The sequence below is a fragment of the Hyaena hyaena genome, unplaced genomic scaffold, assembly GCF_003009895.1.
Source record: "Hyaena hyaena isolate Hyena2069 unplaced genomic scaffold, ASM300989v1 scaffold_36, whole genome shotgun sequence".
Lineage (NCBI taxonomy): Eukaryota > Metazoa > Chordata > Mammalia > Carnivora > Hyaenidae > Hyaena > Hyaena hyaena.
Window position 1 is genome coordinate 5,521,810 of NW_024080668.1, and position 71,120 is coordinate 5,592,929.

Sequence of the window (71,120 nt, forward strand, 5' to 3'; positions counted from 1 at the left end):
CGAAACCAAGACTCAGATGCTTAACTGACCGAGCCACCCAAGCACCTCTCCTCTTCATTTTTTATATATTTCCAATGAATTCTTTTTTTTTTTTAATATTTTTATTTATTTCTAGGAGAGAGAGAGAGAGACAGCATGAGCAGGGGAGGGTCAGAGAGAGAGGGAGTCACAGACTCTGAAACAGGCTCCAGGCTCTGAGCTGGCAGTCAGCACAGAGCCCGATGCGGGGCTTGAACCCATGAACCGCGAGATCGTGACCTAAGCGAAAGTCGGACGCTTAACCGACTAAGCCACCCAGGCGCCCCTCCAATGAATTCTTATATATGCTACAATGATCTGTCTTATTAAAGAGCTTATAGTAACAATAGCTACTCTTTACTGAGAGGTTCCCTTGTACCTGGAACTGTGCTAAGCTCTTTCACATGTACTTGACCTTCACAGTAGGTGGTAACTATTATCATCTTCATTTTAGGAATGCAAAAAGTGGCGCCCAAGTCCACGAAGCTATCAAATGTCAGAGTTGGAATTTCGAGTCTTACTCTGCTATACTCCTTGTAGCACACCACCATGCTTCCTCAAGATGGAAAATACTGGAATGGCATTCAGGCCAAGCCTAAGCTATGTCTCCAGCCTTGTTTCCCTACACATTCTTCTACAACCCTCTGCCCCAGGCACACCAGGTGACTCATCATTCCCTGGACATGTGGATTCACTTCCCCGCCCTTGTGGCTTTGGTTATGCCTACCTCTCAGTCTAAACACCCAGCAGTTTTTCACTACCTACAGCCCTTTGCATACCTCAGTGCCAACCTTGCCAATGGTTTCATTCAGCAGTACTCCAAGTCAGAATTACCTGTTCCTTCCACTGGGTTGCCTGCTTAGGCCATTCACCTTGCTAACTATTTACACGTATCTTTCTTCTGTGGTCTCACTTGCCTCCATTCAAAGACTAGGTCATTTAAATTCTGTCGTTTTTTTCTCTCCCATCTCCCATCTTTATAGCAGTGCCTCAGTAACTGTTGGTTTGAATGGCTAAAAACATCAGTAGTAATCATGACGACAATGTTAGCAGGTCTTTGCTGGGCGTTAATACTCAATAGTTTCAGGCGTGCCTAGGTGGCTCATTCCATTGAGTGCTGGACTTTGGCTGAGGTCAAGGTCTCACCATTTGTGAGTCTGAGCCCCGTGTTGGGCTCCATGCTAATGGCTCGGAGCCTGCTTCAGATTCTGTGTCTCCCTCTCTGCCCCTCTCCCACTCATGTTCTCTCTCTCTCTCTCTCTCTCTCAAAACTAAATAAACATTAAAAAAATACTCAACAGTTTCAGTCATGTTTGCAAAATTAAAGCTTTACAATTAAAAACATTGTAACAGTTTTTCTCTTCCCACAACTGAAATTTGTTTAATCTGTTCACCTATTTTGATGTAATATGAGAAGCTTCACTTGAAATATCAATCCATTTCTACTCAGTCTGCTGATCTGTGTGATCGATTCACCTATTATTTGGTAGCATCCAAATCTGTCCAGGATCCTACAGAAACAAAATGCTCCCGAAGTCCGGGGCAGGGAGGGAGGATGAATATCCATTTTGTCCCCTACCCTCCAGAAGACATTCCCTTCGTTCCCGGATCTTGAAGCAGGTCTGCTCTGTGAGTGACTTTAGGTCATGTCCCGGCTGGTTTGGACCTAACCTAGGACTCAGTTACATTGCTTGATCAGGGTTCAAACTCCGTTTTGAAATCAGTTTGTGCACCTCACTGCTTTCACTGTCCCGGCAGCTTGAACCCAGCCTTCAATTACGGTGGCGTGTCAGAGAACTGACGTAAGATCAAATTCCATGCTTCTGGGCAAGCAGAAGGAACCCAGAGAAGAAAACAGAGAAGCAGCTAAATGAGCCCCAGGGGAGATCAGCCCCGAGTGGATGTTCTGACAAAATGGCAGAATAACTTTCTGCTTAAATAAGAAACTATTTAGAAGTCAGTTATGTGAGAAAGATGAACAAGAATGGTTGTCGGTGCGGGGGCCTTCATAAAGAACAGACTGGAGAACGTGACTGGGAAATAATTAAAACAGTATAACGCACAGAGAAATGTGCAAAAAGCCTCTCCGGCTTTTTAATTTTTTTTTTCCACGTGGGAAAAATATCTCTGTTTCTGCCCATAATTTGAAATATCTAGAATGTTGAATTTATTGACAGAAAGTGTACTTACCACCTAATCAGAGAAGTCTTAGAAGGAAAAGAGTGCTGTACATACGAGAGGTCCCCTGGAGATTCAACCGCTCGTTACTCTGCATGAATGGGGGGAAAGTGCCATATTCCCATTAAAGAGCAACACAGTTGGTTAAAGAGTGAACAAAAAGCAGCATTTCTTCATTAGTGTCATTGAAGGAAGCTGATGCTCTGAAAGCTGGAGGCCATCAAATGGGATATTGCGGCCATAAAACAGAATGAAAAAATGAAATGCTCCATTCTCTTGTCAATCTCCTATGCTTGTCTCTTTGTTTTTAATATACCAGGCACTACCCTGGTAAGCGAATGCATATTTGCAGTTTCGTTTCGTGCTTGGTAACTGTGCTATGGACACTTATTCATTTGACAGGATTCGCTTTAAATGAAGGAAACTGGCAGGTTGGAAGAAAAAAACCCAATGTTGCCAAATCACCAATTAAGGAAACTGCCAGAGGCCAAACTGGCCCTGAGACTGGTATCCGTAAAGATGATCTAATGATGCTGCCCTGCAAAAGACATTTGGAGGAGACACTTAATGAAGGGCAAGAAGAGAAGTGGATTCCAGGGCAGCTAAGATCCAGATACTTCTGGATAAGTAAGAGAAGGAGCCCTCTCACTGGGCTTAGCAACACCCTGGGGCCCAAGAAACCCTGCTGTGGTTATTCCCCAAGTGAGAGAAATAGACGAAAAAAATGTTTCTCTGACCCAACCCTTGGCACACCAGGGGGTTGAGGCACAGAAAACCAGAACAGCGGGGGCTGAGTATTGTGACCTTGCAGGGCAGGGGCCCGCCGAGGGGGTGGGCCTGAACGTGAACATATGTAACCCCCAGAAGGGGCTTTGGGGCTACGATTTTACAAGGAACCGGAATTATTTTTAGGAGTTAATCAAAACCAAGAATGAACACGATTTTGGTCTGAACCTTAAGGAACCCCAAGCTTGAGCCCAGAGGTTGATGATGCTTGGAGAGGTCTGAGTCCCATCATACAAAATCACCGAGTTCTGGGGGAGTCTCGGTGGGAGGGGGGTGGCTGGGGTGGTGGCTGTGCGTCCCAAACATAATTGTTGTGATCTGGACCTCTTTTGCCCACTGAATTCTTAGTTTCCATAGACTGATCATGCTGGGGGAAGCAAGCAGTCAAAAGCGTAAGGCAGTCTAGAATAATAGAAGCCAGTGGGACCTGAAATAAGCACAGAAACATGCTTGTGGGGGAGACGCATAACCTGAAGTGGCCTGCGAAGAGGGGGTTATCACTATGTCGGATTCTCTATGCCTGCGCACATCCACTCCCTGTGGGCTGGGGCCGCAGCTGGCAGAGTGGGCGTCACCTCCGTCGCTGTGCCTGAGCGTAGGGAAGAGGAGTTGAACACAGTCTGTCCTATCTTGCATTTCCCTCTGTTGGCTCCCCATCCTCGTATTAATTAGCCTTCCTAGCTCTTCCAGGGCAGCGCTCACTTCAAAGGCTCTGCCCCACTGGCCTGCGAGGATGGTAAGGATCCTGAAAAGGACTGAGGAGCCTCACCAGGGCTCCTGTCCCAGGGCTGTCCCTCAGCCATCTGTGTGCCTTTGGATGAGCCCATCGTCTCCCTTATCTTTTTCGTCAACTGTAGAAAGAGGAACTAATACCTGTACTCTGTCAGTGTGACACTCTGCTGGCTTTCACTCTGCCCTTCTTCTATAGTTAACGGCCACGGAGCAAGACACGGGGCTGATAGGCTGTCCTACCTTTCCCCACCTTCTCTGAGGAAGGTGTGACTTCACTCCAGTGAAGTATGAAGGGATTGATGGGTCCAATTCCCAGTGTGGTTTCTTGAGACCAGACCAGGAGGGGTCATAGGCTTTCCCCTTTGCACTTGCTGCAACCCAGCCTCTTAAAATTAGAAGAAACAAGACGGAGGGGTAGCTGGCTGGCTCAGTGGATGGAGCGTGTGATCCTTGATCTCAGGGTCTTGAGTTCAAGACTCATGTTGAGCATACTGCTTACTTAAGAGAGAGAGAGAGAGAGAAAGAAAGAGAGAGAGAGAGAGAAAGAAAGAAAAGAAAGAAAGAAAGAAAGAAAGAGAAAGAAAGGAAGGAAGGAAGGAAGGAAGGGACGGAGGGAGGAAGGGAGGGAGGGAGGAAGGAAGAAGAAAAGAAAGAAAAAATTACTGAAAAACAAAGGTCTAAAGTGAAAGAAAGAAAGAAAGAAAGAAGGAAAGAAAGAGAAAGAAAGAAAGAAAGAAAGAAAGAAAGAAAGAAAGGAAGGAAGGAAGGAAAGATGGAAAGAAAGAAACGAAAGAAAGAAAGAAACGAAATAAAGAAACGAAAGAAAGAAAGAAAGAAAGAAAGAAAGAAAGAAAGAAAGAAAGAAAGAAACGAAAGAAAGAAAGAAAGAAAGAAGACGGAGAGGACCCAGGTCCCTGAATAACTGTGGAGACAAATGCATGCTGAGCCAGTCTGTTTACATTTACATGGGGAGGAAATAAAGTATCTTGTGTGAGCTATTGCATTTTGGAGGTTCTGAAAGTTTAACCTTATCCCGCCTGGGTATATTTCACTGAACTGTTAGAAGCCAAAGAAAATAGAGGAGGTGACATCCCCTTATAAAGTGTTTTACAAATAGATTATGACGGCCTCATAACTGAATGAGGCATCAGGGGAAGCAAACAACTCTGAAAAACTAAATACTGACAAATGGAATCATCCGGTCTAATCTTACTACATTGGGCAAATGAAGCAAAGGTGATAGACACACGTTGCTATTTGAGTGTCAACCCTCTCTTCCTGCTAACAGCCTTTCTTCTCTTTGGGGAGTCTTGGGGGTAGCAGACATGAAGCCTGAGGGGCCACAGCCCCTGTCCCCGCTTCTGCACGTTGCCAGCCTGACATGAGGAGCGCTGGAGTGGCATGAGTGCCCTAGAGTGGCAGAGGCGGCCGGACGGTGCCTGGGGCCGGCCCTTTGCTGCCCAGAACCTCGGCTCCCGCCCCGGGCGGCCGTCAGCTCTCCGCATCTGAGCCTACCCACAGACAAAACTTCAGCAATTAAACAATATCTGTCTCCAGAATCTCCCGTTCCCTTCGTTACAGCCCCTCACGAGTCCTCCGAGCACCCATGAGAAAGTGGAAAGCAGGTGCGTCTTTCCTAAGCTGACAGCCAGCAGATGTTTGGGAATCAGCCAGCCCACCACGGCCTCCAGGCGCAGAGCGGAGCTTCACGGCCGCCCGGGTGTGCAGCTGACCAGGGCCGCCCCGGGCACCTTCTTCCTAACGGGTGTGTCTTCCGCCCCTGCCGGGCCAAGGTCCTTGGCATCCCCACTGTTGCAGATTAGAGACTCATTCCTTTGTATGTCCCAGGAATTATCTTCCTTCAAGATGGAAAAAGCCCTGGGGGAGGGGCTCCTTTGGTTCTTTATCACCTAAGCTGCTGAGTCACAATGCAGGCGTGGAGCCCCTGCAAGGGGGGTGTGGGGGAGGGGACTACAAATGACAGAAGCCATTTTGCACCCCCGCCACCCCCCTCCCCCCCCCCCCGCAGTAAAGCCCAGGCGTGCTCTTTCCATTTGCCACACTTGGTCCCCAGAGCTGAGGGGGACACAGGTCAAGAACATTAAGTGGGTCCCAATTTCTTTTTTTTTTTTTAAATGTTTATTTATTTCTAGGAGACAGAGAGAGAGACAGCGTGAGCAGGGGAGGGTCAGAGGGAGAGGGAGTCACAGACTGAAACAGGCTCCAGGCTCTGAGCTGGCAGTCAGCACAGAGCCCGATGCGGGGCTCGAACCCACGAACCGTGAGATCATGACCTAAGCGAAAGTCGGACGCTTAACCGACTAAGCCACCCAGGCGCCCCTGTGGGTCCCAATTTCTAATATCCCCTCTGTTTACTGCAATCTAACCTCCCCGGAAACAGATTTTTGCATTAGGTGCTTTTCTGTGGGTCTTGTTTTCCCCATCCACCTCCTCATCAGGACTTCCTGTTGGTTGGTCACCTAGCAGTGCAAATGACAGCAGCTGTCCCCGTAGCCCCAGAAATGTGAGGTGGGGAGAGGAAGAGAGAGTGCACACCCCTGGATGCAGTAGAAGACAAGCAGGTGTCTGATCTGGGCACTCTGGCATTGCTGCTCCCCCAAAAAAAGCTGTACGCACGCTTTACCTTTGATGCAGACGCCGCCCCAAACTGACAAGCTTATACCAGACAAGGCGCCGTCTGAATGCTTTCGGTGGGTTGCGGAAGCAGAGATCTTTTCCTTTCCCCCAACTTTCCGACACACTTCTGTCGGCTTCTGATCTTGACATTCTCCCCCTGCCCTAGGCTCTGATTCTCCCAAAGCCCAGCCTCTCCTCCCTGCCTGTGATCACCTGCCCTTTCTTGGGGTGAATGTCATTTACTTCTTTCGAGGGGAAAGGAAGATCTAAGCCCTTGTGTCTGACTCCCACTTTCCCTTTATTCTATACCAAGACAGCAGCTGCCTTTGCAAAGGCCCACACTAATCAGACACATGCAGCGGAAAGGGGAATTATGGGCAGAAATTCTGCCTGGACTAATGACTTCGTGAGTCAGTTTCCTGCTCTGCAAAGTGGAAATAAAAACCCCTTTCTCTCTGGCTTGGCGAAGCCACGGCCTCGGTGCCTCTGGCCAGTTTAATGGTCTTTAAGTTTTATCAAGTACCTTTAGCCTGTGTGATTAACTAAACCTGTCTGTATATTTATAGATGGCTTGTTGTTTCCTAGAAAGACTCAGAACCGAACTCTCTGGTACAGCCTCCCCCTTGGGGCACCAATATGCAACCTCCAAGCACCGAGATAAGGGCTATGGCTGGCACCATTGAGTCTGCACGTAATCAAGAAGTGCCACAGGCCACTGTGCTCCCCTTTTGCTGATTAACTGCCCTGAAATTCCTTTTAAAAAAAAAACCTTTGGGCCAGGCAGAAGCCTTGGAATTGGTGTTTGGACAAGAGTCCGCCTTCTCCCCAAGTGGCTGACCTCCTGAATAAAGCTCATATTTCTTTCCAATTAAGACTCATCTCTCTCTCTCTCTCTCTCTTTTAAAGGTTTATTTATTTATTTTGAGAGAGAGAGAGAGTGCTTATGCGAGCCAGGAAGGGCAGAGAGAGAGGGAGAGAGAGAATCCAAAGCACCCTCCTCTATGTCAGCACAGAGCCCGATGTGAGGTTCGAACCCATGAACCAGGAGATCATGAGCTGAGGCAATATCAACAGTTGGTCGCTTAACCAACCGAGTCACGCAGGTGTCTCAGCAAGTTTATTTGTTAAAATACAGAATTGTAGGCTACGTGGGGCTTGATCTCACGGGGCATGAGATCATGAGCTGAAACCAAGAGTTAGACACTTAATTGACTGAGCCACCCAAGGTGACTCAAAACTCATCTCTTGAGGATGAGCTTTTCGAGTGATAGGTAGACAAACTTCGGTTTGTTGGTAACTTTGGGGGTGATAAGTCATAGCACATGTTGAGCATGTGGCATATGACTACTTGGCATCATACCTATTAGCTTCCCTCATTTCCCAGATGAGTAATTTGGAGAGAGTAGTAGCATTCTGACAGATAACAATGTGGCCTCCTGAGGTATATTTGCTTCCATTGCAAAACATAAAGCAGCTCTATAGAAGCGACCACACACACATCTCCTGCTCCAGCACTCAGCTGTCATGGGGTGAGATGTTGTAGCCTTAGCGAGGTCCCGTCAATGAGAACAGAGGGACAGGCTGCTGGTAACGAAGTTGCTCCCACGCTTATTTAAAGCTATAAAATGCAACCTGGAGAAAAGAACAGAATGTGATCATTTATTTGCTTATTTATAGTTTTTTAATATTTTATTTATTTATTTACTTATTTTTTTATGTTTAAGTCTTATTTTAATGTTTTTTTTGGAGAGAGACAGAGAGCATGCGAGCAGGGGAGGAGACACAGAATCCAAAGCAGGCTCGAACCCACAGACTGTGAGCTTATGACCTGAACTGAGCCAAGGGTTGGACACTAACTGACTGAGCCACCCAGGTGCTCCTTTATTTATTTAATAAATAAAATAAAAAATAAAATTTAAAAAATTTTAAAAACACTACTAACTCTGAACTTTCTTAATTCAAGTGCACTTGAATTTTGTTTGGGTCTGGTTTTTAGGATAAATGATGTGATTCCCAACAGGGGCCCTAATTTGGGCCACTTCACTTTATTATTTATTTATTTATTTATTTATTTATTTAAGTAGGCTTCATGCCCAGTACAGAGTCCAACTTAGGGTTTGAACTCATGACTGTGAGATCAAGACCTGAGCTGAAATCAAGAATCGGATGTTTAACTGACTGAGCCCCCCAGGCACCCTATATATTTTTTAAAATATTTTTTAAATTTATTTATTTATTTTCGAGAGAGAAAGGAAGTGCGAGTGCCAGCAGGGGAGGGACAGAAAGAGAGAGAGAGACAGAGAGAATCCCAAGCAGACTCTCAACTTGGGGCTCAAACTCACGAACCATGAAATCGTGACCTGAGCCGAAATCAAGAGTCAGACGCTTAATCAACTGAGCCGCTCAGGAGCCCTACCCATCTATTTCTTTGACTAAAGAAGAGATCAATATCAAAAGCAGGGACAAAGTATGAACAGGAGTAAGTATGTGAGATAGGATGTATGTTAGTCTACAAACTATACTTTCAAAATATAAATGACAATCTTTTGAAAAAGCAAGCTTTATTAAATTGTTTAAATAAAGTTTTAGTTGAGTTTTATGATATGTAGAGGAAAACCTGAAATACTTGTATATAAGTCGAGGATAGTTCCCTCTCCAGCATCTGTTTGTTATAAAATAGCCTTTGCATTTGATTAGCAGGGAAGGGGCTCTGTGTTTGAAGCAGGAATTTTTGCATCACTCCTGGACTCCTTGAAAGTTACTTGTCCAATTTTGCATGCATCCAACTGTGCGTTGCTCTTTTTCTGGGTAGATTGTCAATCTCTTTCCGCAGATTCTCAAAAGGGTTCTTTACCACAGAAAAATTGAAAGCCTGTGGTTTAGAGATGATGCGCCGCCATGGGATTTTTAAAGGTGATTTGCCACCATGTCTAGGCCAGGCCATCAACTCCATCTGCTCCCATGGTTACATTCTTTTTTTTTTTTTTTTTTAAGTTTTATTTATTTCTGAGAGAGAGAGAGAGAGTGTGTGAGAAGGGGAGGGTCAGAGAGAGAGGGAAACACAGAATCCAAAACAGGCTCCAGGCTCCGGGCTGTCAGCACAGAGCCCCACGTGGGGCTTCAACTCACAGACTGCAGGATCATGACCTGAGCCGAAGTCCGACGCTCAACCGACTGAGCCACCCAGGCGCACTCTATTACCTGCCCCAGGAGATAGTGACTAAATCTCTTTTATCACAGAAGGTGCAGGTCACCAAACCTCCCCAACCCATTCAGCTGACTCCCTTCTCCTGGAAAGACTTCTCCTCCAGATGCCATCAAAGCAAATCAGTAGTATTCATCCAAACACTGAGCATTTTTCTACAATCATTGTTTGTCTAATTTGATCCTCACTACAACTCCACGAGGTAGTCACTTTTATTACCATTTTACAGAGGAAGCAACTAAGTCTCAGTATGGTTGTTAACTCGACCAGGTTTACACACCTGGTTCATCCAACAGGAAATGACTGAAGAGTATGTAAGTTGGAGAGTAACATAATGAGATTTACATTCTTAAAAGATGGCTGGTATCTGTGAGGACAATGGGTTGGAGACGCACATGAGGTAGGGCCAGAGAGGACAGCTTAGAGGCTATTGGACTACAGATAAGAGGTGATGTGGCTTGGGCTAGAGTGATAACAGCAGACAAAGTCAAACCAGAGATAAGATACTAGACTTGGTATTGACTGAAGGTGGTGGAGAGAAGGTGTTAAAAGATGACTCTTGGGGTTCTGATATGAGCAACTGGATATCAAGTGGTGGTAACCAGCCACCAAGATGGCACCAGTGATCCTTGTCTCCTGGTATTCACACCCTTGTGGACAACTCTTCCACAATGAATCATGGCTAGCTTGTGTGACCAGTTAAAAACTGAGAAAGTGCCAGTGTTGGCCTCATGAGGCTGAGTCACAAAAGATAGTACAGCATCCCCGTTGCTCTCTTTTAGGTCACCGGCTCTGGATGAAGCCAGCCACTATGTTATGAGGACACTCAAACAGCTCTCTGGAGCCCTATGAAGAGGTCCACATAGGGAGGAACTGAGGTCTCTTACCAATAGACAGCACCAACTTGCAAGCCATAGGAGCAAGCCATCCTGGAAGGGGATCTCCCATCCCCATTCGGGCCCTCAGATGACTCCAGCTCTGGTCAACATCTTGACTGCAACCTCATGAGAGACTTTGAGGCAGAATCAGCCAGCTAAGCTAATGCCAAATTCCTGACCCACAGAAATTCTGAGATAATATATTTATTGGTGTTTAAAGCCACCAGGTTTTGTGGCCATCTGTTTCACAGCAACGGCTAAGTAATTCAACATCAGTGCTAGGTTTGGGTTATTTGAAGGAGGGGTAATGAGTTTGGTTTGGGCACGTTTACTTTAAGATGCCATCCAAGTGGAGACACTGAGTAAACAGTGTATGTCTGGGGCTCGGAAGAAAGCTGGACTAGAGATTTAAATGTGGTAGGCCTTAGCATATGGATGGGATTTGAAACCAAGAAAGAGTGTGAAAAGCGAAGAGAAGAGAGCAAGAGAGGCTTCTGGGAGGAGGTGATAGCTGAGCTGAATGTTGACCCATGCATGACCAGGAGTTAGCCTGAAGAAGGAACAGAGGATCCGAATTGGTCTGGGGGTCGCAGGGAGTTCCAGGGCCTGCAGGAAGTGAGGGTGTAAATAAACTCTTGTGACTAAAGTGGTGTCCATTTGAGGTGAGACTAGGTGCATTTCTAAGGATCAATGCCATCCCTGGTCTGGTGTTCAAGGATATTGAAACCTAAAATATTTTTGGTCAATAAAAGACACATAGACTACAAAAGAGTCTGTTTCGCAGATGGATAAGTTAGAATTAGCAACAACAAAGGAATTGGTAATATATTCTGCACCTCTTCAAGCCCTCTTTCCCAAACCAAGTGGTTTGGCAAATAGGCAGTCTACCCAGCTGACTCTTTTCTTTCTTTCTTTCTGTGTCCTGGTTGCTCCATGGAGTCTACAGTATAAATAAGGCTTTGATATTAATATATGGAATGATACATAAAAAATGGCATCAAAAATACCTGGAAAGATTTCAGATATGAGTAATATAAGAATCAAATAGGAAGCACAGAAGTAGTAATCAGAAAAAGAAAACAACCCATGTATAGATACTTACAGGTATTCCCTATTTATTAGATTGGCCCAGATGACAAGGGCTGTGTGTACACAATCCCCACATTCAAAAGAAAGGGGGAATATGTTTTCCTCTCTGGCCGTAGACATGTGAGAAAAGATTAACTCAGCTCCCTGACTTTTGAAATTTAATGGATGTATTTATGGAAGAATATTAGAGGTGACTGGTCTTGGTTCAGAAATGCTAAATTTCCTGAGCCTGGACCATGTTTTCAAAAATTCAAGATGCATTTAGCAAAGCAAGGAAAAATAAATTCAGGCTGCTGGGTTGGCAGCTGGTCTGGATACAGTATTTTGCTCTGTTTACTCTGTCAGGAAGCCAGTTCCATGTGATTAAATTCTGAAATTAGAATGCATGCACTCTGGAAGATACCAAGCAGCTTCATGCTTTCACCCGTAAGGAAAATGTGATTAAGGAAATGAACTGAACGGCTGTAGCATCAGAAGAGATCAATGCAATAGCTGTATTCAAGTAGGCTCAATGGGCTAGACCTTTACTTTATTAAAATGGATGGCTTTAGCAGAGAGACTTGTGCCCACATGACAGAACTGCCATATTGCTCTGAACTCAGGCCGAAAATGGAGCCAAGCAGGCCCGCCGACAAATATAATGGCAGCGGCACAAAATGCAGACACATTCTCACATCACAGAGCTAAAATTTAGCCAAAAGGAGAGATAATTAAAGAATTTATATGCACAGTCTTCCCACATCAACATACTGGATTATTTCCAAAATTGCTGGCATGTCCAAATTTGGCAAAGTCTACAGAGTTTCCCCACAACAATCTTGAAAGTCTCTGTGGGGTGGCAATATCTTTTGCTTTGCCTAAAATGAAGTAGACGATGGAAATAATTTATGTGTGAAATACTGTCGGAAGCCAGACATAACCAGATAGTCCCGGCCAAAAAAACAAACAAAAAAGCATAAAACAAAACCTGTGTATTGTGTTCATTTGCCAGTTAATTGAGAGAAAGTTAGGATTTTATTGGAAGATACTTAAATTGGCATCCGCCAAGATGGCAAATTGGCCAAGTCTTCACTTTGGCCATGCAAGGCTCGTTAATAAGTTGAAAAAACTGAAATGGAAGTGAGGTATTGTCATTGCACCTGTGAAGCACCGAAGATGTGAAGGGAATGTGATCTAAGAAATGCTGAACCAGAGGATTGTCTAGATAAGGCTTTCTAGAACAGCAGTACGTTGATATGGACACTGTGATCCGGGATCTAATCTTCAGGCTTCACATGTCAAGGAACATTTTGTAAGAGCCTTCAAATGTACTCAGATTCTCTGGGTCTCTTTTCATGCTAACCCAGCTCACAAGAAGAGGATACATAAAACTGAACGCCAACAATCATGGCACTCGGAATGCTCGGGTGAGCTCCTCCTAGTAGACTCTCTCCCTAAAGACAGGCCAGATACATGTTTGCTTCGTCACCTTGGAGCCCAAGCAAGAAAGGCTGACAGATCTGCCCTTGTCAGTTTTATATGACTACCTGTCCGTCTCTACGGATTACGTGTTGGTGCACATTGGGGCACAGTCTTCCCTCAACAGGAGAAAATCTGGCAAATTCTTACCCATAGGACTGCTTTCTGAGAAATACCACATATGTTTTCCCTTCTGGTAATGCAGTCTTTGTTTGATAGGGTTTAAGACAAATGATTCAGCAGAGCTAATGTATTTGTTCTTTAGACTGTACATTGTGCCTGGCTACCACCCCTACATTTCATCCACAATTGTTGAATTGATTGATTCACATTAAGTAGGTAAAAATATCAACATAACCTAATTGAAGTTGATACAGTTAAGGAATAAAGATAAGCAATAATGGCCCTATTAAAATATTTTACAGATGATTTAAATTGCTGGGGGTGGGGTGGGGTGGGGAGAGTGTGCATGTGCAGGAGAGGGGCAGAGGAAGAGAGAGAGAGAATCCCAAGAAGGCTCTAGGTTCAGCACAGGTGACCAGGTGACACAGGACTTTATTGCATGGCCCTGGGATCATGACCTGAGCTGAAATCAAGTGCCACTCACCCAACTGAGCCACCCAAGCACCTCGATGGTTTAGATTTTTTAAAAATGTTGTTTGATGAAAACGAACAATTATTTTGTAAATTCAGAAAAATATAATGAGCACATATTACAAATCACACAAAATGCCACCAGCCAAAAATAACGTTTTGACAAAATTACTTCTAGACTTTCTATGCACATTTTGTTCATATAGGTTAGAGCATAAATATACAAGTTTATATCATTGTCTAATATAACATAAAATGTTACTATAATGCAATTATAACACATGTAAATTCCCATGTTATTAAAACTTTATATATGAATGGCCACATGAGATGCCTTCTTAAATCAGGGATTGCAAGCTCAAACGGCTTCAGGGGCCTGATGGGTAATTAACATATGTGAAATGAATGGGTGTAAGACATAGGAGGTGATAGTAATTGAAAATGTATATCCCATCAAAAAGCATTCAAATTTAGTTTTAGTTTTTGTTTATTTAAAAAAATTTTTTTTAACATTTATTTGTTTTTGAGACACAGAGAGAGGGAAGAAGAGAGAGAGAGAGCGTGAGCTAAGGAGGGGCAGGGAGAGAGGGAGACACAGAATCTGAAGCAGGCTCCAGGCTCTGAGCTGTCAGCACAGAGCCTGATACAGGGCTCGGACTCACAAACCTCGAGGTCATGACCTGAGCGAAAGTCAGATGCTTAACCGACTGAGCCACCCAGGCGCCCCAAAATTTAGTTTTATTTTTATGTGCTAGCAACACCAAGTGGCAAACATAAGCAAGCCACAGAACATGTTTCATATAACACCATTTATATTGTTTCAAAGCAGGTAAAACAATTCTATGTTACATTTAGAGATACACTATGGCTACCTTATGTAATGAAAGTAGTTTTTAAAAATAAATGAGGAAGTACAAAACACCAAATTTAGGACAGTGATTATTCAGGAAATGGTATGAACACAATGTTATCAAAGAAAGGTTGGCAGAGAAGGATTTTACTGTGGAGTGATTGATTATTTAAGTTAACTGGTGAGTACATGGATAGTGGTTACATTTTACTTCCTCTGTTTTGTGCATGTTAAATGTTACACAATGTATCTTTTTAACATAAAACTGCAACTGTTGCTAAAGAACCCTCCCCACCCCCACCATCCACCCTGCCCAGCTGGATTTGGCCTCAGGCTGCCCTTTGGCTACCCCAGCCTCATAAATAGACTAAGTACACACAGTCACTGGAGTATATGGGCTCTGAAGCCAGGCTGCCTGATCAGGTGTGGAACCCCACCCTGCCACTAAATAGTTCTGTACCCTAAATAACATTCTCTGCAAACTAAGGCACACAGATCAAATCCAACCCTTTGCCAATTTTTACAGCCCTCCAGCTAAGAAGGGTCTGTGCGTTCTTCAGTGGTAGGAAGAACTGCCCTCCACTGCTGTCACGGAACCATGAATGGCTCTGGAAATTAGCTTTTGCTGCAGGCTTGCTGTTTCTTGATGCATTAAATCTAAAGCTAGAAGGCAAAACAGCTCTTACATACCAAACTTATACAGTGTAAGGTAATGTCAACAACTAGCACTTGAGCTGTTCCATATACTTCCTGTGCTGTTAAGAAGTCAAGAAGCAAGATCTCCTTACCCACACACAAACTTGTAGTAGATATATTTTCTGAGTTCGCACTGCAGTTCCAGCAATGTCTTTTGGACCTGGATGTGAGTGCAAAAAATTCCATGTTTCAAAATCCATTCAACTGTGCAACTGGGGAGAACTTCCACCTTCAAATGGAAGCAATTAATCTGCAACATAATGACACACTAAAAGGCAAATATCAAGAGAAGAATTTAACAGAATTGCATAAATGCCTTCCAAGCAATGAATATGCTCAATTAAAACCATATACTCACAGGTTGATATCAGCATTTGGCAGTAGCTATGAAAAGAAATTTTCAAAGACATTTTCAAAGATAAAATATATAAAGTCTCACTAAAAATCAGCATGAACAGATGAGCATTTGCTACTGATTTTGATGATAGAGAACACTAACTTTGAACTTCAGCAGAGCAAAGTACATCCCGCCTCCGGATAAAGAATTCCATCTTCTCCTTAGTAGTATAAACTTCACCAAAAAAAAAAAAAAAAAAAAAAAAGTTTCAGCTATTAGATTTTGCAATTCATCAATACAAATTCTGTGGAAATTTGTTTTCTCTCATTATATGAGTATCCACAAAATACCCTCAGTTTTGTTCCTTGGTCTGCAAAGTCTAACATATTTACTACCTGGGTATTTACACAAAATATTTGCCACTTCCTGTCATAGAGTGATTGTAAAGATTAAATGAAATAATCGTTGTGAATGTGGTTAGTAGCAACCTGGCATACAGTAAGCACTCATTTCTTTTTCTTTACTCATCATCTGTTTTGTACATATAAACTGTGTCCATGTTTTTAAAGTTATCAAAAGGGACATTTTAAAGTGCAAGAAATATTTATGTGCATAAATATTTGTCTACATCTTGGATTAGGATTTATCTTTAGGTTATATTCCTAGTGGCAGATTGACTCCATATTGAAGTAAAACAAAGCTTATTTTGTCTTACCATACTACTTTTACCTGCCCAGACAACTGGATGATTTTAGACTGAAGGGGCTACAATTCCTACCCTTGCCTTCCTGAAATGTTCTAGTTTTGGATCTTGATTCCAAAGAAAGATAGTCTACGTGAAGTTCATCTATTCATTCATTTTACAGGCATTCACTAACTATCCAGTCTTCGGATAATAGGTACGAATGGATATAACACTAAATTTAGACATGTTTATTTGCTCTCAGAGAGCTTCAGTGTAGTAGAGGATGTAAGACCTAAGTGCTAGCTGTATCTCTGGAGGTGGGTGTGAAGTTTCTCCCCAAATACATGAATGAAGGATGAGGGAGGGGGCTCCAAGGAACGGCAAAACCAAATTGCCATTAGATGGAGGATACGTAGTTGCTAGGTAGACAGAACATCAGCTATTCTCACTTTTCCAGCTCTGTGCATCAGTACGGTCCATTCTTTGCTTAACCTGGTTAAAATGGGTGTGTCCTTTGTAATGTAAACAAACTTGACCAATCTGGATGGATAAATGGTTAACTGGCAGAAATGAGTACAAACATTTTAGTTAAGCAGGACCAGAATAGGCACAGACACAGAGACAGAAGAGAGCAACAAACACCAGGGCACGTAATGAATAAGAAAGAAGGCTGGCAGTGTGTTGTGGTCAGATTATGGAAGGTCTTAAAGGTCTGTTTAGAGAGTGTGCAATTTCCTTAAGAGTTGTGTTTCTTTAGTCACTCTCAGATCTTTGCAAAGCTGAAGGCAGTATTTTTCTCCTCCGATTTAGAAGTGTACTTTTAAGAAAGGCTGTATGCATCAGGGGATGTTCCTAATGTTTTTCCTTAGTAACAGTGCCAGGCTTGATGCTCGTAGCCAGGGAATCTGCAGCCGCATGCCTGCCTCCCTCCTCCCACCTCACTCACCAAAGACAATGGCAGGTACCAGTCTTCATATGGAATAAAGACGAGGTTGAACCTTATCAAACTACGAGTCAGGAGCCAACCAGTTTGCCTAATAACATTCTGGAAACTTACTAAATCCTGCTCCCATTACATGAAAATCCGTATCTAATACCCGAGGTGGGGAGCCAGTGAAACTTCTTAAGTGAGGCAGCATATAGAATGATGTTTCTGTAGAACTGAGGCTCCTCAGGAGGATAGGTCGTATGAGAAAATTTCAAACGTTATGGACAAATAAATTTGTGAAACCCTGGTTAAAATGAGGTTAAATAGCTTTCTTTTTGTAAAGAAATTATCAGAATAGGTAACATGTTACTATACATCACGACTCCCTGACAAGGTGATAAAACATGCAACACTCTTCAAATTTATTGATCTCTTGTCTTTTTTTTTTTTTTTTTTTTGCATCCAAGTTAATTAGCATATAGTGCAATAATGATTTCAGGAGTACATTCCAGTGATTCATCCCCTACATATAACACCCAGTGCTCATCCCAACAAGTGTCTTCCTTAATGTCCCTCACCCATTTAGCCCATCCCCCCACCCACAACCCCTCCAGCAACCCTCAGTTTGTTCTTTGTATTTAAGAGTCTCTTATGTTTTGTCCCCTTCCTTGTTTTCATATTATTTTTGCTTCCCTTCCCTTATGGTCATTGGTTTTGTATCTTAAATTCCACATATGAATGCAGTCATATGACACTTGTCTTTCTCTGACTAAATTTGCTTAGGGTAATACCCTCTAGTTCCATCCACAGTTGGAATCTAGTTGCAAATGGCAAGATTTCATTCTTTTTGATTGCCGAGTAATACTCCATTGTATATATATACCACTTCTTCCTTATCCATTCATCCATCAATGGACATTTGGGCTCTTTGCATACTTTGGCTATTGTTGACAGTGCTGCCATCAACATTGGGTGCATGTGCCCCTTTGAAACAGCACACTTGTATCCCTTGGATAAATTCCTAGTAGTGCAATTGCTGGGTCATAGGGGACTCTTGTCTTCTTATAAAGAAGTATCTTATATTTCTAGCAGAGGTTTTGTGGAAGATACTATGGGAAACACTGAAGTAATAACTGTGTGATCAGAGATACGCTTTAGGCTCATGAGTCTGGAGGTGATATCATTTAGGATGAAGTAGAAGGACAGAGGCAATGAAACAGGTTAAATATCCAGGTAAATAAAATCCACATGATGAAAGTGATCATAGAAACATACATTGTGAAGATAAGATGGGCAGGTCTTTGCATTTGAATGATCATAGGTAATAAGGACAAGAAATGGGTGGTATGAAGTCATGGGTATTCAGACATACATTTGGTCAATAGGAAAATGACAGCACTTCTCATGGAAATGGGTAGATAAAGCTGCACCTTAGTGGCACCTGGATAGATTCACTAAAGGAATGAAAGACAAACAATTAATTTTCCTCGCAAGAGGATTGAGCCTCTGACCGTCACAAGTTCACTTACTCCTCCTTCCTGTAGGCCTTTCCTCCCTCCTTTCCTTTTCTTTCCAAGTTACCCCTCTTACAGAGGTAAGGCTTATCATGAAATCTGGATACTGAAGGAAAACAGTCTCCTTTGCTTCCGTTTTCTATATCCCTTATGGGCATTCTTTTTAAGAGTTTTAGTGCTGATGAATAGAGGAAGTAAATATACTAACAGGACTCCACTTCAACACATGCTAGTCAGTTACTTAGTATGATATAATAAATATGGGACAATTAAAAACAGCAATTTACAGCGGCTTAAAAATTTTTTTAATGTTTATTTTTGAGGTAAAGAGAGAGACAGAGACAGAACAGAGCATTAGCAGGGGAGGGGCAGAGAAAAGGGAGAGCCTGCTTTGGATTCTGTGTCTCCCTCTCTGCTCCTCCACTGCTCGTGCTCTCTCTCTCTCAAAAACAAACATTAAAAACATTTTTTAATTGGAAATGAGAATGAGATGAGAAGAGAAAAATGAAGTATAATATATAGAAGGACCATATTACTGTGCAAACTAGAATACTTGAGAGTAGAAGAAGGTGCTATCAATTACGCTGAGGAAGCAGGCATAGAGACTGGTCCAGGTAGACCAGTTGGACCATCTCACCCTAGGAAGTGGTACAGCACTAAATATGCCTTTAAAGTGTATTTCTTTGCTTCTGGGAAAGGCTGATATTTTTAAAAGAAGAAACAAAAGTCTGGCATGAAAATGCAGATGAGAAATGGAAAACCCAGAAGGAGTGACTTCATCTCTGTTTGCTTAGGTGTGGGGTCATCAGGAGTAGGGCTCTGATTGAATAATGGTGTATGTGTGTCAGAAGAAAACAAAATAGTGTGGTTTATTGTGTTTTGACAAGAGGAGACCCTTGTTCACATAAATGTTCCATCATTTTAAATCTGAGCTGATGAGTATCTAAATGTTCCTTATTCTTAACATCTGTACTATTGCCCAAGTCACCCTGTGATCCTTGAGTCACAAAGACCGTATTATGGAAGAACCAACATATACCTCTGTCAATGAGATTATCTGGAAGCAGGGACAGAGTTTTCCCACGAGCAGTGCATGTCATTTAAAATGTTAGTGTACAAATGAATTTTTATTTAATAACAGTGGTTATGTATGGCATGTTGTCATTCTAAAATAGATGATTTTTAAAAATTATGTTTATTTATTGATTTTAAGAGAGAGCGTGTGCATGAGCAGGGAAGGGGCAGAGAGGGGGAGAGAGAGAATCCCAAGCAGGCTCCACGCTGCCAGCACAGAGCCCTATGCAGGGCTCAAACTCACAAACCATAATTGTGAATTCATGACCTGAGCCGAAATCAAGTCAGATGCTTACCTGACTGAGCCACCCAGGCACCCCAATAGATGCATTTTCTAAGAGTAAAACAAACAAAAGGGTTCCTGGGTGGTTCAGTCGGTTAGGCGTCTAACTTGGCTCAAGTCATGATCTTGTGGTTTGCGTTTTCAAGCTCCATGTCAGGCTCTCTGCTGTCAGTTTGGAGCCTGCTTCGGAGCCTCTGTCCCACTCTCTCTGCCCTTCCCCTGCTTGTGCTCTTTCTCTCTCAGAAATAAACAAACATTAAAAAAAAGAGTAATACAATAAATAGTCCACAAAATCAATACTAACATAAGTTTTTAAAAAGCCATTGTAGGGGCGCCTGGTGGCTCAGTCAGTTAAGCATCTGACTTTAGTCACGATCTTGTGGCTTTGTGGCTGACAGTGAGCTCCAACCAAAGAACTGGGAGATCATGACCTAAGCTGGACGAAGTTGGATGCTCAACCAATTGAGCCATGCAGACACCTCTCTCATTTCCAATGTTAACATTTATTTTAAAGATATTTTTATGCATTTTTAAAGTTTTTTTCTTTTTTTTGAGAGAGGGAGAGAATGTGGGGGAGGGGCAGAGAGAGAGAGAGAGGGAGAGAATCCCAAACAGGTTCTACACTGTCAGCACAGAACCTGATGCAGGCCTCGAACCCATCAACTGTGAGGTCATGACCTGAGCTGAGATCAAGAGTTGGTCTGCTTAAGCAAAAAAAAAAAAAAAAAAAGAGTTGGTCTGCTTAAACAACTGAGCCACCCAGGGCCCCACCATGTTTATTTTTTAAAGTACAGTATTCTAGGTTAAGTGGGGAAGATCCTAGGAAGACACTTAATCCTATTTCATACTTGATAGAATTCAGTCTCTACCTGAACTTTTTGGCTGAACTTATCTTACCTTGTGAGGTATTATTTTTCACTCTTGGGTATCTTTAAGTTTTATGAAAACCCTCTTGCCTTGTATTATTCTTCCCCAGTCTAAAACTCATATAGATTTGGGATTCCTTTATCAACCATAGATTTTTGTAATGCCCAGCCTAAGGCATCCATTGTATATTATGAATTAGCTTTTTTGATATGTAGAATATTATTAGATATATGCTATCCTTGCGAGAGCTGAGAAATAGCTCTTTTGTATTGCATGGTTCATATGAGGAACCTATCCAACAGCTGCCAAGGTTCTATCATTTACTAGCTGTGTGATCTTGGAGAGTTCAAACATCATCTCCTTGTGCCTTGGTTTCTCAGCAGTAAAATGAAGTCTAGTATCTTTCCGGGCCATTCTGAGACCTAAGGGACATACATAGAGCTCTAGCAAAATAGAATCATTCTTGATCTTGCTCACTGCTTTACTCTGCCTTGTACAGATAGCATCAGGCAGAGTAAGTTCTCAATAAATATCTGAATAACAATGACGAAGAGCCCCTAGCACAATGCCTTATGCATAGCACTCAATAAAAGGTAGCTGCTACTGTTCTTTCAACCATTTTTCCTATTACCTGTTTTTCAGACCTCTCACTATATTAATCACTCTGATTTATCAACATTCTTCAGATGTGGTTCTAACAACTCAGTACTGTATGGTGTGTGGTAATTTTGCTTTATCTGGCATTAATTACAGAGGAGTCAACTGGGAAAAAGCTAGTCTACCTGCTTATATCGAGGTGGCATTTAAAAAGCCCACCTTCTCCCAATATCATCCTTTAAGCCTTAGGAAATGTATGATGCACCTAATGAAAAGTCTAGTGTGGTGACTACCTATTAGTCTCCCTCTCTAGAGCACACTCCTTGATCCCTTTGATGGCCTGGCTGTAAAGTTTGTCCACAGTGCTCACCACTGGGAAGATTTTCAAATATTGTTGGACGGTTAAATGAGTAAAGACAAAAAAGAAAGTTGGAGGAAGATGCTAAAGTGAATAGATGAACAGCTCCTCACAATGGAAACTGTGAGACTAGTGTTTCCACCAGTGTATGCTAGGGCAACAGATTCAGATTAAGGAAAGAATGCTAATCAAATCACAAATATAAACGTGAAAACTTTGGAGGCTATGACAAAAAAGAAATGTAAACTGGCTTCGTAATTTGAACAAGCAGCAAGGATTAGGTCCGCTTTTGTTCTTAGTATGATTGAGATTGGAGTTCGTAGATATCCCTGAAGAAAAACTGGAGATGTTGAAAGGATTAAGGGCAAGAAGATAGGCTAAGCGTGGGGCCCTATGGGAGAATGAGCCAGGGTAGTAAATTTTTTAAAAAAGCATTTCCTTCTTACCAGCAAAAGGAAAAGTAATGGGAACAATCTGGGGTACAGAGGCAGGCAGTTAAGGAAGCTCCAATTACAAATCTCAAAGTAGGACAATCGGCCAGGGAGACAATTTGGGTCCACAGTTGGAACGGAGGGCGCAAGGGAAAACCAGTGGTTGCTGACCTCCGGGAACGGCGGCTCAGCTTTGTGACGTTTAAGAAAAAAATTTCTACCCCCTTCCTGATCTAATCATCCCGGCCGCTTTCAAACCATCGGAATTAAGCAACAGGTAAAAATGTCCTCCGTGCTACGCCGTGTTAACAGGACTCCTACGTATTGTTATATTAAAAACGAAAATACATCTCTAAGAATAAGACTTTCAGGACACCACGGGAGGATTTGCGAGAGGCCTTGTTTACAAGCGGATCGAGGGGCGCTGGGGGTATTGCTACGAAGGCGAAAGGCGGGCTGCGATCACGCTTCCGATCGCAACCAGACGCTGCTGCAGCACGCTCCTCAGGAGATCCAGTTTGACCGCGGGGGTCGGATACGGGGAGAATCTGGCCGGGCGGCAGCGGTTCCGCCCATCACCTTCCCTTCCCTTTATAAAGCGGGGCGGGCTCCGCCGGCTGTCGGCCCGAACGCTCAGCCGTACCGCCCGCGGAGGAGCGGGTGCTGGAAGAATCGCCTCCGGCCTGGCAACGAGGAGGCTGTCTCCGGAGACCATGGCGGACGGGTTGAGGTCGCCGTGGGAAGCGCGGTAGGCCACCCTGCTCCTTTGATCGCCGGCGGACAGGGCCATCTTCAAACACCGCGCGTAGTGTCTGTTACGTCCCTCGGTCAAGCAGGCCCCTGGCGGCTCCGATCAGTCCAGCCGGTGTCGAACCGGACCCCCGCCCACAAGGGAAGCCATAACCAGCGCCGCGGCCGATCTAGGAGCCGCCTTCAACCGGCGCTCCCCTCCCGAGCATGCGCAGCTCCTCCGCGCACGTCGACGCAGACCAACGTCTACGTCCGTGACGTCCGGGGCGACGAGGACGTGGGGTTTCTGAGAGTGCGCAGTGAGCGCGGCGGCGACGACCCTTCGGCCTTTTTAGGGAGGGGGCGACGTTGCGATGGGGGCGGCGGCGGCGGAAGCGGATCGCACGCTCTTTGTGGGCAACCTTGAAACGAAAGTGACCGAGGAGCTGCTTTTCGAGCTTTTCCACCAGGTGAGCGGCGGAGAGCAGGCCCTTCCGTTCGTTTCCCGGCTCCCGTGTGGCCCGGCCCATCTGCCATGCCCGCCTTCTTCTCGAAAGCTGGGCTGTGGGGCCCGGCGCCCGACGGCTGGGCCGCTTGGGGCCGGAGGTCGCTCTTGGAAAGTGAGGCGCCCGCGGGGGAGTCGCTTTATGGAAAGAGCCCTGGTTAGTTCACGCCGAAGTGACAGCCCAGGGCGGCGAAGGGGTCCTCGGTGAAGCCTTCCCGAGGGTCCTGAGGAATCTAATACGGTGGGTTCTTCGTGCAGCAGTGCTTTTTCCTAGTCTTCCTTCCCCTCAGGGCACTTTGTCTTTGGTGCATCTGACTGGTAGAGCGTATTTCAGTTGTTTGGTCATTATCTGTTTTCCATGTAAGTTTTCTTTATTGCAGCATTAAAATATTTAAAATAAACTCCTCAATACTCTAGAAAGGCAGACTTGTGTTTCGATGGTTAAAATCCGCATTAAAACGCGTTACAGTCAAGAATATCCTGCTCTCTCCAATTCTATTCTCTAACAACTGGTAACGTTTGGTTAATCAGTAAAAAAGTGAATTTTTAGTCCAAGAAAACTGCATTCTGTAGCTCTTGATAAACGGGTACCTTGGTTGAGAAAATGATGGAGTTGGCCACCTTGTTAAGAAGTCATAAAGTACACTGACCTGTAAACTCAGTGACTGCTGCCGGTTCGTTATGGGTTTCTTTCCCCAAATATTAATCAAGTGTTGGGTCATAGATATAGGATCTTTCACCGAGGTGGAAAGGCTTGTGTGTCCATTTTTTTAGACTTCCTGATTACATTTTTTGTTATTTTTAAACTTTGTAAAATTTGAGTTTTTCTCTTCTGGTCTACAGGCTGGGCCAGTAATAAAAGTGAAAATTCCAAAAGATAAGGATGGTAAACCAAAGCAGTTTGCATTTGTGAATTTCAAACATGAAGTGTCTGTTCCTTATGCGATGAATCTACTCAACGGAATCAAACTTTTTGGGAGGCCCATCAAAATTCAATTTAGATCAGGTAACTATTCAGTGTTATTGTTTGGGGAGAGGGTTTTGTGGGGTTTTTTTGTGTCTTTGTTCTTTGTTTTTAATTTTGTTCAATTTTAAAGAATTTCTTTTGGGATGAAAATACTTTAAGCTTTGTGGATAGTAAACTTTATATATCCCTGAAAATAGGTGACTGGCAGCAAGGATTTTGAAAGTTGTCGTTTTTAAATTGAGTTTGGGTTCAATGAAGAGAATGTAAACTTTGTTGTTAGAATGACTTGGGTTTGGGTCCTTGCTCTGAAAGGAGCAAGGATTGTTTTCTGAAAACACTTTTCCTGGCTGCTTTGTAATTTACATGTACAAATTTTGATTCTGGGACCCGATGAGGATGAAACTTTCTGTGTATCCAGTCTGAAAAATTCCATGTGAGGATCAGAGTAGTACGGCTAGATTGGGTATTTATACATCGGATAGTCCCTTGTTTTGGATGTGTGTGGTGTTAAACACTTAGAATTTTCCCTCTGGTGAAATTGTAAAGCAGTCTCTTGTAATTTGAGGTTTTCTCTTGTAGGCTCTGTCTACATGATTTGGGGTAGGGGAGACATAATTTCAACCTAAGTTTTCTGTCAGTGATTTCTCAAATTTTTTCATTTTAGGAAGTAGCCACGCCTCACAGGATGTCAGTTTGTCATATCCCCAACATCATATTGGGAACTCAAGCCCTACCTCTACATCTCCGAGCAGGTAATATTTTGCACCTATTGTTAAAATCTTTTATCAGAAATTTCCTTAGGTAGTGATCCCAAAACGCACAATGAGTGATTTGTTTCCTCCTTTAAGCTCTTTTTTATTCTTCTGCTATATTATTTGTATTTTGGCTTATAATGAGGTATCCACTTCAAAGGGATTATACACAGACATGTATAGTACCCCTAAAATAGATGCATATGTTAACCATAATTATGTTCATTTGGAAAGACATATTTTTGTACATAATTGAAACAAAATCTCCCAGAATATTATTTACCCTCACTGTTTTCAGTATACTCTATTTTCTAATCTGTTTCCTTTAAAAATTTTAAATTAGTTTTGACCATTTAATGGTTGTTATCTTTCAGTTTAAAAATACCTATCTATAAACAGACTAGTGGACTAAGAGTTTGCAGAATTGGATTCTAGGTCTGCCTCTCCTGATGGCATAATCTTGAGGCAGTCTTGTTTCTCTGGTTCTGTCCTTCTGTTTGTAAGGAAAAGCTGATTGACTGATCTCTAGGCTCTCTGCTAGTTCCTAAGGGTGAGAAAAGTTCTCATATTTACATTAAATAATTTTATTTGCTTTGGGAAAGCTGATATTTCACCAGGAACAATTTTTTCCTGGTTCATCCACAGAGCTGTTACATCAATCATAATGGGCTTCACTTAAGGAAGGGTTAACAAACACGTGTCCGGCTCTGCAAGTCCTTTGCATTTATGGTCTTGTTCCTCACGGCGGTCTGATGAGGTGAGGAATGTTATCAGTTCTACCTTACATGTGAAGAAAATGAGGATTGGAGGTTAACTTGCTCAAGTGTGACCTGTTCGTAACAGTGGGCTGGGATTGACACCCAGGCATTGTGACGGAGCCTCTGTGATAGGCTGCATAGTGGAGCCTACAAGTCTGCATGAAGACACGTATGTGTTTTGTGACTACCTGTTTGATAAGTTTTCTAGAGAAAGAGTAGAACATGCTTGAAGAAAAGAACCCTCAAGGAGAGATGATATAAATGAATGAGGAACTAAAAGGGGTCAGCGTACCTAGATCATAATGAATGAGAAATGGAGAGTAGTAGTGTTGGTGAAGTAGAAGAGGCAAGGTGATCTAGGGTCTTGCTTCTAGGCCATAGTGAGGATTTGGGAATAGTAGAAAGGTACCAAAATGTTTTTTAGTAGGATAATAAAGGAACGGGTTTGTATTTTAATGATTTGTTTGGTTGCTGTGGGAGAATGGATTGGAGGGGACAGGGCTGAAAGTAGCCCAGTGAGGAAGCTGTTGGTAGCAAGGTACTGGCATTAGTTGCAAGATAGCAAGGAGGTTACTGGGATGATGTTGATGGCTTGGATTAGGTGGTGCCAAGAGCTGATACAAACCAGATGACTGGAAAGCAAAGTTGCAAGAAAGAGTAGTGTAAAAAGGGTACCATCTTCACATCCTTTCTTGTCAACTGAAACTGTTTAAATACTTCTCAGCACATTCAGAGCTTGGAAGAGTCTAGGGGCGGGGCGCCTGGGTGGCTCAGTAGGTTAAGCATCTGACTTCGCCTCAGGTCATGATTCACAATTTGTGGGTTCAGGCCCCGCCTTGGGCTCTGTGCTGACAGCTAGCTCAGAGCCTGGAGCTTGTTTTGGATTCTGTATCTCCCTTTCTCTGACCCTCCCCTGCTCACGTTGTCTCCATCTCTCTCTCAAAAAATAAATAAAACATTTTTTAAAAATTAAAGAAAAAAGAACTTGAAGTGTCTAAAACCACTTGTATGGAAGCTTCAGAGGTATCTCAGGTTGGAGGAAAAATGGTTTTTAGCTCTCTGAGAATTCTCTTTGGGAAAAAATGTTCGAGTAAATAAGTTGTTTTTAATTTAAAGCTACAATATACAGCTTGTTTATACTTTTATTCTAAGGAAAATTATACTTTTTATCACTTTAGCATACAGATACATGACTAATTTAAGAAAATCCAAAATGAGGAGCCGCTGGGTGTCTCAGTCAGTTGAGTGTCTGGCTTTTTTGGGTCAGGTTCTAATCCCAGGGTCATGGGCTCCAGTCCAGCATCAGGCTTCACACTGAGTGTAGAGCCTGCTTGAGATGATCTCTCTGCCTCTGCCCCTCCCTGTTCATACACGTGCCCATGCTCCATGTTTCTCTCTCTTAAGGAAAAAAAAAAAAACCTCAAAGCGAAAAGATCTAAACTATGAAACAAATCAATTAGTGATTTGATCCTAAATATTTTAAAATAAAATAAATTTGAAATACTTGCTAAGTGTGTTTTTCTGTAGAGCAGGCTACCTTTTTAGGAGGTTGGGAATAAGATACAAGTCCGTTGAAGTTAATATCCTGTTTATGTTACAGAATTCTTAATTCCTTGTTTTCCCAGACCTGTTCCTCTTCCTTGTCTCAGTAAATGTGTATGTAATTGCTCAAGCCAAAATTCTGCGTTTTTATCTTTAATTTTTCTTTCTCCTTCGTCTGTCATCTAATCAACCATATCCTTTTCATTTTAGTTTTCAGCCTAAGCCTTTGTGCTAGCCCTGGGATTGATGGGAGTTTTTTTCCTATAAAGGGCCAGGTAGTTCATATTTCAGGCTTTGCAGGCCAGCGTAACACTGCATAGAAAATACAAACACAAGAGTGTGTTATAAAAACTGGATTGGCCCACAGGCCATATAACTTGCTCACCCTGTGCTCGATCTTCCTGCAGCTGGAATGTTTTGCCTCCAGGTGATCTGGTTACTCAGTTTTCACTTCAGATGTCTCCTTTTCAGAAAGGGCATCCATGACCAGCAAGCTAAAATAGAACTCCTGTCTCTCACTGTACTTGCTTTTTAGTCGACTGTTCATAATATCACTTGTAACAAGGTGAAACTGTCTTACTGTCTGCATCCTTTGCCTTATCTATGAGAGCAGATACCCTGTCTTTCTTGTTCATTCCTACCTTTGGGACCTGTGTCTTGCCCATGAGTAGTATGTAGTAAATATTTGTTAAATGAATGATTATATGTTGTTTTTCTTTCACAGGTATGAAAGGACTGCGGATAACATGATTTCATCAACACAGATAATTCAGAGGTCTTTCTCTACTCCAGAAAATTTTCAGAGACAAGCAGTGGTAGGTTGATTTATCAACCCGAATTGCTAAAAAGCAAAAAAAAAAACCCACCAAAATACTTAGATTGAAATGTTCAAATACTTCTTAAGTAATGTCCTAAGTTTTAGTTAGACTAGCATGATCTTTGTAGATTGTGACCATTCATTTTAGTTTTCCCTGGGCTGAAGTACATATTTAAAAGATTGAAGATAAATAGAAGAGCTCCATTTCACATTTATATTTTTCTTCAGCCATTGTTTTGGGGGGTAGGGGGCAGAGGCTGTTTCAAAGACTGGAAATTTATTCTCTGATGTTCTTGCCACCTATGCTGAAGGACTTAATTATCATATGCTCTCTTTGATGCTTAATAACAGTAATTGAATATGTTGGAGTCTTCCAGGCCAGCTTCCTCTTGCTTTCCATTTTTCCTGTAATATGAGGTTGTGAGACTAGGCTTAAAGTCCTTGGTATGTTTTACTGTTCCATCTTTGTGTCCAGTCCTTCATTTTTTCATTTCGTCATCAAGTCCTTTATTTTTTTCTTTTTCTTGAATTTATTTCTTTTTTTTTCTTTACCCTAATCACAATCTCGGCTAATGACCTCTGACTTTTTGCAGGCCTGCAGATATAAGAATGAAGTAAGGTAAAACTGAGACAAGTATGAAGGGATGTCAGCTTTTATGTACATATCATATATTTTTGTCATTTTGCTGTAAGCTATTTAAAATAATTGTCTCTGGCTTATTAGCTATCTGCAGGCAGAATTTGGGGACCACTGGTCTAGTCAGTTCATACTTGTCTCCATTTTCTCCTCACTGGTCCTTCTTACACACTTGTTTCAAAATTACTGTAACCCTGTTTTGCTTATCTTCCTGGCAATTTGACTTTTCATTGTTTGGAAGATAAAGTCAGAATTCTCTAGCTTAGTTAGTAGGTACTCCATCATCTAATGCCAATAAAGCTTTTTAGCCTAATTGTCCAGTAATCACTGCTTAAAAGCTCTGTAACTTCTCTCAGTCAGAATTACTTGCTTTTCTATGAACACATTCTGGTTATCTTGGTGCAATTGCCTTTGCTTGATATACTTCCCCCTTAAAATATTCCATCCATACTTTTAACACTTAGATGCTGTGCTACCTTCATGAAGCCTTGATGATACTGAGCTCTTGGCTCTTTATGTGTTCATCAGACAGTGCTTTACATTGTCATTTGTATGACCTCTTCCCTTCTAAGTTTTGTTCTTGAGGGCAAGGCGTGGTAGGGGTAGTTATAGTTGGGTGGGGGGCACCTGGGTGGCTTAGTCTGTTAAGCTTCCGACTTCAGCTCAGGTCATGATCTCACATTTTGTGAGTTTTAAGCCCTTCATCAGGCTTTCTGCTGTCAGCACAGAGTCTGCTTTGGATCCTCTGTCTCCGTCTTCCTCTTTCAAAAATAAATAAACATTAAAAAAAAAAAAGCAGTAGTTATGTACAGATATCTTGTAGGTTTACATTGGAATGAACAGAGCCATTGTATTTTTCTACTTTGACTTGTTTAACCTAAGATCTACCTTGGCAAGGAGAGTGAATTTGCTTTTCCATCATTATCTGTTTGGTTCACTGCAACTGAATATATACTGGCTTTCATATCTAAAAATATTTGTAGTTAACATTTCCTTTTTTTCTTCTCTTAGATGAACAGTATTTTGAGACAGATGTCATATGGTGGGAAATTTGGCTCTCCACATCTGGATCAGTCAGGATTTTCCCCATCGGTTCAGTCACATAATCCTACGTTTAACCAGTCTTCAAGCTCCCAGTGGCGCCAGGAGACGCCACCATCACAACGTAAAGTCAGACAGAATGCTCATCCCTATGCCCTGGATAGGCATTATAGCCGTGAACAGCGTTACACTGACCATGGGTCTGACCATCACTACAGAGGAAGCAGAGATGACTACTTCCATGAAGAACGGAATCCTGATGGCTGGAGCCACGACTATGAAAATAGAAGAGACAGTAGTAGAGATGGAAAATGGCGTTCATCTCGACACTAACAAGTATTAAAAGGACGATATTTTTACAGGGTCATTCTAGGCCCTTTTGGCTAAATTGATCTAGAAGTGTTAACTGTACAGAGCAGCTTTACAAGTTGCCACATTTCTTTATAAAATTTTAAAACCTATGGCTGCAGTCTAATACAGAAATAAGAATTGTGGTTCCAGTTTTATTACATTAATAACCTTTCACCTCAGGGTTTTATGAAGAGGAAAGGGTTTTATGCAAAAGAAAGTGCCACAATTTCTAATCATTTTAGACAGTTAAGAAAGGGATGTATCATATGGATTGGTTGTATTATAAAGCAAATATTTTAATTATCTGTTATCTTTTTGTATTGCAAGAAGTTTGTTGTTAGTGAATCAGATTTGGTGTATATAATAGAAGACCTTCAAGTTTTGATAGTCTGAAATGACTGTCAGTATTTTGTTAATAAAAGAAAATAATTTCAGTGACTCATTTTACTAACATTGTACTTAAAAAGCTTATTGGTGTTGTTTGGGGATAAATCCTATTTGACTTTTTAGAGAATTTCTACCGTAAGTTCTGTGACATGCTCGTTTGGGTTTTACTCTAATTGAACATAAAATTGTAAATCCATACATGCTGTCTCATTCTAAAATTTTAAAGTTTGCTCATTAAATCATGTTTGATGTATAACTGAAGTTACTCAGGAAGTTAAATATCTCTAAATGTATTTTTTTAGGTTAAAAAATACACTGTTAATATAAATCCCCCTTTTCAGGAAAAACAAAAATGTAAAAGCATAGATAAAATGGTAAAATGTTTTACTGAAATTATACTTTTTTTGCAAAAAGGAGGTTCATAAACCGTTTAAGTGCTGCCTCCGTCACTCAAATTTTCAACTTTAACATTGTCAAAGTGCCCAGGACATGTGCACAAGGATACATTTTATTGTGGAGACTGTACAGGTTGCTTTTTTTGTTTGAACGTTTGAAAGAATTTAGTCTTAAACTTTTTCTAATTTAAAAATTTTTAAATCTTGTTTAACAAAACTTGTGTATCAAAATACTGTTTCCCATTCACTGTAGAACTTTATAAAAAATCATTCCTTGAAAAAGATTGACCCTTTTTAATATTAACCACAGCATTTATACAAGTTTTTTAATATATTGAAAACCTAAAAAAGAGTGTGTCTTATTTTTTTTGACATTACTAACTTTACAGACGGTGTGTACAAAATTAGCAGCATGCTTTTGTTCAGTGACCGCCTGATGTAAAGGATGTCAGTTCTCAGAGTGTCCCGAAACACGGCTTTTGTACAGGTAGAACTTAGTGCTTTAGAATGAGATTTTCAGTGGTCTGGATTATAGTTCTTACAGTTAGAAGCTGGTCACCCTCCCTGGTCTCTAGGAGTTCATACTCTCAGGTTTTCGTGTGTGTAAATGCATGTGACACTTTTAGAGAAGTGGAGCTATTGACTCTGCACAGAGAGCATGAAGGTGAGAAGTTTATGTCTTATACGCAGTTTCATAGTAGAAGGATTTGTTTCCAGGGAGCTTGTTCTCTGGTATCTTACCTGTGTGAATACTTCATAGATTTTATAGAGATTAAACTTGCTTTATTGCAAGTTATCTGTGGATCAGATCCTTTCATATTGATCAAGATAATCCTGGTTCAGAGTAATGCTTCTTAATGCTCATTAATGACTTGGGGCACACCCCTTCACGGAAGCTCTAGTGGATCTTTTTCACTTCAATCCCACCCAGTTGAAAGTAACCAAACTAGTAAGTGTACTGTGTAAAGGGACAGAACAAGTGACCCCAACAGATTGGATAGAGTTGGTGAGATCATTCACCCAGGCTTGAGAGCTACAGTAGAAAGGAAGAGGTGTTTTTGTGGGAGCACAGTTTCTCCCCAAGGACATTGCGTGAAATATCACTCTGTTCTGTAATGAAGTGTTTTGGTAAATATTGTGTACGATCTGACCGTGTGTAGCCTTCTCTTAGTATCAAGACCCTAAAGCTTCTGACAAGTACTGCAGTAAAGAAATTTTTTTAATTTTTTTTTTTTTTTTTGAGAGAGACAGACCATGTGAGCAGGGAAGGGTCATAGAGAGAGGGAGACACAGAATCAAAAGCAGGCTCCAGGCTCTGAGCTGTCAGCACAGAGCCCGACACGGGGCTCGAACCCACGAAACGTGAGATCATGACCTGAGCCGAAATCAGACGCTTAACCAACTGAGCCACTCAGGCGCCCCAAGCAATCTTTATGCTTAACCAAGTATTTCCAACTTAATTGACCCTTATTTTACCCTTTTGTACATAACACATTAATATACTCAGACCTCCAAAGAATCTGACTCCACCTTCTCCATCCAATCAGCCAACTTTCTAGTTTTGTTGTGTAGGCCCATATTCCTCGCACCTACTGTATGGTGCTAGAAGGAGCAATCATCCTCTTTCAGGATTATTCCAATCAATACATAAACTACCAATTTATGTATTCCAATAGTTCCCTGTATTTCTCTTGTCATAGCTTTATACTGTGTTACAATTTTCTCTTTATTTGTATGTCTTCTAGATAGCTCCGTGAAGGCAGAAAACACCTTAAACCAGTGGATTCCCAGTATCCAGTGCCTGGCGTAAAATTACTTGGTAAATTTTTGATGAATGAATGAAGGAATGTTTGTCAGATAATTGAATTTAAAAAAGGAGGCTTAGGCATAGTAGTATTTTTTTAATAGGTTTCTTAACCCTGAACTATCATTGCATCCTGTTATAAAAACCCTGTATAACAATATAAGGTGCCTTTAATACACTCTAGAATTCTATTCGTTTTTCAAAGATGTTAAGGTTTTGATCAGTATTCATGAGGTTTTCTTTAAAAATTTGCTTTATAATGTTGGCTTGGTTTTGGAATTATGGTTCTGCTAGTTTTATAGAATGAATTGGCAAGCTTATCTTGTTCTGTGCTCTGGCAAGAAGATTGAAAAATACACGAATTACCTGCTTAAGACTTGTTGAACTCCTTTGTAAAACGAATTTCTTAGAAGTAACTGATTTTTTCTCCCATTTTTCCTTATGGTTATCAGTCTCCACGTTTCCTACTTTCTCCGGAATCAATCTGATAATTTATACCTTTCTTAAAAAGCCCATTGTCTCTGTCTTTCCAAATTAATCAATAGACAATTGTACATGGTATTTCTTATAATTTTCTGTTACACTCTATCTGCAGTTATGGTTCCATTTTAGTTCCTGATATATTTCACTTTCCCTCCCAAATCTCGGTTAGACTTGCTGTACCGTTAGACATTTTGCGTTTATTTATGTAAAAGCAGCACACTAGGGGCGCCTGGGTGGCTCAGTCGGTTAAGCATCTGACCAGCTCAGGTCATGATCTCACGGTTCATGGGTTCGAGCCCCACATCGGGCTCTGTGCTGACAGCTCAGAGCCTGGAGCCTGTTTCGGATTCTGTGTCTCCCTCTCTCTCTGGCCCTCCCCTACTCTCTCTCTCTCTTTCTCTCTCAGAAATAAATAAAACATTAAAAAATTAAAAAAAAAATAAAAGCAGCACACTACATTGTGTTTGTTTTTTGAAACATTCTCTTTTATAGAGATTTAAATACAAATCATGTATTCCAGTAGCTAACCATTTCTGGAGCTCTTTGGTCATCCGTGTCGATCACCTGGTATCTACTTGAAGTTTTTGGGATATGTCTCATAGTGCAGGCTTGCTGCTGGTGATGAATTCTTTTCGCTTTTGTGTCTGGAAAAGTGTATTTTACCTTTGTGTTTGAAATCTCTTTTTGCTGGGTATAGAATTCTAACTTGACAGTGTGTTTTCCCCTTTTGATACCTTAAAAATGTGGCTCCACTGCCCCCCTGCCTGCATTTTTTCCTGTAAGAAAACTGCTGTCTAGTACATAAAGTGTCATTTTTGTCTGGCTGGTTTTGAGCAATTGGATTATAATGTGCCTTGATATAGTTTTCTTCATGTTCCTTTTGCTTGGAGTTCTTTTGAGATACATGGCTCTGTGGGTTTATAATTTTCATCAAAATTGGAAAATTTTGGCCATTATTCAAAAAAATTTCTTTGCCCTCACTTTCCTCTTTGGAAACTTCAACTACACTTAATACGAGCCTGTTTGATGTTATCCCATAGCTCACTGATGTGCTGTATTTTTTAAATTATTTTTTCTCTGTATGTTCATTTTGGATAGTTGTATTCCTGGGTCTTCAAGACTACTTTTTTTCCTTTTTTTTTTTCCTGCAGTGTTTAGTTAGCAATTAATTCCAATATAATAATCATCTTAGATGTTGTAGTTTTTCTCTCTAGAAGTTTGATTGACATCACTTTTTTCTGATTGGTACTCTTTTTTTTTTTTCCTTAGTTCTTCAGCTTCATTGAGGTACAACTGACAACCTTGTAATCTATTGTATGATTTGATACACACTGTAAAAGAGTTCCCCCAGTGAGTTCATTAACACATGATTTTTGGATCTTTTTTAATATCCTCACTATCTTTACTTAAATTTTTCAACAAATGGAACAAAGTTACAGTAATTTTTAACATCCTTGCCTGCTAATTCTAATATTTTTATCAGGTCTCAGCTGCGTTCTGTTGGTTTACTACCATTATTGGATGTATTTTCTCGCTGCTTTGCACGCCCTGCAGTTTTGACTGGATGCTGGGCAATATGGATTTCACCTTACTGGATCCTTGATAGTTTGTATTTCTGTAAATATTCTGGAGCTTTTTTCTGGTACACACATACGTTACTTGGAGACCATTGTAGCTAGGACATGACTTAAGATTTGTTAAGCAGGGTTTCAGAACTGTTTAGGATTAACTCACCCCATTACCGAAGCTAAACTCTCAAATACTGTAACAGATGCTCATGAATTGGGAAATTTTTCAGTCTATCTAGTGGGAACAGATAATATTCCTGGTCCTATGTGAGTGCTGAGTAGTGTTCCCTCTAATTCTCTGGGACAATTCTTTTCCCAGCCTTAAATAGTTTCTTCAAACCTGTATGCTGATCACTACTCTCATGAATACTGGAGGAAACCTGCAGATGTCTGAGACGTTTCTCCTGGGCACCTTAGCCCCCTGCAGCTCTGTGTACTGGACGTCCTAGCTGCCTGGATGATCACAGGCTTTCTTTTTTTTTTTTTTTAAGATTTCCTGGCAGTGAGCCAACAGGATTGACCCACGGCCCAAGCACACCTGTCCCAAGGCTGCAGAGGACAACTTGGAAGCACACCCACCCTCCTCGGCTGGCCCTTCTGCCTGTGAGCTCCATTCCGCTCTGTGTGACGCCCGCCAGGCGCTTGCATAAAGGTTTCTTTTCCCAGTTTTTATAATGGTTCCATGCATGTGTGAGGAACAATTTTCTGTTTCAAAACTCTGCCTTGACAAAATTATCTCTTACCTGACAAGCTGTGTAAATGAAAAATGTCAGAATGAGGAGCTATTTAAAAAAATAACTAAAATGCATGCGTATTAATTTAATACACATTAAGTATACATTCACTTGCCAATCTTTTGATGGTGAGCCAAAGGCTTTTCCTTATATCTAGGTGCTCTAACTGGAGTTTAGTGGCTGTTCTTGCATAAATCACTACCAGACTGCATCACCTATAATTTCCATCCTGGGTTTCCTCATAGTGGAATGCAGAGGCAGAGAAACTTGTGAAGGATTCAAGTTTTCTACCCTTCCTTCTGAAAGTTGTCTTGCTCACACTTAATCTCAGCAAGTTCTTACAATGATTTATCCTTACTAAATCTTTACAAAGCATTCAATTAGTTCTCTTGAAGTTATTATTTCCCAAATTCATATTTGTATTTTATACTCATCCACATTCTTAACGGTGTATATCATATTTAGGTTGGTGACTTACATTAATGAGAACTAGTGTAAGCAGGTTTGGAACAACTTAACTGGTAAGAGCTAGTGCGGGTGAACTGTGGTGGCTGGCCAGGCCCTAGCCTGCAGCATGTCAAGGACGCAGACATTTCTTACAGAAAGAATGGTGAACACCAGTGAATCCAACAACTCAGTTGTATGGAATCAAAGGAGTGAAATGTGCTAATTTAGTAGATAAGTTCTGTTAATGATATGTTTCAAATCCTACATGTTTTCCTCTTCTTGCTCTTAGTTCTTTTTTTTTTAATATTTTTATTTATTTCTAGGAGAGAGAGAGAGAGAGAGACAGCGTGAACAAGGGAGGGTCAGAGAGAGAGGAAGACACAGACTCTGAAACAGGCTCCAGGCTCTGAGCCGTCAGTCAGCATAGAGCCCGACGCGGGGCTCGAACCCACGATCCGCAAGATCATGACCTAAGCGAAAGTCGGACGCTCAACCGACTAAGCCACCCAGGTGCCCCTTGACGTCTTAGTTCTTAAAGGGAAGATTCTAATTTATGATTTTCTCTAATATATCCTGAAGTGAGTACATATCCTGAAGCTATTCCAGATACAAAAAGAAACATCTCCTTCCTTCACCGTGTACTGTAACTGTTACCAATGTAAATCTCCTTGATCCATTCTCATGCTATTAACTTTGGGTGCTTTTCTGTTGTATATTGCTGTTTCACACCTTCATTTTCGTTAATATAACCCTGCTATGTCTTTGACTTCATTTTGAATACCTCTATGTCACTTGATTTTAGGAATGCCTCGCATGGTAAGGGATGTGTTGATTTTATTCCTGTTACACTTCCTTGTATAGGTATGTCTCCAGGATCACCTTTTCTCTTCCCCCACCCCTTTTCTTCTAGGGCAGCATTTAATAACTCTGGTTGCACACCGGCATCACCTAGGAGGCTTTCAAAAAACAACTCAATGCCTAAACTCTACCCCAGAACCTCGGGGGACGAGCATGCGATCAGTTATTTTTTACAAGAGTCTGGTATAAAGTCAGGACTGAAAACCCTAGTGTCATACAATTTCTCTTCCTGTAGTGTATCCCTTTACATTCTCATCAATCATATTAAAGTTTATAGTTTTTTGTTTTTTTTTTATCAGACAGGCTGAAACAGTTGTAGCAGTCAAGGTAAAATCAGAGTGATAAAGTATAAGGGATTCGTTGTACAGATTTAACCTTAAGCAACGGTGATCACTGGTGGGAAAATCTGTCGCCCTGCATCTGGTGTTGGGCCTGAAGTTGTGCTAAGTCTGCCAGATCAGCAGCTGGGAAGAAACGCTGAACAAGAACAGGAGCAGGGACAAACCGGAAAGTGCTAGAAAACAGGAGCTTGCATCTGTCTCTCATTACCCTGCCTTAGGTGATGTGGATGAGGCCTGCAGGTGTGGCCGGCGCTCGCAGCCCCAGAACTGCACGCATCGTTGGCCCAGGGCTCAGAGAAGTTGGAGCACATGTGGCCGGACCTGGGGGAGCCACAGCCTGGGTGCCGCCCCAGGCCAGCAAGGTGAGCCAGGAGATGGGCAACAACGCGCACGAGCTCCCACAGTGCTTGGCACCCTCCTCTAATCTTCTGGAGTGTAGACAATACAGCTGCTGTTTTCCTTATGATGTCCAAGTCTCAAGCAAATTTCCCTTGTGGTGCAGACCGCAGTGCAATTCTAACCCTATACCTGGAGTTAGGCCGAACTTCACAGGTGAAGGCTTATTTCTCTAGAGACTGTCCTCGCTTCAGACAATCGCTGCAAACGCCGGGATTCCTGGGCCATAACTCTGACCAAGCTGCTACAAATTCAGGGCTTCCCGCTACTCCCTCACGTCTGATAGTTCACCAGAATGACTCACAGAACTCAGCTAAGATCTACACTTATGGTTGCGGTTTTATTACAGCAAAAAGGTACAAATCAAAATGAGACCAGAGAGGAGACGCATAGGGTGAGGTCTGGGAGGGTCTCAAATGCAAGGCTTCCGTGTCCTCTCCCCATGGAGTCAGGACGCATCCCCCTCCTGGCAGGCAGTGCGTGTCACCAGGCAGGAAGCTCATCCGAGCTCGGTGTCCAGACTTTTTGCTGGGGCTTCGTTACACACATATGATTGATTGAACCCTTGGCCATGCGATTGAGCTCTGTCTCCAGCCCTCTTCTCCCCAGGGTTTGGACTGGTATTAAGTTGCCTCAAAGCCTCAACAGGCTGATTGTTCCAGCGTGGCCGGCCCCCGTGCTGAGACTATCTAGGGACCTACCATGAATATCAGAGATGCTCTTCTCATGTGGGGAGTTCCAAGGTTATGGAGAGGCTCTCTCCCCGGGACCAGGAACAGACGCCAGTTGAAATTTTTGCCGTAGAACACCAACTCTACATGCAACTAGACAGGGGAGGGAATTCTGGCTCACACAGTGGAAAACCCTCACACCAGGATGATATCTGACCCCTGGCGCCCCACCAAGGACACACCTTCGGGATGTCTTCTCTTTCCTTGGTGCTTCTCTCCTCCCACGAGCATACAGACCACCTTCCAGGCTTTATCTCTTGGGTTTTCGTTTCAGATTGCCATTACTATTTAAACATTTCATCTCCTCTCTAAGGCCATATTTCTCAACTCCTTCTTTATTATGTATTATGCTGTATTATAGCTTTTTATAATTATAATTTATTATATTATATAATGTACTAAATTAATTTTTTTAACTTAAACTTCTAAAGAAAGCAACATTACTTGACAAATTTGTTTTTTTATTTTTACTTAAACTTTTGGAATGTTTTTATTTACTTTTGAGAGACAGAAGGAGACAAGCATGAGTGGGGGAGGGGCAGAGAGAGAGGGAGACACAGACTCTGATGCAGGATCCAGGCTCTAAGATGTCAGCACACAGCCCGATGCCGGGCTCGAACTCCTGAACCACAAGATCATGACCTGAGCCAAAGTCGGATGCTTAACCAACTGAGCCACCCAGGTGCCTCTTGACAAATTTAAAATGATGTGTATCATATTTGGTTTGGGTCTTGGTGTAGGAATAACTTTTTTCAAATAGCTAGCATTTAGTGAGTATTTACTATGTGCTAAGGATTGTCATAAGCTACTTATGACTATTTTGCAGAAGTGGGAGTTGAGGCTTACAGAAGTTAATAACATCCCCCAAGATTACACAGTGGCAGCGACCTGGTTCCTATCCAGTCAGTCTGATTCCAGAAATCAAACTCTTAACTCTTATACTACACTACTACTACTACCACTACTACTACTACGACGACGACGATGTCGACGTCGTCGTCGTCTTCTTCTTCTTCTTCTTCTTCTTCTTTTTAATGTTTTGTTTATTTCTGAAGGAGAGAGAGACAGAGTGTGAGTCGGGGAGGGACAGAGAGAGAGGGGATCCAGAATCCAAAGCAGGCTACAGGCTCTGACCTGTCAGCACAGAGCCCGATGCAGGGCCCAAACCCATGAGCCATAAGATCATGACCTGATTCGTAGTCGGATGCCCAACCAACTGGGCCACCCAGGTGCCACCCCTCCTTTTTTTTTTTTTTTTTTTGAGAGGGAGAGAGGGCACAAGTGAGCAAGTGTCAGAGAGAGAGAGAGAAAGAATTCTGGAAGGGGCAGAGAGAGAGACAGAGAAGTGGGGTTCACCAGAAGCAGGGCTTGAGCTCACCCCAAGCAGGGCATGAGCTTACCCAATGTAGAACTTGAACTCATGAACCTTTGAGATCATGACCTGAGCTGAAATCAGATGCTTAATGACTAAGCCAGCCAGGTGTCCCTACACGTCTTTAATTATGTGTGGCAGCACCAAAGGTAGACCATATTGCTTTTATGGCTTGATGTTTGGAATTCTTGTATTTTGTGCTTAAATTAAGAAATTACTTATTTTTATAATTTTGGTATTTTCTCTCTGTAAATGATAATGAAGATACCAGGAGTGTAACTGCTTCACAACAGTCATAGTAGTAGATAGTTTTTATTCCCATGTAGTGAAAAACTAAATTGGATAGGCTCTTTATTACATTTATCTTGATACTGGTACTTGAAATACAAAGATATACAAAGATTTAAGTGTACCACTTAAAATGTATTTATTAATGTTGCTAATATAACCTGGAGATCTTTTTAAAAATATTTTATTTATTTTTGAGAGAGAGAGAGAGAGAGAGAGAGAGAACAAGTGGGGGAGGGGCAGATAGAAAGGAGGACCAAGGATCCAAAGCAGGCTCCCCGCGGACAGCAGAGAGCCCGATGGATGTGGGGCTAAAGCCCATGAACCGCAAGATCATGACCAGAGTGGAAGGCAGCCGCTTAATTGACTCAACCACCCAGGTGCCCCTAACATGGAAATCTTGAATTGTGAATATTTGAATGAGATTTTCCTGCATGTGATAAAGAGCCTCCTTTAGCAAATTTACAGAATTATTATCATTTTTATGTGCCTAATTATCTTGCTTTATTTCAACATCAATGTACATTATACTTTCTCTTTTTTATTTTTTTTTATTTTTTTTTAACGTTTTATTTATTTCTAGGAGAGAGAGAGAGAGACAGCGTGAGCAGGGGAGGGTCAGAGAGAGAGGGAGTCACANAGGTTTTTTTGTTTTTGTTTTCTTTTTAAGATTTTACTTTTAAGTAATATCTGCACCCAATGTGGGTCTTGAACTCACAACCCGGAAATCAAGAGTTGCAGGCTTTATCGACTAAGCCAGCTGGGTGCCTCTAGGCTGAAGATAATTTTATTTTATTTTATTTTTTTAAAATATTTTTATTTATTTCTAGGAGAGAGAGAGAGAGACAGCGTGAGCAGGGGAGAGTCAGAGAGAGAGGGAGTCACAGACTGAAGCAGGCTCCAGGCTCTGAGCTGGCAGTCAGCACAGAGCCCGACGCGGGGCCCGAACCCACGAACCGCGAGATCATGACCTGAGCGAAAGTCGGACGCTTAACTGACTAAGCCACCCAGGCGCCCCATGCTTTCTCTTTTTTAAAACAAATAATAATTATAATGTTCCTCAAATGCATTGGTTAGCATCTCTTTGCCTAAGATGCAAAAAGGTGGCTCAATTCCTGTTGGTGAAGGTAAAAATGCATATATCCCATTTGTTCTAGTTTTCTATTGCTTGTTTAATAAACCACCCTAAAACTCAGTGTTAAAAAAAATACCCCAAATAATTTTCCAGGACTCAAAACAGGAATGGCTCTTCTCTGTTTAGCAACACTGGGGGGACTCAGTCTGGGGCCAAATGATCCCCTTTCAGGGTGGATTACTCATACAGCTGTCAAGCTGGTGCTGGCTGCTGGCTGAGAGCTCAGCCGCGGTTGTGAGCTGGGTGGTCTGGTTCCTCTCCATAGGGGTCTGTGTGGGCACCCCTTCAGCACAGTGACCATGTTCCAACAGCGAGCATCCCAAGAGAACAAAGGTGGAAGTGCACAGCACCTTATAATCTAGCCTGAGAAGTCACTTCCCCTGCATTCTGCCATCAGAAAAGTCACAGTGGGCCACCCCGGTTCATGGAGAGGGCGCACAGAGCCCTGTGATTAATGAGAGTAGTTTTAAGATCGTGTTGTAAGAGAAGAATGTGGGATAGGAACCATAGTTGTGACCATTTTTTAAAAATTAAATCTACCATACTTTTCTTCCAGGACCTAGATTCGGTAAACAGCACAACTAAAAACAACTACTGTTGTTTTCTTCTAGCAATTTTATTTTGAATTTTTCCCATTTAAATGTTTACTCCATTTAGATTTTATTTTGGTGTATAAATTTTGAAGTCAGGAGCCAATTTAAGTTTTTCTTCGGATAGCTGCCTAGCTGCTAACACAAATTGTTATCAATCCATCTTTCATCACTGCCATATTCTAAATTCCCCCTTTGTCTTGTCTATTTCTGACCTAACAATCTATAAATGATTCTTCCTGCCCTAAAACTAAATTATTGCAGCACTAGTTTCTTCCATGCTCAACCCATCAGTCTTTTTTTTACCGAAAATTTTGCTGGCTCATTCTTGCATGCTTATTTTTCTGTGTGAACTTTTCTGTGTCAACTTGCCTTGTCTCAGTCTAAACCAGTCTGTTGGTATTTCCATCAAGATAGTGATTATTAATTTTAAATCACTATTATCGTTAATGAAACTGGGTAATTTTGGCTTCTTTGTATCAGCCAACTGTATTTTTTTATAATTTTTTTAATGTTTTTTATTTATTTCTGAGAGAGAGAGACAGTATGAGTAGGGGAGGGTCAGAGAGAGGGAGACACAGAATCTGAAACAGGCTCCAGGCTCTGAGCTGTCAGCACAGAGCCCGACGTGGGGCTTGAACCCACGAACTGTGAGATCATGACCTGAGCTGAAGTCGGATGCTTAACCGACTGAGCTACCCAGGCACCCCAGCCAGCTGTATGTCTTCATAAATTGTTCATATTCTTTGACCATTTTTCTACCAGGGTTTTGGTTCTTCTTATTAACTGTGAACATTCATTCTATTGGGGAATATCGGAGCTTTGTTTGAAATGTTTCTGGTAAATGTTTTCCCCACGTACAGTAGTTCAGTCTTATCTGTGGTTTTACTTTCTGTAGTTTCAGTTTTCTATAGTCAAAGGTGTTCAGAAAGCAGATTATCCTTTCTGACAATGTGTCAGTATAGCCTAGAGCTACGTCACAGAGCCTGCATCATTCCCGTCACTTCATCTCCTCACAGAGGCATATTATCATCTCACATTGTTGCAAGAAGAAAGGTAAGTACAGAAAAATAAGATATTTTGAGGAAGAGAGACCATATGCAAGTATTGAAATAAATAGTGAATGTGTGTGTGTGCGTGCGTGCGTGCGCGCGCGCGCGCGTGTGCACATAAATGGGTAGGGGAAGTGAAAGTTATCTTTTTTTGAGTGCATTCTGCTATTTTGAGATTTATACGTTCTTTGCCTACCTCAAAATAGTCATAGTTTTTCAGGACTTTTTTAAGACTTTGTTTTTATATTTAAGTGTTTACTCCGTTTAAAATTTATTTTAGTGTATTGGGTGAAGTTCTGACCAAACCAGTTTTTTTGCTAGTCTATCTTTCCAACACTGTTAAACAAATGCCTTTGTTTGACTGGTTTTTTTTTTTTTCAGAGTTCAAAATATAATCAAGAACACCTACTTTTTCAAGTTGGAAGGAAAATCCAATTATGATGTTGACTAGTGATTGTGTGAAGTCTTAACACTAATAACAGCAAGAACTGAGATTTAGGCCTAAGTGTGAAATGACTCGTTGCTGGAAAATAAGCACATCAAGTCGCAGATTTGATGTCTTCTAGTTTCTATTTTAAGAAGATGGGCCTCCCTCCAAATTTGACGATCTGTTAATTTTAAATTAAAATTTAAAAAATTTTTTTTTTAAATATTTTATCTATTTCTGAGAAAGAGAGACAGTGTGAGCAGGGGAGGGTCATAGAGAGAGGGAAGTACAGAATCTGAAAAGGCTCCAGGCTCTGAGCTAGCTGTCAGCACAGAGCCCGACGTGGGGCTCGAACTCACGAACTGTGAGATCATGACCTGAGCCGAATTTGGATGCTTAACTGACTGAGCCACCCAGGTGCCCCTAAATTAAAATTTTTAATTCCTGTTCATGAAGGAATAATTCTATTAAGATTTTTTGTGGTGACATACATACAATTTGGCACTTTTGCCATTTTAAAGTTCAGTAGCATTTAGTACATTCACACTGTACAACATTCCCTGTATTTCCAAAACTTCCTTGTCATCCCAAACACACTCGGTACCCATTAAGTAGTAACAGCCAACTCTGCTGCCTTACCCCGCCCCCAACACTTTGGCCCACAGACATTCACCTCTATGAATTTACCTTTTCTAGATATTTTATGTGGGTGAAATCATGCATTATTTGTCTTTTTCTGTCTAGCTGATTCCATTTAGCATAATTAAAGGAGTCGTTGTAGGAAGCAGTTGCTGCTCTTTATAAATGAAGAAAGAAAGACTTAGGTTTTTATTGCTAGCCCAGAGGCATACAGGTATGTCAGAATTTGTTTAGTTTTGAGGGATAGAGAGAGAGTGGGGGAGAGGCAGAGAGTGGGGGAGACACAGACTCTGAAGCAGCTTCAGGCTCTGAGTTGTCAGCACAGAGCCTCATGCGGGGCTTGAACTCAGGAGCCTTGAGATCATGATCTGAGCCGATGTTGGACGCTTAATGAACTGAGCCACCCAGGCGCCCCACAGGCATGTCAGAATTTGAACGTAGGTCTTTTTGACTCCAAAGCTGACTCTCAGACACCCTAGTACCACAGTTATCCCCCTCCCCACCTTCCCAAGATGAAGTGTTGTGCATTGGAAACAACTGATTAGGTTTCTGTGTCCATAAGTTTTACATCCATAACTTTTTCTTCTCAAAGTGGAATTCAAAGGCTGCTTTGAGGTCAGTGCCAAAGCAGAAGACAGGAAATGAAGATGTCTTCCTATTTGAATAGTAGAATTAGCTATCAAAATATTTTCTAAAGTGAAGTACGTATTTCTTACTGCTTTTCATAGGAAGCAAAATAGATACAAAAAATTCCAAGAATGAACTAGTCCTGAGGGGTTTGTGTAGTATGCTTTTAAAGCAATGCTTGCTTTAGCTGTATCAACAATAAGTTTTATAAAATAAAAGGAGGGGCGCCTGGGTGGCTCAGTTGGTTAAACATCCGACTTCAGCTCAGGTCATGATCTCATAGTCCATGGGTTCGAGCCCCATGTCGGCCTCTGTGCTGACAGCCAGCTCAGAGCCTGGACCCTGTTTCAGATTCTGTGTCTCCCTCTCTCTCTGACCCTCCCCCACTCATGCTTGTCTTTCTCTGTCTCAAAAATAAATAAACGTTAAAAAAAATAGAGATGTACAGTTAGACGAAACAAAAATAAATCATTAATGCTTGGGTTGTGGCAGAAGGTGACTAAAATCCAGAGGTAAATGATGTGCTCTGAAGAGAGTCTAATCTCATGAACACTCTTCTGGTGTATTAGTTTACTCTTCATTTATTTTCCGTTAACGACAATTTAAAAACTAGAAAGCCCATCTGACTTAAGCTAATTATGCAGTTTTCCCCCAAATCACGTTTCGTCCACATGACGTTTGTTTGGTGGTGTTGCAAGATTTCTCCCCTTTCAAAATTACACTCTGAATGCTGTTATGCTCATTTAAAATTTAATGCAAGTATTTGAGGATGACACTTAATTTATCATGCAGAAAGAGAATTACTGCTGTCAGCACGTATGTTTGAAAAATTTTGTCAGGACAGTATAATTATTTTAAAAAACAGTGTTCATTGGAAGGAGAAGGTTTCTTTCTTTTTTTTTTTTTTAATGTTTTATTTATTTCTAGGAGAGAGAGAGACAGCGTGAGCAGGGGAGGGTCAGAGAGAGAGGGAGTGACAGACTGAAACAGGCTCCAGGCTCTGAGCTGGCAGTCAGCACAGAGCCCGACGCGGGGCTCAAACCCACGAACCGCGAGATCATGACCTAAGCGAAAGTCGGACGCTTAACCGACTAAGCCACCCAGGCGCCCCATGGAAGGAGAAGGTTTCTTTTGTAAAGTGATCATCCTAGGACTTGTCCCAGCCAGTCTACTTCTGATTGTTCTTCCAGAACCGCATGCAGATACCCTTTCCTCAGTTACATTCTTCCCCACCTTTCCCCCTTTATCTCTCCAGCTTTCTTTTATCAGTGGCAATGTGGTTCTTCTTCTTAACAAGCTTGTTCACTCCTAGACTGCTTCTCTTCCATTCTCTCTGAGACACCAAGAAAGAACCTTTATTAATCACTTTGTTAACTTGCAGTTCTCTGATTTATTTCTCAAGCTGCAGCAGAATTTTGTGTTCTATGGCCAAAGTCAATGGCATCTTTCTGACCTCATCCTGAGTTTGGTACCAATGACTTCACACTTCAAATTCTTTCTTCCTTTATTTTCTGTAATGCTGCATTTTCTTTTTCTTTTGTTCTCTCTCTCTCTCTTCTGAAAGAGAGCAGGGGAGGGATAAAAAGAGAGGGTGATAGAGGATCTGAAGTGGGATCTGCACTGACTCAGGGCTCAACACAGGACTCGAACCCACAAACCATGAGATCTTGACCTGAGCCAAAGTCCAGCACTTAACTGACTGAGCCACCCAGGCGCCCTTGTGATGCTGCATTTGCTTGACTCTTTCCTATTCCTACCATTTTGACCAATGGTTATCTGTCTCTTTCTGATTTCCTTTCTTCACTCACCATTTAAATATAGGCAATCTCTAAAGCATGTTCTGTACGGGTAATTGTGTGAGGTTATCAAAAACAGAGGCTCAAAAATGGTGCCTTAACAAAGTAAGGATCTTTCTTTCACCTAAGCCAAGTTTCCAGCTAGCATGGAAGCTCCCCTAAGTTACCTTGCATAGAGACACCAACATCACCCCGTCTTTCCGCTTTACTGTTCTCATCAGTAGTTCTCCTCAAGATCACATCATGGTCCAGGACAGATGCTCTGGCTTTGACCACTGCGCCAAAATTCCAGGTGTTGAAAAGGTAAAGAACACTTTCCAGTTAATTCCTGTCAAGAAACCTTTTAGAAATCCAATAATATCATTGGCTACAACTTAGTCACGTGACCACGGCTAGCCACAAGGGTGGTAAAGTGCCTGCTAAAGCTCAGAGATATATTATGCATGAAGAAGTGTATTTGTGTTTTTTTTAATGTTTGTTTGTTTATTTTAAGAGAGTGTGAGCTAGCATATGAGCCTGCGGGGGAGGGGCAGAGAGAGAGAATCCCAAGCACTCCATGCAGGGCCCGACACTGGGCCTGATCCCACGACTGTGAGATCCTGACCTGAGCTGAAATCAAGAGTCAGATGCTTAACTGACTTAGCCATCCAGCTGCCCCAAAAATGAAGTGTATTTGATAGTTAATGATTAGTCTCTGCCACAGTCTATTTTCTCAGATGCTGTCTCCCTGACCAGAAGTGACCAGTATTTATAAACAGTGAATAGGGTGGGCCTATTAAATAATAATAACAATGATTTATGTATACTATTTATTAAGCAACTGCCACATGCCCAGTATTGTGGTACCATTATGCCCTAGTATCTCAAACTCTTAAAATAATTCTTCAAATGAAGTAGTGCTTTCAGTGTTTTGAAGATGAGGAAAGGGAGTCTCAGAGATTAGAGTCAACTTATTTAAGAAAATGTAGGCAGAAATCAGCTCAGGATTTGAATTCGGCTAGTTTGTCTCCAAAGCCTGTTGTCTTTTGCATTATACATGGCGCACACTGAATATCGATGTCCATATTCTTTTGTCCAATATAATCCATTAGACTGCTTGTAGCCTGATGTCATAATTTCCAGTAGCATTTACATTGGATTATTCAGAACTACAGAGTTGTCTAAATTTGGTTGCCCTGACAACTACTAATCAATTCAAGTTTCTCACCAGGGTAGCTAGGGATCAGCAGGCAAATTGGTAGCACAGGGAGGTGGTTAAATCTGAACAAGCTGTGAGTGCCAGCGAGGAACTGAGAGAAAGGACGCACACTTCCCTCTGGGGCCCTCCACCTGAGTAACCCAGGACCTCAGGTCTGCAAAGCCTCATGCCCGTGGGCCTCCTCAGCAAGCCCGCCCCCGGGACACTGCCTTTGCACAGGGTTGCCCTGTTCCACATCTTGAAATTTTACTTCGTGTTTTCATGGAGAAATAAGACAGGCCAGGTGGGAAAGGCCAGGACAGTTAGGCCAGTGGTACTTCCTCCACATGGAAGGGAAGTATCAGGAATGAGAAGAAACAGTCCTCTTCATTCCCCATCCCTGCTCCTATTTGCTCAGGTGTTTTCTTTTGTTTCGTTTTGTGCCGGTGGAGAACTCAAGCAGTGTTGTGTGATACCATTATCATATGTGCCTTTTATTGAAAGGGTTCTTCTAAATACCTGGAGCCCGCCAGTTCTCCACACACCTCACACACACATCCGGTAGAGACTAAGCCAGGAGACAAATCTCAACATGACAGTTGCTGTGCTGTCAGCATTACCCTTTGCCTCCTCCTAGCTTGGTCAGCTTCTGCGCTGCACCCTGCTCTTTGTTTCTGGCAACGTCTTCCTTTGGTTAATTTCTCTCCTAGGATACTCCTTACTCATCCAAGAAATGGGCTTCTGGTAGACTTGCCTCACCAGTTTGCTCAGTGTATGCCAACATGTTCAAATCCAGCTGAGACCTTTTTTTTTTTTTAATTTAAAGTTTATTTATTTTGAGAAAGAGAGGGAGAGAAAGAGAGCGCACAAGTTGCGGGGGGGGGGGTGCAGAGAGAGATGGTGAGAGAGAGAATCCAAAGCAGGCTCCACACTGTCAGCTCAGAGCGGGGCTCGATCCCACGAACTGTGAGATCATAACCAGAGCCGAAATCGAGTCAGATGCTTCACCGACTGAGGCACCCAGGTGCCCCGAAAAACTTCTTTATGTGCCAACTAAGTTTAGAAATTAGGTTTGCATAAACTGAAGATCAAGGCTGGCCTGAGCCTATAGCTGTAGTGTTTGAACAGCCTGCAACCTTCTCTCCCATTGCTGCATCCATCCTCTCTATGTGGACAACTTCCAAGTTCATGTCTCCGTCCCTGCCCTCTTCGTAGTTGCTGTCTGGGTCCCTTGGTGTTGTGGTCCCTCCCGAAGTGTGATTTCAGCCTTTCTAAAACTGAACTCTTCCCTGTTCTTCTTGCATTTGGACTCATCCCTTTCCCGTATATAAGGCTCCAGAACCCTTTATAATTCTTTGGAGCATCAGCACAACTCTCTTGCATTAAGCTTTGCATTCTCTGATTTGCTTACAGAAATAAATGAGTACTTATTATATATTAGATATTGTATATGCTTGAATTTAATCATCATACAGCCCATTTTACAGATGGAAAAATTAAAGCTGTTTCCTTATCTGCAAAAGAAAGAACTCTAAGATCAAAATGAACCATCTTATTCTTGGAGAGTAAGACTATCTTAATATCTTACATAGTTACAGTGTCTGGTATAATAAATATTATCTTCATAAGTGTATTTTTATTTTGGTATTCTAGCAGAGTATTTAAAACACACCAAGTATTTGTGGGTTTTTTTTTTAATATTTTTATTTATTTCTAGGAGAGAGAGAGAGCATGAGGAGGGGAGGGTCAGAGAGAGAGAGGGAGACACAGACTCTGAAACAGGCTCCAGGCTCCGAGCTGGCACTCAGCACAGAGCCCGACGCGGGGCTTGAACCCACGAAACGCGAGATCATGACCTAAGCGAAAGTCGGACGCTTAACCGATTAAGCCACCCAGGCGCCCCAAGTATTTGTGTTTTTTGAACTGAATTGAGATGAAGTGCAATTCAAATTTCATGAAAGCCTTTATAAAGTGTCCATTTTGTGCAAGGTGCATTTTGAAGATTATGTTTGGCTTTTATTTTTACCTTGTTTTTTTTCTTTGTTTTACAGTGATAAAGGGTAAAGGCAAAAGACATCATCCTTTATCTCTCCTCAGACCACTAGCAGGAAGTAAATAGCAGTTATCTGTAGTTATCAGTAGTGAATCTGATGCCAAAATTTCACAAGACAAGGTTCTGTAAGGCAGTGGAAAGGAAGAGATACTATCATCGGCCATTAAGTATTCATAAGGTATTTACTGCCTGTTTAAAAATATTTTATAAACTGTAGGACAGTTTACAGGTGTGAAATAGTTTCATCACATTGGTGACCACTAACTGGTACTACTACCATTACTCTATGGCTTAATGCCAGTCCTATGAAAGTACAAAAATGAATGTATTTTGGAAATTAAAGTCTAGTTTAATAGGATGATGATTAAAGCATATCAGATAAAGTCCACTAGAACGTGACCGTACCAATGTTAGTTTTAGGAACTTGCTGCCACAGTTAATAGGAGGAACCAGGGGCCTCTCTTAAGAAGAAGAAATAGGGAAAGACATTTTAAAAGACAGGATTTTAGGGGCGCCTGGGTGGCTCAGGTCATGATCTCACGGTTCGTGGGTTTGAGCCCCACGTTGGGCTCTGTCTTGACAGCCCGTCTTCAGATTCTGTGTCTCCCTCTTTCTCTGACCCTCCCCTGCTCACACTGTGTCTATCTCTCTCTCAAAAAATAAATAAAACATTTTTAAAAAAGACAGGATTTGGGATGATTCTAAGGAAGACCCAGGGAGAGTGGGGAATCACCTCTGGATTGATTATCACAGAAGTCTTTGCTTATAAAGCGAGAAAGCAAAGCAGGCCTTGGAAAGTCCTGGTAAGAAAGCTCAATTTAAAAAAAATATTAAAACAATGTTAGTGTTCACAATAACCAATGGACGGAAGCAACCCAAGGGGCCATCAACTATGACTAGATAAACAAGATGCTGGTGTATGTGTGTGTGTGTGTGTGTGTGTGTGTGTGTGTGTATGTGTGTAATGAAATATTATCCAGCCTTAAAAAGGAAGAAAATTCTGATGCATGCTATAACATGGATGCAATGGGAGGACTTTGTACTAAGTGAAATATGCCAAACACAAAAGGACAAATATTGTATGATTCTACTTATATGAGGTACTTAGAGTAGCCAAATTCAGAAAGGCAGAAAGTGGAATGGTGGCTGCTGAGGGCGGGGGGCGGTGGGGGGGAGCTTGGGAAGGAAGAGTTAGTGTTTAATGGATGAGCAGTTTCAGTTTGGGAAGATGAGTAAGTTCTAGACATGGATGGCAGTGATGGCTGCACAATGATGTGATTGTATTTAGTGCCACTGAACTGCACCCTTAAAAGTGGTTAAAGTGGGAAATTTTATGTCTGGTATATTTTAATCACAATTAAGAAAATAAAAGTAAAAAAAACATGTAAAAAAGAAATCATGATCTCTCAATGACGGGAGGGAGGGTTCGTGAGGCCTTGGCCATGTTCTGTTAGGAACATTGTCACTGTATTAGAAACATCATAGTCTGACTACCAGCAGTGTTGAGAAGCTGACTCAGAGCCCTATTCATTTAGAAACTAAAAAGTCAAGATGAATGTGGAATGCTGTGTCTGACAACCTTTTATCTGAATCTCTGCCCCTGGGGTGGAAGTTGAGGCTTTTCTGTGTCACGGCTCACATGGCCTCCGATGCTTTAAGTGAGAAGAGATGTTCTATTGTAACTAAAAGGACCTCACACAGCAAAGTTTATCATAGTCTATGATATCAGAGAACAAGATTTCTTAGTACTATAACCTTGTTGTTAGTTAACAAAAGCAGTTCTTATAGGATCCAAATAGAACTGAAAAAGCGAAGTCTCTGAGCAGAATGGTGTGGAAAAGAGAAATAAATGAGTCCAGAATGGGATGAGGCTGCCTTCAGATTTTCGGGTCCCATGTTCTTGTGTCTGTCCTGCTTATTTACATGGTGTGGTTTGTGAATTTGGAGCGCTTGCTTTGGGATGTTAATCTTTAAGATCACCAATGTACATAAATCCCAATAAGCTATTAAGTCTCCTTACATTATAGCACCATTCACCTAAAATGTGTCTTTCTTGTTATAAAGTACATTACTACAAAAACTGAAGTTTCAAAAATGTCCACACATAATTTTAACTACATATTATTTTAAAATTAAGGTCAAAAATTTTCAGAATATAATTTCTCATACGGAAGCAGCATTTTCTAAGTTGTAATTTCTTTTTCTTTTTTTTTTTTACAAATAGTTTATTGTCAAATTAGTTTCCACATAACACTCAGTGCTCATCCCCAAAGTGCCCTCCTCCATGCCCATCCCCCCTTCCCCCCCCCAACATCCATCAGTCCTCAGTTTTTGTCAGCATTCAAGAGTCTCTCATGGTTTGCCTCTCTCCCTTTCCCCCACCATTTCCGCCCTTCTTCTCCCCCTTGTTCCTCCGTCAAGTTCCTCCTAATCCTCCTATACGTGCAAACATATGATATTTGTCCTTCTCTGCCTTCTAAGTTGTAATTTCTAATAAAATTGAACAATGATCCAGGTAATTTTGAAAACAAAAGATGTTCTGTGAAAGTTTAAAGAAATAATAATACTTTAGAAGGATGATTAAAAGCCCAATTGATAAAAGTTTCTGTACGTCAACTGATTCTACTTTCTATGAATCAAGTTAAAAACTGAGGTGGAAGAGGGGCGCCTGGGTGGCTTAGTCGGTTAAGCGTCCGACTTTCGCTTAGGTCATGATCTCGCGGTTCGTGGGTTCGAGCCCCGCGTCGGGCTCTGTGCTGACTGCCAGCTCAGAGCCTGGAGCCTGTTTCAGTCTGTGACTCCCTCTCTCTCTGACCCTCCCCTGCTCACGCTCTCTCTCTCTCTCTCCTAAAAATAAACAAAACATTTAAAAAGAAACTGAGGGGGAAGAAAAGGAAGAAATGTAGACTCTTATACGGTAGGTTACAAATGAATAAAAAGCTACAGGGAAACAATGTGACTCATCAGGCAATAAGGTTATAATATATACACATTGTGCACAATATAAATCTTTATAAGTATACAATCTGTGCACACAATTTTGTTTCTATGTGCCCTGGCAGGTGGGGGTTGGGTACACCAAAGGAGCTGAAGGCGGCATCCAGAACACTACATAACTTTACAGCTCTGATTAGGCAACGAAGTTTCTCTCTCACCAAACCAGCCCACCAGGTACGAATTACTACACGATGGACCACAAACTGTAATTAGTGTCAATTCGGCTTTCAGAAAAAAATATAGACGGTATAATTCCAGGCTGAGGCCAATGTTTGCGACAACGTTGCACTCTGCACATGAATTTGATACTGTCCAGCCAAGATTTAAAGGACTCCTGCAATTTGACAGTACGGGGTGGAAAGGTCCTGTTGGTGACCATCTTTGCTCCTGGAAATGATGACTATAGCTATGCCCAGAGGAGATTACAGATACTTGGATCAAAACCAAAGCAGATTATAGAGCAGGCAGAGCCGTTTTTAGTTCATTTTAATTTGCTGCAGATTTGTTATAAAAGGACAAGATTTAAACTTGGAGGGCCTTGTAAGAGTGCAGCAGGACGTCTTCATCAGCACTGATACCCCGCAGCTGCACTGAAACACAGACCACCTCCCTTCACAAGGAATAAGGAGAGACCCTCTGCCAACGAGGGAAAGGCTTATTGAACACCTAATACGTGCTAAGTGATCCTTCGTACAAGATCTCGAGGATTTCTAAAGGATTTGATAGTGGACTTGGCCTTCTGGCCTAAAAATGGCCAAATGCACCGCCCTGCTGCATTACATCAAACAGAAAAAATACCCAGCCTGGAGTGAAGGGGCAGGTAAGTAAAAAAAATTGGGGGTGGGAGCGGGAGAGGCAAAAAGGGGAAAGATATATTTGAAAAAGTATCTATGTAAATAGAGAACCATATCTCCTTTGGCCAAAGTAAGAGATTTCTTTCTTAACTAGGCGGTTCGCAACTAATCCAAACTCAGGAAATAACTCTGTGGAACGAATAAACTTAGTTCTGAAAAACATGCGCGTCCAGTAACATCCGAAAACACGTGGCGGGGGTGGGGAAATCGGTCGGAACCGCAGGCGAGACTCCAAATACCATCGTCCCATTCGGCAGCTAAGCCGGGCGGCTCACGGCGAGCCGGCGCACTGCATGCTGGGACTTGTGGTTTTCGCTGCTGCGCCTCCCCGCGGGTTTGCGACGTTTAGCGACCATCGCGCCTGCGCCAGCGCCGGCTGAGAGGTTGGGGCCGTGGCGGCTCGTGCCGGGTGATGCTAGGCGGCTCCCTGGGCTCCAGGCTGTTGCGAGGTGTGGGTGGGAGTCGCGGGCAGTTCGGGGCGCGGGGTGTCCGCGAAGGTGGCGCAGCCATGGCGGCAGGGGAGAGCATGGCTCAGCGGATGGTTTGGGTGGACCTGGAGGTGAGTGCGGTCGGCGGGAGGGTGAGGGCGGGCGAGTGGGGATCGGCGCGTAGACGGAGTAGCTGAGCCGGCCCGCGGCCCGCGGCCGGTCTCTGGGTCTCAGGTGTGGCAGGTGAGCGCCGCCGGGCTGCGGGCTGCGCGGGGCAGGTCGGCAGGCTGGACTCCTGCGGCTGTGTGGGACTGTGGTGGACTTGCGGGGCTTCTTTTCAAAAGGTTAGAGTCATCCATATGGCTGCACCAACCACCCCCCATCCCCTTGAACTCCGCTCGGGTGTGGACCTCCCTTACGCTTTGGTCCCTCTGGGCTTAGGGTCACCGGGGCGGGGGGGGGGGGGGGGGTGGGGCAGGGACTTCCCCCGGGACAGGTAACTAGACACCTGCTGTCATACTTCACCAAGCTCCTTCGCTGACATTAGTTCATTTGATACTTGCGATAGCCGTGTTGGGGCAGCGGCTGTGCCAGACTCCAGACTCCCCTTCCGCAGCCTTACGGGACCCTAGGTGGTTCGAGCTGGACGGGACTCCGGAGATGACTCAGCCTTACCTCTCGTTCCATAAGCGAGAAAACTGAGGCCCAGAGAGCGAAGTCGTCTCCTTTCAAGGTCATGCTGTTAGGTTCTGAGTTGGGACTAGAACCTACTTCTGATCCCTTTAGGGTTTCCAAACCCAGGCCGAGGACTCCTCCGTTGAACCTGAGTTTTCTTACATATGAAATGGGGGCTGGTGGTGGTAATAACCGTGCTGTCTCCATTAGATCGTGGTCAAGAGCAAGAGGTGTAATTAATAGGAAAACTTTGTAAGCTGCAGAGGTGTAGTGATGTGAGTTGTTTAACTCTTAACCAAATTGAATGGTGTCAGCACTCGATTTTGCTGACTTTGCATCTGTCCTACAGTAGAACTGGGGTGCCTGACATATAGCAGGCCCTTGGTAAATATTTATTGAATAAATGACTCACGTTTAGTGCCTGGAGGGCTTGCCTGGGAAGCATCATTGTCTCTTTTTATCCTGGCTGTGGGAGATAAATGGAATATGCTTGGGGGAATTCCAGTTAAATATTATTGGGTAAAATAGTGAGATGGTTGTGTGTGTGTTACATGTTCACTTTTGATTGCAGATGACAGGATTGGACATTGAGAAGGACCAGATTATTGAGATGGCCTGTCTGATAACTGACTCTGATCTCAACATTTTGGCTGAAGTAGGTGATGCCGTGTAATACAATCATACTACTTAGAGTGTATTGGAAATCTAAGTCGTTTTTCCCCCATCTCTTTATGCAAAAAGTAGGAAACCTGAGGCCCGTATAGGTTAAGTTCCAAAGTAATGTGCTAAGTCATGGGAAGGGTTGGTTCTAGAACCAAAGTAGACTATCTAACAACCTAGTTACTTCTCAATAATCCGTGCCCCAAATGACAAACATAAATGCTCTCGTTTACTGAGCCCCTACTGTGTGCCGCGCACAGTTCTAAGTGCTTTACACATAAGCACTCTCAGTCCTCACGGCGACTGTGAGGTAGGTGGTTACACTCATTTTCTAGAGGGGGATATTTTGGCAGACATCTTGGGTGATTTGCCCGAGGCCACCTGGCTTGTTATTGGGGAAGCCAGGAATTTCACCCAGGCAATTTAAGTAAAGAACTTGTAACCAACCAGCCAGCCAGCTGTGGTCTCATCAGGATTGGTGACTCATGCCAACACTGACATCTTTATATCATCACCTTGATTTTAACTTGAGTCTCAATGTCCAGTTTCTGCCTTCTCCACTAGGATGTGTGATTGCCTAGATCTGTATTAAGATTTTAGAATTCCTGGTGATGCAGAACCGGAGTATTCTGTTGATATATTGGGCATAATTAAGGCTTTAACATGCTGCATTTCACTGACACATTAAGCAAAACAACACACCTGTTGCCCTTTGGCCCCTTGTGAAGCATTTAAGAAGGTGTGGGGGAGAGCCTTTGATTGGTAGACGGTGAAATCCGTGGTCTTGAATTGACCCCCGGTCTCATATTGTCAGCAGTTTCAGAGGCAGTAAGAAACTTTAGCAATGCAGTAGGGATGTTTGCAGACAAGGCGGTCCCATTAAAATCTGTTCCTGGAGGGTAGCAGTGATGTGCTACTGACATTTGATAAATTTCAGCAGTCTTCAGTAAGACCTCTACTTGTCTTGGTAGATAAGAGATGGGAGAAGGCATTTCGAGATGAATTGCTACTTTTGTGGAGTACCAGGCATCCATCCTGGAGCACCTCTTGATACATCAGCTGGAGGAGAATCATGAGACTTTGTGTTTCTCATCATAACAACTAGCTCTTATTTTTTTTTTTAACTTTATATAAATACAGTTCTGTGTTTTGGGTTTGGTTGGTTTTTTTTCTTTTTTTTTTTTTTTTTTTTGTCGCTTGGAATTTACTGCAGATGAATAGTGAAGAGAAGTGTCTTTATTTTGTCAGCCCTCCTTACCCTTGGCCGAAGCAGAGTTTTTCCCTTAGCCTGTTGATATAATGTGAAATACTGACAGTTTAATGGACCAGTTAGTTAATACGTACCCTGGAGGAAATTTGGGCCTGTATTCACACAGCTGCAGATGAGTGTGGCGTTTGTAAATAGACTCAGTCAGATGAGGATAAAAATGTAAAAAAAAGAAAAAAAAAAGCTTACGGGCTGTTGGCACTTCAATGTCATTTCTGTGGAAAATATGTTTTATTCTTGTATATGAGTCTGGGGAAAAAGTTTTATGCTGGTAGAAGAACAAACATCCTACCCTGAAAATTTTTCTGCATCACCTGCAGTGTGCCAGCCGGGCCCTAGAAATAAGTTAGATTAGCAAACTAGATTAATAGTTTGCTTTTCCCAGCAGAGTTTGTTAGAATTGTTTTTTGTTTGTTTTAGGCTTTTTGGTTTTTCCTTTTTTTTTTTTTTTTAACAGTATAAGGGCTTTTTTTGTTTATTTGTTTTGTTATGTGTGTTTTAAGATATGTAATCAGCGGATTTTTTGCTGCTTGGAGATGGCCTTTACCAATTTTCTTGTTTGGCTGAAAGTCCTTGTTAGTTGTAAGATGTCAAATCAGTCACATTCTAGCCTTTTCTCTCTGTGATTGCAAACTACTTTTACCACCTTAGTAGTAATAATACCCGGGATTCATAGAGTACTTTTCTTCCAAAAAGTTCAAGAACTTTGATATCGGTAATTTTTTTATCCTGTGGAACAGCCCTTTTTGGGAAGGGGGCCGGTCTGTTATCTCCCTCGTGCAGGAGAAAGGAAGGCCAGGAGGGCAAGTTTGAAAGCCACAGGTCAGGCTGCAGTTATTGCTGGGACTCTGCCTGAGACACTGAGGTTGAATGTTCTGGTAAATGGAACGGAGAATTTGAGGGCCACTGTCCTCCCCCCTCCCCACCATGTTACCAGTTACCTTTTAACTTTTTGATATAAAAATAGCATTAAAATTAAACAGTGTGCCTTTATCCAAAGTGTGTGTGTAGTCAGCTTTTCGTTTTTTTGCCCTGCTCTGCTGCTACATCCTGCTCCCCAAAGGCTGTGTACTCTCTTGATACTTTGTATGCATATACAAATGTGTGTGTTTTTATTTATTTATTATCCAGTGTAGATGAGATCACATGCGCACATATACTGTTGTGCAATTTGCTTCTTTCTCTTGGCAGTATGGACACTTTCCAAAATGAACTCCTAATTAAAGGTTGGCCAGCTTTTTAAAAAAAGACTGAATAGTAAATATTTTAGGCTCCGAGTGCCACCTACCTGTCACATGTTTCTTTATTTTGCAACTCTTAAATTTTTTTTAATGTTTTATTTGTTTCTGAGAGAGAGAGACAGAGAGAGACTGCGTGAGCAGGAGAGGGTCAGAGAGAGAGAGAGAGAGGGAGACACAGAACCCAAAGCAGGTTCCAGGCTCTGAGCTAGCTGTCAGCACAGAGCCCAATGCGGGGCTCAAATTCACGAACTGTGAGATCATGACCTGAGCCGAAGTCGGACACTTAACCGATGGAGCCACCCAGGCGCCCCATGTTTTACAACTCTTTACAGTATTAAAAAAAAAAATCATTCTTAGCTCTCTGGCTTAAAAAAAAAAAAAAGCCAAAGGCTAGGGCTGGGTTTGCTGACCCTTGATAGACAACTAGTATCTTCTTCTTAAGCATTTCACTTTTCAGAGGGGTGTGTGCGCGCGTGTGTGTTCATCCCTTTTCCCCATCATAAACAGTGCTGGAATGAATGAGGACCACTTACAGAGATAACAAAGGGCCCTCATCTCTTTCTCCGCTGTCTATATATTTAATCCTCACAGTAGGTGAAACTTGCCCTCAGACACCAAGGTTATTGTCCCTGTTGATTCTGGATGACTAATGGCTTTTCCCATCCACAGGGTCCTAACCTGATTATAAAACAGCCAGATGAGTTACTGGACAGCATGTCAGATTGGTGTAAGGAGCATCATGGGAAGGTAACATTACCAAAATAACAGGAGTGCTGCTTTGGGGATCAGTGACAAGCGTGTTGCTCCCACATCTGAATCCTATGCCATCGTTGGATGGCATTTTAAAAAGGGTTAGAGGAAGATTGCTTGGCAAGCCTGGGAGACCACTTGCTTGTTTACCTGTCATCTTTGGGACCTCTCGAGATCATCTTCTCCTGAATGTTCTCTCTTTTCCTCTCCTGCATTCAGTCTGTCGCGAACGCATTGCGGATTGTCAAGTATTGCTCAAGTCAGTCTTTTGGATAAGGTTAGACATCAACTTTCAGAAAAGAGGGAATGCTGCTCTCCTGTTCGTAATTGTCTCTTCCCAGAGCTGCTGTCCTCGGACTTTGAGCACCGTCTTTTCTGACTGTGTGGAAAAGCTATTAACAATCAGGAACATAGCCTTTTTGACCTGGATTCTTTAAGAAAAAAAAAAAAAAAATCAGTGCAAGGATGGCAGTTTCACTTTGAACTTGAGCTTTACGAATAGTCCATCTGTGGTTATATTTGCCCATTTTAGAAGTGAAGTTTCATTTCTGGATGCCTTTGAAAACTGACTTGATGTGTTTCTGGTGGGGGCTGGGGATTCTCTCTTGCAGTCTGGTCTAACCAAGGCAGTGAAGGAGAGTACAATGACATTGCAGCAGGCAGAGTATGAATTTCTGTCCTTTGTACGACAGCAGACTCCTCCGGGGCTCTGTCCACTTGCAGGTAAAATCCAATCCTATGTATATCTCGTAGATAGTCTTCCGTTGTGGTAGTTCAAGAGACTGCGGTTCCAAAAAGACCCGCTAAGACCATCATGCCTTCCACATACCCTGATTCAGAGTATACACCTTAATTTTGTGTTCTGTTTTCCTCGAGTTCGTTATAACATGAGTATTGGAAAAATGCCCTTGAAACCCAACATGAGACCTGGGATACACAGACTTACTCAATAAAATTTTCCCTCATATTTTTATTATGGAAAATTTCATATGTGCAGGAAAGTTGGATTTTAGTGATGGTTAACCTTGTGCCATGTATGGTTTGGACATTTGAAAGTAAATTGCAGGCATTCTGACGCCTCATTTCTAAGTACTTCATTAAGCGCTTCCGAAGAATGAGGACATTTTCTTAGGTAGCACAGTGTCATTATCACGTTGAAGGTAATTAAAAATAATTCAGTAACATCATTTGATATCTAGTCCACGTGGAAAGTGTCTAATCATTTTTGAACCAGGACTCAAACAAGACTCATGCGCGAGTTTACCTGTTTCCCCCCACCCCCCACCCCATGTAACCTTGACTTTTTAAAGAGACCAGGCCAGTTCTAGGATTTTTGAAAGGACTGCCATTGTCAGAGGAAAGTTAATGGTCTGTGGAGATGTATTTCCATTTGTATATGTAAATCGGTGTGATAACTTACACTTTCTTTAAATTTTATTAAAAAGTTTTGACATTAAGTACGAGAGCATATGTTGTATATGTAATCTCCCTCTAACCAGTGTCGTTGGTGTCTGTTTTTAAGTACTTATTTAAAATTTAGTGTTTTTAATATAAATTACTGTATGGAAACATGAATATGGATATGATTTGTTAAAATCGGAATATGAATAAAGGTTTATTTGCTTAATGTGATTCAGTTTTTAGTGTTAGTAGTGTGGATTTCATGACACGGGAGGAAATTCGCACATCTCGTATGATCCAAAAAAAATAACAAATAGATTGGTGTATTAAGTATGCGGAATGTTAGATTTATCCTTTTGTCCGGAGAGAGGCCGTTAATAAATTTACCTTGAGCTCGACTAAGTACTCAGAAACCTGCACTTGTAACCTAATCACATGCACTCAAACCTGATTTAGTGATTTTGAGATGCTTTTAGGAATTGTGTGAATTAAAAAAACAAAAATCATCTTCATTTCAAAAACAGTTATTGAATTTTTATATCCTGTTGTATATTGCTAGAAATACACAGATGCGGTATGCTTCGTGTCTTTCTAGGAAATTCAGTTCATGCAGATAAGAAGTTTCTTGACAAATACATGCCCCAGTTCATGAAACATCTTCATTATAGAATAATTGATGTGAGCACTGTTAAAGAACTGTGCAGGTAAGGGCTATATTTAGGATCCATTGAATTGCCCCATTTAGCATGTTTTAATTGAGAACTTGTGGAAAGTAATTGAAGAGAACTGTAGACCTTGAGGGTGCCAGGTGGGTGTGCAACTTCATCCCTCTCTCGCTGGGACAGTTCCTTAATTGATTCTGGACTGGTGAGAATTGCGAGAAACAATGTCAGAAATCTTCTGTATAAATTTCATTAGTCGAAAAAATGTGTCAAGCACCCATTTTGTGCCACGCGTTGGCCTGTGTGCTAGGAACACACAGATGAAAAGCCTTTAAATTGTTTAGGATCTCGTGGGGTGACAGATGTGTAAAGCACACACCCTCCAAATATACTCTGTGATGACTCCTGTCATGGAAACGTGCATATAGAATATCAAGGAGATGGGAGGAAGGAGCCCCAAAATGTGCTGGATTGAGGAATCGGAAGTCGGGGAAAGCTTTGCATAGGAAATAGCTTTTAAGCTGGTACTAAAGAAGAGTGGACATTTTCCAGGCGTGTAAGTGAGGTGGGAGGATTCTGTAGAATGGGCAGAAGGATGAAGAAATAGGGGCACAGGAAGATATGGGCAAAATATATGTGAGACGTTACAAATAGTTAATTAATGCTGGAGCGCAAAGCGTGAGGATTGGAAAAGGTGGGACGTGAGGCCCAATTGCAAAGGACTTGTGTGCCTTGCCAAGATGGCTCACATTGTAAGGGATGGGTTCCTTTAAAAAGTTAAAGTAGAGGGATGAGTGATATTGATTAGATCATTCTGATTAGAAGGTGACAAGAAAAGAGGGAGATCAGAAAGGAGACTTTTGCCTCATCTTGGCGAGAGGAGAATGAGCTAGGGAAATGGCATTTGGGTGGCAGAGAAGGGTGTGGAGATAGATACTTGAGAACGTCACTTGGTGCGGTTTTGAACGAACCCAGGACTGGGGAAAGGAAGAGCTGTAAAGCAATTCTAGTGTTTCTTTCTGGTTTGGACAGTTAGGCAGATGATGGAGCTGTGCAAAGATAAAGGGGAAGACAGGAGGAAAAGCAGATTTAGTGGATGGGAGAAGGGAGGCCTTGAGGATAGTGTGGTTTTATATATGTTGAGTAGAAGTTATCTGAGGGATTTATAGGTGATGTCCCAGCAGGTGGCTGGCTGTCCAAGACCCATGAGGGAGGGCTGGGATAGTGTGAATCTGGGACTCTCAGCCACCGACGAGCTTGCCTACAGAGAACACCTAGGGTGAAGAGTGGGTGAAAGAGAGAGTCCCGGGCAAGGAGGCAACTTGATAGTTGAGCCAAATGCCTTTTCCCATGTTAATAATTGCTTGAAGGAGGTAATTATCCAGTATATTTGAGACAGTTTCCTTTGAGAGTTCCATTTTTGCTGTGTATAGACGCTGGTATCCAGAAGAATATGAATTTGCACCAAAGAAGGCTGCTTCCCACAGGTGAGTTTGGGTCCTTCCAAGAGCTTGGCTGACAAGCACATAACTCTCGAACTCCTGACTGCCTACAATAATGTCTGTTCTCTGCTGTTGTTGTCTTGGAGGGAAAATAAAGGTCTATCAGCATAAAGACAACTTTCTTTTGCTAAGATTGTCTGCAGTTCTGGTCAGGATTCTCGTATTTCCATTCTGAGATACGTAGCATCTTCTGTCTTTACTGCAGTTTTAAAGCCTTTGGATAGCTTAGTTTGTAGGTATGATCAAACCGTTTGTTATCATTCTAGTAATGAGCAGTATTAACATTCCTCTCAGCAAGAGCATGAACTTGTAGCTGTTTGAAATTAATTAGAACACTTTGTGGACAGTTGTATTAACAGCCTAACTTTGACACTTTTTAGTTTTTCAGATCCTTTATTTTATGTCTATAAACTTAGGCACAGAAACACAAGAAATGTAAAGATCTTGTTTGTTTAGTGTCCTGTACTGGCTATTTAAAAACAATTTTTTAAAAAATTTTATCATCATTCAGGAGGAACATCAAGCTTGATGGGGGATTTAGCAGCTGTCTTCTAAGGGTAGCTTTTTGTTCATTCATTTATGGAGTCCCCACTCTGTGCCACACATAGTTAGGCAAACAGAAGGACCAAGCCCCTGCTCTAAAGAGTCTGGCATTCCAGTGTTTTCCTGGGGAGAGGGATTACATGGACTACAGCACAATCACATGGGTTTAGATTACCTTATCTGAAATAGGCTTTGATGTCTTTCAGACTTCAGAATTTTTCAAGCTTTGGAAAGGTAATAGTGTATCTGTAATGTTTACTATTCTATAACATGCCTACCAAGGTCGGAGGAAGTATCCCACGATCAAACACATGGATACTTCTGCAGCAAAACATATGGGAATCCGCACCAAATAGCCTAACTAACGAGTATAAATAGCCTCCTATCTAGATTAACCAGGTTTTGCCACATAGCGAGTCATAAAAGTACTTTGGGTTTCAAGATCTTTTATGGATTTAAGTGTTGTGGATAAGATGTACACAACATGGGTTTAGCCAGAGGCTGTATTTTTGATGGTTTCTGCTCTCCACCGTATATCCAAGACCCGGGAAGAAAGCAAAACTCTTACCTCAGACACAATAACCGTCGTAAAACTCCTGCTCTAACGTCCATGCAGTTTATGCTCTAGAAGAGGCCCTTGGTTTGTCAGTCAGGGTTTACTGACCTGCACACTGTTCTGATAATCTCGTCACCTGATTTCTCACACTGCAACAGATGAGAAACAGCGTGTTGGAGAAGACAGGCTCTTAGATGGAGTCAGGCTGCCCCCTGGTTATAGCATAAATCTTCACTAGAGAGGAAGTAGATCTTCTTTTATGCTTAGGTGCTGTCTGGTGATCGATGTGTATGATGGCTGAGTCATGAGTTATGTTTGCGCATGTCAGTATATGTTTTGTGTAGGGTTGTCGTTAAGTATTGCACAGTGTTCCCCAGATTTGTTCCATGAGCTGTTAACGAGTGTTCCACAAATGTGGTTGATTAGGTTTTAGAAATGCTGTGTGCGCAGTGCAGCCTCCCCTTGGAAATTCACAGTACGTGTTGGTGCATTAAATGCTTTGCAAAGTGGTTCAGACGAGGAATATTTGACCTAGTTTTTTCTAAGCTTACTTGACCCCAGAGCTCTTTTTTCCAATGGAACCCTTCACCATCTTCTAGGGCGGTTTGGGAGGCTTTATAATTTGATATATTTTAGAAAAAAACATTTTTAATCAAAAAAATTTTTTTAAACAAAACTCTTACATTTGCTTTATTAAAATGTTCCCCTTCTTAATGATGTCAAATAGTGGCCTTTACAGTAGTGCCTGTTGTTCTTAAGTCCTTGAGTCCATTGCTCATTTCCTCTGGACATTTCAGTTCAGCGTGATGTGTTTGCTCGTAGGGCGCTGGATGACATTAGCGAAAGCATCAAAGAGCTTCAGTTTTACCGGAATAACATCTTCAAGAAGAAAACAGATGAGAAGAAGAGGAAAATCATAGAAAATGGGGAAAATGAGAAGACCGTGAGTTGATGCCCATTCCGTGCTGCCGGCACATAGTTCTCCAGAAAAGCAACTGCTGGTGGTTTCCTTTCGCTTTGTTCTCAGTTCCTGCTGACGGCTGGCACAGCACCTTCTTTCAGTTAACTTGCGTCTCCAGGTTATCCAAACAGACAGCACCTGAGATCTTATGTTTCCCTAACATTCTGTTTTCATTTATGACACAGCAGCTCCTTTGTAAGTACCAGGTCATGTCCATCCCTTGATCCATAATCTGCATTTGCTTTTAGACCATTTTTTTTGTTTAAAATAATAATAATATAATAAAGCTAGTTCTATTGAAATGCAAACCTTTTTGTACCATCTATTCTTTCGTAGTTTGATTACCGGAAAATGTGGTTTTCTGAGTGGTATGGCCAGTGTTTAAATTGTAATGACGTTAAGGATGGATTAACTCTCTTATGTTAAACAGGAAGCCAATCTGTTCTGTCTTGGTTCATACATCCAGAATAGAATAACTGGAGATAGATCCAGAGAAGCAAATTTCATTGTTACGGTTACCAAACTAACAAGAGCTCTGGAATAGCTACTTAAAAAAAATTTTTTTTAATGTTTTGTTTATTTCTGAGAGAGACAGCATGAGCAGGGGAGGGTCAGAGAGAGAGTAAGACACAGAATCTGAAACAGGCTCCAGGCTCTGAGCTAGCTGTCAGCACAGAGCCCGACACCCAACGTGGGGCTCGAACCCACGAACCAGAGATCGTGACCTGAGCGGAAATCGGACGCTTAAGCGACTGAGCCACCCAGGCACCCCTGGAATAGCTACTTTTAACTGCATCCAAGAAATTCAAGTCAGTAGTCCCACAGGGATGCTGTAAGCAATAACTAAGGTTTATTGAACAGACACTGTGTAAGGCAGCACTGCAGGTGTTGTAGAAAGGTGGCTGCCCTAGGTCTCGTGGGCAGTATGTCTTTTATTTGAGAAAGGATTTCAGTCTGAATATGCTAACTCTGAATTTGCATACTTTACAGCACAATGCTAAGGTGAATCCATAGCCAGAAGGTGTTTCAGAATCCTCTGTAGAACACAACTCATTCTGACAAATTCCTCTTAAGAGAAGAAATCAGAATCGGGAAAGGCCCACAGGTGACTTCTGCCTGACCTAGAGAACCACTGCACCGAAAGACTTTCCAGGGCGGCCTCTAATTGCATTTCTAAGTCCGTCATGGCTTTTATATGAACATAGCAGTGTGATCCTAGTGTGTGAGAGCGGCACATACAGAAATCACCAGACTGTAGAGCAGAATTATCACAGTTCTATTTGCTAAGTTGTTTGAGCTTTGCAGCAACCTCATGAGTGGAGAAAGCCTTTAGTGTAACTTTTTCCAAATGAATAAATTAATTCTCAAATTCATAAGTGTAAGCTGATTAAAACCTAAGTCTGCTGGCTTTTCTGACCAGTGTTCTCCCTGTGGTCTGGAGCAGCATGGGTTTTTTAGCTCATGGGCTGACCTCCGTGGTTCGGAAGACAGGATCGTATGATAGTTGAAGACAGGGTTCTTGAATGAAACTCTGGCTTCGCCCTGAGCCTGCCAGGCTCATTTCTCTAAGCCTTAATTTTTTTATTTATAAAATGAGAACGATGGTACCTAACTCAAAGAATAATGTTAGAATGAAATACTTCTCTTATTGTTCTGGGCACGGTGCTCGGTACACAGACCGTGGTGTGATAGCTAAGGCAGAGAGAGTGAAGATGGACCGTTGAGTCCAAGAGCCCTGGGAAGTGGTGCTGTGACTGATGAGCTGTGGTGGCTGGGGCTTCACTTTACATCGGTGTTCACCCAGATGACCTATGGCTGACTGTATGCTGCTGAAGATTGCCTCACTACCACTGTGACCTTGCCTCATCTTCGCGTTCCGGCTGAAGTTTGGCAAGATTTGTCCTCACTCGGCTCTCAGGAGTGTTATGAATTGTAGCGCAAGAGAAGGTATGTAAACACCGGGCTTGAGCAAGGTTCATAGGAAGCAGGCTAACGGCTTGAGCCCTACTGTTTGGCTTTCTCAAGAATTTTAACTCCTGGTGTTCATTTAAAATCTTCCATCACATAAATGAACCCTGCTCACTGAGTGAATCCTCTGTTCTGTATCTCCATAGTGTCACAGTGTCTCCTAATGGAGCGAGTACATGTTAAGTGTTAGCAAAATAATTGGCAGCCTGTGAGATGAGCAAATCTGGTCTGATGCAGGTCTGCGTGATGGTTCAGCGATTAGTTCATTATTTATTAGTCGGCTTTAGGGGAAAAAAATTTAAATTTGTAGTGCTGGTAACTGATTTCACAGGGGATTCCTGAAGCTTTGAAGTAATATCTGTGAAATGAACTGCCATGCAAATTGGTTTAAATATAACTACAGCCTTAAGAATGATCAGTGTGTTTGTTTAGCAGAGTTTGCTGCTCCGGTGGTCCTGAGGGCTTTTCATTTGGTGGTTCCTCTGACTGTGCTATAATCACCCTGCAAGCGATATTCTTAGGATTATTCAGGTATATATCCCCTGCATTAAACTCCTAAGGTGGATGAATTAGTACAGTGATGATAGTCTCCAGTCAACATTCCTTGAGTGCTCATGGTAATCTTGCCATTAGAGGGAGTGTATGTGTAAGAAAGACACCTTTTTTCCCCCAGTGTTAGCCTTAGGAGATAAGACCAGAGCCCAAGGTGTGGCAGGTGGAGGAAGAATGGTGCCTGAGTCACCTGTGCTTCCTCATTTACAAAACAATAGATCTCTATCAATAAACCAGCCAACAAATTCATAGGGATATTGATAGTGTCCTTTGGCAGAAGTGGTGTTCTCAGATATGTAAGCCTAAAAGAAAAACATAAGAGTAGCTCGTTGTAATGTTCAAGTGCAACTTTGTCATTCAATAAATTTTGACATATGGATTGCCTTGTGATAGTGCACGGAAGTCTTAGGTGCGCTCGGGTGTTTGCATCTTGAAAAATTAATAAGCAGCAGGGACAGTGGAAAATTGGTTGTTACGATACGCCATTTGTAGCAGACGGATGAAACCAAAGCTGTTTTGATGAGGCAAAAACTGATGCTGTATACTGTGATGTGTGCCATACGTGTGTTGTGAGTATTGAGTTTTGGTTGTGTGAACAAAGCCTTTTAGTTTTATGTGGCTCCTGATTTATACCATTGCCATGGTGGTAAAGTAAATGAAGAGTTTCTCCCTAGTTGAGTATTTTGTACTGAGTAGAGGAATACTTGAAATTTTCAATCTCCTCGACACACACAAGGGTAACTGTGTATGGCTATTTATTTAGCTTGATGGTGGTTTTTTCACAATGTATACGTATATATGAAAATACTAAGATGTACCCCTTAAAATACAATTGTTGAGTGTCAGAGATCTCAATAAAGTTGTTGATATGTATATGTTTAAAAGGCTGCCAAAAAGAAGGGATTTACAAATCTTCATTCTGCTAGAATGCAGGCAGATACAACAGCTGCTTTCATAACTGACCTGTCATGTGGAGTGCACCTGACCTCAGACTTGACTTGGCCTCCAGGATAATTTAACCCGTTTGGTTTTGCACATGGGTTGGTAATACCACTGGTGTTCCATGGTACAGAAAACAAGAGTTTCTCGTTTAGCAATAAGCCCTTGAAAATGGGAAGCCTGGGGTGTGTGGAGCAAAAACACATTCTTGTGCAAATGGAATGCTTCCGTCAACAGCCTGTAGAATCTTTGGGGACCCACGAGAAGTTGCACAGTTTCGGCTGCATAACAGTATGAATGTACAATTGACCCTCAAACAACAGGGGGCTCAGGGCCGCCAATCCCCCTCCTCCCCCAACCCCGGCACAGCCAGAATCTGCACAGAACTCTTTACTGCCCCACAACTTTACGAATAGAATTTCTAGAGATCGCTTCGCTGCAGTAATACTCCTGCAGGGGTGATGAGCGGCACACAGCATTCTAGGTGGATACTCGCAACGCTTGAGCTCACCGCGATGGCAAAGATGGCTGCGAAATTAGTACAGTAGTGCAGTTTTATGCAATTATGATTTAATACATTCGTACAACCATGGTGCTCTGTGCAACCTATAAGTAAGTTTTGATAAAGTTTCTTTTTATAATGAATTTGTATATATTTTATATATTTTAAATGATGAAAACCGTATGTATATTTTATGCATTTGTGACATACCTAACTTTTCCTTAAATTTTTCTTTAAAAAAATTTTTTTTTAATTTTTTATTTCTTTCTGAGAGAGAGAGAGACAGAGAGAGAGGCAGCGTAAGCAGGGGAGAGTCAGAGAGAGAGGGAGACACAGAATCTGAGAAAGGTTCTGGGCTCTGAGCTGGCTGTCAGCACAGAGCCCGACGCGGGGCTCAAACCCATGAACCAGGAGATCATGACCTGAGCTGAAGTTGGACGCTTAACCAACTGAGCCACCCAGGCATTGCTTTCTTAATTTTCTTTTTTTCATATTTCTAGGCCATGCAGTTCACCTGTGAGTTATTTTAAATTGTCACAAATCTCCCAAAGTTTTCCAGCATATTCATTTCAGTATAAGTGGACATGTGTTGTTCAAGGGTCAGCTGTACTTAATAGCACTGAACTCTCTACACTTGTGGCAAAAATGGTAAATTTTAGCTATGTTTAACCACACACATACGTTGACACAACCCATTTTCAGAATGATCCTGTCTTGGGACGAATGTGTAAATGAAAACCGGCCTGGAGGAGCTGAACTTGGGGACGCTTACTTGTGCCCTTGGGAAGAACAACTTGTTTCCCGATTTGAAATGCCAGGAAGTGGGCAGTTTAGGGAGCTGCTTTCTCTTAGGTCTGCCTCCAAGTGCTAGAAGGGAAGGCTGTTGTTATTTGCAGACAAAGGAAATTTAACAAATACCCTTTAGGAGCATGCAGCCGTCTTCCCGCCACACGAGGTGGGGGAGAGATGCTTCTGCTTTCTGAGCTCGCTGGATGTCCTGTGCAATCATGGAGGCTGTCCTGGCGTCCAAGCCTGTTTTGCTTCTGTGGGAAACCTTTTCCACCTTTCATTCTGCCTCCTCAGCTCTCTCTCCTGGGCAGTAGAATTCACTGTTAAATTAGAGACTCTATCCAGTAAATACTCGGATTCTCCCTTGGTTGAACTTTTTCTGCCCAGGTCATTCATTTTCCTTCTACACTCATCTGTACTCTTTTCGGGCCTCTAAAGTGCCTTATTCTACCTTCTACCTTACTCTGTCCTGCGCGTGCTTTGTGAGATATGTCGATAGGATAGCCCCATCATTTTATGTTCACATTTAACAACTAGTAGAAAGCAATTTCAGAAGAAAAGTAGGACAAATGTTGGAGACATGGTGAAGGGAATTCCTAGCCATCCCTAGAAGGGAATAGGGACAAAGGGAGCTCCTGTTTGAGCTATGTGTTAAATAGAAGCTTCCAGAAATGTCTGGCATTACATGCTCCAGAAATGGCATTACATGCTTCAGGGCCTGCTGGTACTAGGAAACCTTATTTTTTTCCCCCTCAGACTGTCAGTATTTGTTTTCCACAGTTTTGGTTTTATAAACAGCAAGAATATTAAGTTATTCTTAACTCTCTCTAGAGATTGCCAACTTTTATTTTGCCAGATAAGGATGTTAAAAATACCATCTTCTATCATCCATCATTTCATAAAAGAAAAGTCATTTTAAAATATAACAAAGGTATGTACTCTCAGGATAAGGGACAGGTACTTTAAATGGAATACATTTAGCTCTGTGAGAAATCCAGTTCTGTCCTTATTTTCATTGCACTTCAGATTGATTAAAAAGCACCCCGTTTTCATCTTGGCCCTGTATCGGTTCCCAGATTGGAGTTTGGGAATCACTGGTGTATTTGTGTGTGGGACATCTGTCCAAAGTGCTCCTGGAAGAGAGGAGAGAGAGAGAGAAGTTACATTGTATACTACCCAAATAATTCTTTTTTTTTTTTTTTTTTTTTGACAGCTATAAATGAAAGGAATTGGAAGATAGGCAAAAAGACTTGCTGTGGTTTAGCTCAGGTGAAATTGTGTGATGGGTTAATGATCAGAGCATCAAAGCAAGGTGCGTTGTCCATGTGTTTCGTTCCCTTCTTGATCTTGTACAGTCTTTCCAGGTGGTTCTCAGAATGTTGTGAATGCTTCAGTTATTTGAAATTTTGTTTGTCCAGTTTTGAGATTCTGAAACTGTTTTCGTGTGACCTTTAGCTATAAAGTCTTTGATCAGACACTGGCTTTCTGAAGATGTGTGGGGACAGGTACGAGTTTTAAAATTATTTGAGTTTCAGATAAAGCCTCAAAATTTTAAAAACTAATTTCAGTTGAAATAAAACCCAAATCTAGTTTAAGTTTGAAGAATATAGGTGTTTCCTATGATTAACACTGGTTTTTGAGAAAAGTGTGACAAATGCTTTTAAATACTGATCTCCTGAAAGCCCCTCGGAAATGCACTGTTACAGATCATTGATAAAAGTGGTTCTAAAATTAGGTGGGAGAATGGTTCGTGCTTTGGGATTTTTTTCTCTGAAAATATATAGCTTCTACTACATAAATGTGAGGGCATACCTCCATAGTTGTGGAGAATTAAATTAGATCTTATTTAGTTGATAGTGAGAAAATGACAATTTTATGAATAAAGTTTAGTTTTACTTAATATATTTTCCAAAGATTTTGATTGTGCTGTTTACTTATGAAGTATGGATGACACAGAATGTTACGCTAGAGAGTCAGGCATACGGCATAGTGACTTCAGTGTAAATATAGCTACCCTCTGCCCCCACACAAGGTCGTTACAATATTATCCACTAAATTCCCTGTGCTGTGCTTTTCATCTTCCTGGCTCTCTTACTCTATAACTGGAAGTTTATACCTCCTAATCCCCTTTGTCCATTCCATTCCACCCCACTCCCCTCTGACAACCATCTGTTCTCTGTATTTACTGTATTTAAGAGTCTTTTTTTTTTTTTGGTCTATTTTTTTTAGATTCCAAATATAAGTGAAATCAGATGGTATTTATCTTTCTCTAACCTATG

The 71,120-nt window shown here is 42.0% G+C and overlaps 3 protein-coding genes across 5 annotated transcripts; 2 read left to right on the forward strand and 1 right to left on the reverse strand.

Moving 5' to 3' along the window:
* Positions 1–22,576: 22,576 nt before the first annotated feature.
* Positions 22,577–23,159, reverse strand: CUNH11orf71 (chromosome unknown C11orf71 homolog). The gene has a single exon (XM_039229246.1). It carries the CDS (start codon positions 22,983–22,985, stop codon positions 22,632–22,634), a length of 354 nt encoding a protein of 117 aa, XP_039085177.1. The 5' UTR covers positions 22,986–23,159; the 3' UTR covers positions 22,577–22,631.
* Positions 23,160–23,220: 61 nt separating this feature from the next.
* On the forward strand, positions 23,221–35,380 carry RBM7 (RNA binding motif protein 7). 3 transcript variants are annotated; one of them, XR_005527875.1, is made up of 7 exons: positions 23,221–23,394; positions 24,273–24,435; positions 25,061–25,148; positions 28,173–28,263; positions 29,914–30,279; positions 32,822–32,895; positions 35,251–35,380. XR_005527875.1 is itself a non-coding variant. In XM_039229244.1 (5 exons), exons 1-5 carry the CDS (start codon positions 23,299–23,301, stop codon positions 30,274–30,276), a joined length of 801 nt encoding a protein of 266 aa, XP_039085175.1. In that variant the 5' UTR covers positions 23,221–23,298; the 3' UTR covers positions 30,277–30,874. The 3 variants fall into 3 exon arrangements, 2 of the variants coding, with proteins under 2 accessions (XP_039085175.1, XP_039085176.1); XM_039229244.1 differs by lacking the exons at positions 32,822–32,895; positions 35,251–35,380 and having other exon boundaries at positions 29,914–30,874; XM_039229245.1 differs by lacking the exons at positions 23,221–23,394; positions 32,822–32,895; positions 35,251–35,380 and adding an exon at positions 23,422–23,670 and having other exon boundaries at positions 29,914–30,874.
* An 18,419-nt stretch (positions 35,381–53,799) lies between these two features.
* On the forward strand, positions 53,800–64,399 carry REXO2 (RNA exonuclease 2). The gene is made up of 7 exons (XM_039229228.1): positions 53,800–54,004; positions 55,120–55,203; positions 58,386–58,463; positions 59,078–59,189; positions 60,463–60,571; positions 61,963–62,016; positions 63,953–64,399. Exons 1-7 carry the CDS (start codon positions 53,858–53,860, stop codon positions 64,080–64,082), a joined length of 714 nt encoding a protein of 237 aa, XP_039085159.1. The 5' UTR covers positions 53,800–53,857; the 3' UTR covers positions 64,083–64,399.
* The last annotated feature ends 6,721 nt before the right edge of the window (positions 64,400–71,120 follow it).

Coding starts and splice junctions, on each gene's coding strand:
- REXO2 (XM_039229228.1), top strand. CDS start 53,858: ATGCTAGGCGGCTCCCTGGGCTCCAGGCTGTTGCGAGGTGTGGGTGGG. Junction 59,190..60,462: donor GGGGCTCTGTCCACTTGCAG/GTAAAATCCAAT, acceptor GTGTCTTTCTAG/GAAATTCAGTTCATGCAGAT. Junction 60,572..61,962: donor ACTGTTAAAGAACTGTGCAG/GTAAGGGCTATA, acceptor TGCTGTGTATAG/ACGCTGGTATCCAGAAGAAT.
- RBM7 (XM_039229244.1), top strand. CDS start 23,299: ATGGGGGCGGCGGCGGCGGAAGCGGATCGCACGCTCTTTGTGGGCAAC. Junction 23,395..24,272: donor TTTTCGAGCTTTTCCACCAG/GTGAGCGGCGGA, acceptor TCTGGTCTACAG/GCTGGGCCAGTAATAAAAGT. Junction 28,264..29,913: donor ATTTTCAGAGACAAGCAGTG/GTAGGTTGATTT, acceptor TTCTTCTCTTAG/ATGAACAGTATTTTGAGACA.
- CUNH11orf71 (XM_039229246.1), bottom strand. CDS start 22,985: ATGGCCCTGTCCGCCGGCGATCAAAGGAGCAGGGTGGCCTACCGCGCT.